Source organism: Aethalodelphis obliquidens, unplaced genomic scaffold, assembly GCF_003676395.1.
Source record: "Aethalodelphis obliquidens isolate GAN/ISIS:26980383/991018 unplaced genomic scaffold, ASM367639v1 scaffold52, whole genome shotgun sequence".
Lineage (NCBI taxonomy): Eukaryota > Metazoa > Chordata > Mammalia > Artiodactyla > Delphinidae > Aethalodelphis > Aethalodelphis obliquidens.
In genome coordinates this window covers 2,340,560-2,411,156 of record NW_020837996.1, presented here as the reverse complement: position 1 = coordinate 2,411,156, position 70,597 = coordinate 2,340,560, and the positions used below count along the sequence as shown (strand labels likewise).

At 48.6% G+C, this 70,597-nt stretch overlaps 1 protein-coding gene and 1 long non-coding RNA gene across 3 annotated transcripts; one reads left to right on the top strand and one right to left on the bottom strand.

Annotated features, from left to right (window-relative positions):
- Nucleotides 1-20,962: 20,962 nt before the first annotated feature.
- Nucleotides 20,963-35,266, bottom strand: STC2 (stanniocalcin 2). 2 transcript variants are annotated; one of them, XM_027084274.1, is made up of 4 exons: nucleotides 34,787-35,266; nucleotides 32,580-32,722; nucleotides 29,576-29,787; nucleotides 20,963-24,522 (listed from the first exon to the last, which is right to left on the bottom strand). In XM_027084274.1, exons 1-4 carry the CDS (start codon nucleotides 34,935-34,937, stop codon nucleotides 24,120-24,122), a joined length of 909 nt encoding a protein of 302 aa, XP_026940075.1. In that variant the 5' UTR covers nucleotides 34,938-35,266; the 3' UTR covers nucleotides 20,963-24,119. The 2 variants fall into 2 exon arrangements, with proteins under 2 accessions (XP_026940075.1, XP_026940074.1); XM_027084273.1 differs by having other exon boundaries at nucleotides 20,963-24,558; nucleotides 34,787-35,175.
- Nucleotides 35,267-35,435: 169 nt separating this feature from the next.
- Nucleotides 35,436-53,408, top strand: LOC113608211 (uncharacterized). The gene is made up of 3 exons (XR_003428258.1): nucleotides 35,436-36,478; nucleotides 39,828-39,933; nucleotides 50,858-53,408. It is a non-coding gene; the product is annotated as an uncharacterized LOC113608211 (long non-coding RNA).
- Nucleotides 53,409-70,597: the final 17,189 nt, after the last annotated feature.

Here is a 70,597-nt window from a genome sequence, read left to right as displayed (position 1 = left end):
AACACACACATTATCTTGTTTAATCCTTTTCAAGCCCAGTGAGTCAGGTATTATTTTCCCCATTTTAAAGCTGAAATAGGGCTCAGAGAGGGTAAGTGACTTGCCTAAAGTCACACAGCTAGTAAGTGGCAGAGGCAGAATTCTAACCCAGGCCTGCCTGTTCCAAAGCCTTCTTTTATCATCACAATAATGATTTTGATAACAATGAATATATATATATATATATACATACATATGTATTAAATGATTTTTTACTCATTTCTTTTTGAGCTATAATTCACATACCACACAGTTCACCCATTTGAAGTATACAGTTCCATGACAATTTATATTTTTTTCCAAAGTGCTTCCCCATCCAGATATTATTTTAATAATAACGCTAATTGACATTTTTTTCAAGAGTTATTTATTTATTTTTAAAATTTTTTGCTAATTGACATTTACTGAGCACTTTAAAATACACAAAATGCCTTTGCTCATGTCCTCTCAACTAGTTTCAATCCTATGATATCCTAGGAGCAAATAAAGCAGTTTAAAAAAAACATCACCCCTATCTTACAGGTAAGGAAACGGAGGCACAGAGAGTTTGTGGCTTGTCTAGCAGACAGCTGACTGACGAACAGAGGAAACGGAACGAGTCTGAGTCTATGGACCCAGGTTGGTTAGTGGCCATCCCACCTCACACCGACAGAGGCAGGCTGGAGTTTCTGCTCCATGTGGAGGCCTGCAGGTGCCTGGGGTGGTCAAGAAGGGTATGTGTGTGATCAATGGCTGCTGGGTAAGAGCACCCCAAGCCGGGGCCCTGGCAGGCAGCTGGGGTGGGATTGTGGCCTGGAGTGAAGGGGAAGGGACTTGCTGACTATTATATCATCTAGGCTGCTTTTGGCTGCAAGTACAGGAAACCCCACTAACAATGGCTTAAGCCATAGAAACATTTAATTATTTCACCGATAAAGAATCTGGAGAGGGCAGTTCCAGGTCTGGCTCAGCAACCTCACAATGGCTGCGTGAGACCGAGGCTTATTCTTTCTTTCCACTCCACCAACTCTAGCATTGGCATTTTGGCCTTAGGTTTGTCCTCTAGGTCACAGTATGGCTGCCGATGCTCCAGGCCTCATGTCTTCACACAGAGCAGGAAGGATAGCAAAGAGGGTCTTTCTCCACAGTGTTCTTTTTTTAGTCAGCAGCCTCAGAAAATCTTGGCAGACTTCTTACATCTCAATGACCGGAGCTTGGTCACATGCCCATTCCTGGACTCTCACTGGCAAGGAGGAACAGGATGGCCACGGTTGGCTCAGACGAAGCATAATTTATCCCCTAGGTCTGGGAGTTTTACCCAGCAAGATGTGTAAACGATGTCCATTTTTATTAGCACTAACAAAAATGGGGCGGGCAGGTTGAGAGGTGATGTACGAGAATGCTTTTGGGGTGGGAAACTACCAGAGTCCCCCTAGATTGTGGTGGGGCTGAGTCTAGCATGACCTGGCGGGGGTCCAAGTTTGGGCGAGGGGGGGCAGGCTGCCATGGCAGGTGTGTGCCGTTGATGTGGGCCCACATGTGAGTGAGGGCCTGGGTAGTTCCTAACTCAGCTGCCAGCAGGATGACACAGGTGGGAGGGGCTGGGTGCAGGGAGCCTTGCCTTGCAGTGGATTCAACAAGGCTAGTTTCTGACGTGGGGCCACTTGGCCCCTTTAATGGGGGAGAGAGCAGGTTCTAGTGTTTCTGACTCTTTACCCTTCTTTGGGCTTTGCTACTTGCCTTTGTGATCACTCCACATCTTCACCACCTGTCTTTTTTTTTTTTTTTTTTGCAGTACGCGGGCCTCTCACTGCTGTGGCCTCTCCCATTGCGGAGCACAGGCTCCAGACGCACAGGCTCAGCGGCCATGGCTCACGGGCCCAGCCGCTCCGTGGCATGTGGGATCTTCCCAGACCGGGGCACGAACCCGTGTCCCCTGCATCGGCAGGCGGACTCTCAACCACGGAGCCACCAGGGAAGCCCCTTCACCACCTGTCTTGATGTCGGGGCAGAGCTGGGGTGACGGCTGCCAAGGTAAGAGAGGTGGAGTTGGAGAAGAGCACGCAGCAGGGATGGATGCATCCAGGGCTGTGGCTCAGGGCTGCCCTTTTTCATTGCACAACCCATGGGGCTGCCACTTGCACGAATCATGGCATTTAGGGGCCCCCTGGAGCTGTGTGGGCACGTTCTGTAAGACCTGACAAAACCATACGTGTGATCTGCAGTGTGCGGACACAGGGCATGTAGGGGCTTGTCCTCGGCTTGGGTTTGGGACAGCTGGGGACACTTGGTGTAGCCCATAGGGCAGGGGGGGTCTTTGCATGGAACATGCCAACTACCCTCTCCTTCCCCCCATCCCGAGTCCCAAGGTGGATTGTATCCTCAGGCCCTCCTCTTTCCCCAGGTGCCTCTTGTCACCTTTTCCCTTGCTTCCGTCTCCTTGCTTTTCTCTTCCACTCCCCGAGCCACCTTCACACCCAAGGAAAGACTCCGCTGCTGGAACCCCTGCCCACTAGGGTGAAAAGCTGGACAATTTTTGGTCCCTGCCTGGCTTTCCTCCATCTGTCTATGCCCCAGCATCCCTGAGCAACCTCCCTCCCACCTCCTGCTACCCTCAGCGTCAGCCGCTGTGCTGGAGGGGTCCAGCTTCATCTTAACATCAGCCGAATCAAAGGCTCAGTGAAGGAGCGGGTGTCACCTAGGGTCAGGTGAGGCTCCTTCCCCCTTGAACTCTCTAGATTTCTCTCTCCATCTCAGGTGAGGAACTTTTCTCTCTACTTCTCCATGACCCACAGATGGGCACCGTGGTTCTTGGGCAAATGCAGAGGGGGGCCGAGGAAACTTGGAAGAGGATCCGTGAAAATCCCTCTCCAGGTCTCGCTAAGGCTCTGGTGCTTGAGATTGCAAACCAGTAATGTCATCTTTCTATAGGAAGAATGACACATTGTTACTGCACGGCTCCTGGAAACCACCAGACTTTTTGTAGTCTGCAAGCCCCCATGGAAAATTGAGTGTGTGATCTGTGTCAGACAGCCACGGGGACACTACTGCTACCACCACCCGTGTCTGAGAGCTCCCTGGGCACCCACTCATTTGATCAGATGCCAACATTGCAAGTCAGTCTGGTTTTCAAGCTGCTGTCTGTTATTAGCTTTTTTCGTTTCCTTGTCTGAACTTTTTACCATCTACTTCTGGACTGCTGAGGGACGGAGGGCAGATGTTTGGGCAATCTTGCAAACAAGGCGCCCAGGAGACAAGAAAGCGGAATAATAGGTAAAGGGGCAATAAAACTGAATTTTAGGTTCTAAGCCACCTCTCTTGAATCTGTGAATTTTGAAATGTTTTGCTGAAGACCTCTTTTTAAAAAATATTTATTTAGTTATTTTATTTATTTGGTTGCGCTGGGTCTTAGTTGCAGCAGGCGGGCTCCTTAGTTGTGGCATGCGAACTCTTAGTTGTGGCATGCATATGGGATCTAGTTCCCTGACCAGGGATCGAACCCAGGCCCCCTGCATTGGGAGCGTGGAGTCTTAACCACTGCACCACCAGGGAAGTCCCTGAAGACCTCTTTTCATCCCCTAAGCCTAACAACAGCAACATCAATAACAGCAGTTACCAGCACTGAGTGATTTTTATGTGCCAGTCACGAAGTTATTTAATTTAACAATAGAAAGTATTATCTCCATTTTACAGATGGTAAAACTGAGGCCCAGGAAGGCAGCCAGGGTGGCTGTAAAATGCAGGTGCACTGTCGCTTCCCAGCAAGCTTCCATTCTGATCAGGAATTCCGACTCAGAGAAGGCCGGTGATGTGCCGAGGTCAGCTGCCAGGGGTGGGCCTGAGGGGAAAGAGCTAGAGGTCTTTTAAGAGTTGCCCCTCGGCTCCCAGGCTGGGTGTTCTTGCCCCAGGGGTTCCCCTGGCTGGTGGGTGGAGCAAGGAGGAGCCCCTGAAGCTTCCCCCAGGCTCACAGCCCTAACGGCTTTCCCTGCCTCATCCTGCCCCTGTCTGGGCCCAGCACTGGGCAGAGGTGACCGGTGGTTATTCCAACTTTCTAGGCTAGGAAATAAGACTTGCCCAGGGTCTCTAAACCCAGGAATGACGGAAACCCAGAGTCATCTGCGCACACCTGCTCTCCTGCAAGTGCTCTGGTGCAGCCCACCTCCCCTGCTCAACTGTTCTGACTGCACTTGGGAAGGCCTGGAGGGGAGTTCTCAGTGAAAAGAATCTTTTTTTTTTTTTTTTAAGAAATGTATATTTATTTAGGCTGTGCCACGTGGCATGTGGGATCTTAGTTCCCCTATCAGGGATCGAACCCATGTCCCCTGCAGTAGAAGCGTGGAGTCTTAACCACTGGACCGCCAGAGAAGTCCCGAAAAGAATCTCTTGAAAAGGCAAAGGCAAAGGGAAGGAAGGATGGGTGAGGTTTGGGGATGGCCTCCCCAAATTGGTAGCCTGCTCCTTCTTCCTCGTGACGGCTCCTAACTGGATTCCCACCTGCATCTGGGCCATGATTGCTGGTGTCATCGTGTGGTTCCTTTCCAGGAACACTGGGTGGAGTTATCCTGATGTTTTTCTGAATTCAAAGAATTTCTCTAATCCCTAGAACTCAGGGATGGCCTTGACTTGGCCCTGGAGCTGCCAGGTTGTGTTTTCCTGGCCTTTGGTGAGTGGTTGGATTCCTTGGGTCACTCCTCTGCCCCTCATCTTTGCTTTCCTTTCCTGTTTCCACCCTGTCACCCCAGTCGTCCTAACCCCATTCATGCCTTGATGCGCCCGAGGTGCATTCTTGGAGGCTCTGCATTTGGCTTTCCCAGGGGCCCTGCAGTTTTGATAGCTCATGATGCTTCTGGTAGAACCTCCCTCTCCAGCCTTGGCATCCTGGCTGGCACCTGGCATGGCCAATCCCTGCCTCCCAGCCCACAGCTGCAAGGTGGAGCACGCCAAAGGGAATGGAGGGATGGGTATAATAAGGCCCGGCAGCCCAGGCCCCTCCTCTCTCTTTAGTCCAGTGCTTCCCAGGACTCTGAGTAGTGCCAAAGGGTGAGCCTCTGGCAGTCTTAAGGTAGAACCAGGAAAAGGAGAACTAAAGTGAGAAACAAATAGAAAAAAGGATAATAGCCACTATTTGCTGAGTGCTCTGTGCTAGGTACTTTACGTAAGTTAGCTTACTTGGTCTCCACAGCAGTCAGCTGCAGTAGGTGTTGTTACTCATTCACAGATGAGGAGACAGAGGTTCACAGTGGGCCACTGACTTCCCCGATGCCCCACAGCCTAGTAATGGCAAAACTGGTAACTTTGTCTCCATCTTTATCCCAATGAGTCCATTTTTTATCTCCAGCCCAGTCTTTTCTCACAGCGTTCCAGACCCTCATGTGAGACTCAGTACATGATTCCAGTCTGACCAATCACTGTATTCCTCCCCTACCCCACCCCACCCCCGCCACAGTGATGATGACACAAATGGAGTCCATGAGGATCCTTGGGAAGGAGAAGCTCTTTTTCCTCTTTGATTGCCAGCAGGAAGGAGATTTTAAGCCTGCAGCCTCCAGGGTACGCCACATGGCATCTTAGAATGAAGCTGGTGTGGACGGAAGCAGGGCTGAGAGGAGGTGGCTGAGTCCTCATGGCACTGTCTGAGCCTGGATCCAACTATGCCTGAAGCTGGAACCCCTGACTTTTTTAGTCCAGTGAGGCAATAAATTCCCCTTGTTGGCTTAAGCCAGCTTAAGTTGGGCGGCTGCCCTGGCAACCAAGATCCTCTAATACAATTGCCAGGACTTGTCCTAATTCCCATTTAAGCAATTTTCTTAGATGTGTCGTTTGGAAGCACCTTCTGTCCAAGGCCTTATAGTCAGTCTTGCCCCCAGCTGGGATCTGCCCTTTGTATTTAGCTGTGTGCTCCCTAGCCTAGTACATAGAGATGTTTTATCCAGATTTTTTTCTTCTAATTTTCTACTGCCTTTTTTAAAAATATAAATAATTTTGAGTTCTAGACTAACAGCCGGGAGCCACCTTCTCTCTTGCCTGTTCTGACCAGTCATATATTTGGTTCTCCTCAACCCCCTCCCGAAATGTACAGCCCCTCCATCTCTCTGGTTCCTGTTGCCTTTATAAATACATATAATGCCCTGAGCAGGTACATACTCAGGTATATACTCTGCTCCCAGGTATGATGTAGGAGGCCAGGCAGGCCCCAGGTTTTGGGACACTTTGGTCTGTCCTGCTTCTAGCTCTCTGCCGGCCTCCTGTCCCCTCTGAGAGATGCCTGGGGAGCTATAAGCCTTCAGCTGGTGGCTCAGTTTTCCAGATTTCTGCTTCATCCAGTGCCCAGTTTAGACCAAAAATTAAAGATGCAAGCTCAGCTCGACTGCAGTTCTCCCTCCTAAGGTAGGTTTGGCCGTCTAGAAAGTTCTCTATAAGAAGGGTTGGCTTGGTTTTGGATGGCTGTTGGACTCAGCAGAACCTGGGTGGAGAGGTTCCTACTGTATCATACACTGGCTCACTTCCCTGAAATGATCCCCTCTTTCCCCATTTTGCCAACAGCAAAACTGAGGCAAAACCCCCTAAACTGACCTGCTTACAATCATAATTGAGCATCTGACCTTTGGACCTGGAATCCCACGCTGAGCATTTCTGCACCACGTAATTCCTCCTGCTGCTTTATTTGGTCTCTTCCCTTCCGAGCCAGGGGGAAACACAGCTGTTGGAGCTTTGGGGGAGGATGTCATGCTTATTAGGACCCCTGCTCCCCAGGCAAACAGTTCAGCGGGTGAACTCCTGACCCTTGGGCTGCTGCAGGAAGTGTGACGTAGTGACTCCGGCTGGATTCTCAAGTCTGTGGGGAGAGGAACACAAGCCCGACTGAATTCTTTCGTCCAGGAGGTTAAAAATATGTAAGGGAATGGCAGAGCTGAAAGTGCTGATGCATTGCGCTCAGCTCCCTGAGGAGTGGGCCCTGCTGGAATGCTGTGTGAGCATCCGTGTGCCTGCTGCTGGGAGGATGCCGGCAGGATTTGGTGGCCCTCAGAGGCTGCAGGTGTGGGCGCTGGGCCTCCAGGCCGCCGTTGGACACCTGCAGTCTCCCTGTAGGGCCAGGAGGTTTCACAGCTGGGAGTCTTGGCCAGAGCAGGTGGTGAGCTGCAAAGATGGGGTGAGGGGGGCAGATCTATCCTTGCTCTGGGAGCCCCAAGCTCTCTTCAGAAACCCGGCTTTCACTTCGGGAATCTCCTGTGGGGAGGCAGGGAGTGCCTTGGAGGGAGGGGAGCCATCAGACAGAATGGTGGGCCCCAGACGTAGGAATGGTTGGTGTGAAGTATGCCCAGCCTCCCTTCACCCTTCTGTCAAGTGTGTGTTAAGCTCTGCTGACTTTTGCTGCCCAGTGAACATTCCCCTTTCTTTTTGGTAACAGGATCTTGATATTTCTTTGAGGAAATCTCAGACCACATGATTAGGGCGGGGCTGGCCTCAGTTCTCTGGTTCCTGGGTTGGGCCTGTAACTCAGTCTGGCCAATCAGAGCACCATACCCTGAGTCAGCCTAGCCAATCAGATCAGCATATCCTGCTGGCTATAGGGGTGAGCCTGTGTCCCAAGCTAGACCAAGGAGGCATGTATTAGTCAGGATAGGCCAGATTAAGCTGCAGTAACAAATAAACCCCTCAGGATCTCTTTACAACAGAAGTTTTTTGTTTTTAATACCCCTCAACTGCTGGAAAAGAGAAGCTTTCTCTTCCTCTTGGGGTTGCTAAACTATAGGATCTATATCTAGGGAGCCACCCTAGAGGGACCCTGCCTTGGGATGACGCTATCACAGAGGAAACCAGAATAGAGAAAGGCGGGTTCCTGATAATCCATCTTTGAGCCCCAGGATCCAGCCATGCCTTCATGCAGTATCCCCTATATTTTTTCTCCTTTACCCCTTCCCTCCTCCTTCCTTCCTACTTGTTCTTTTCTTTCTTGGGTTAAGCTACTTTGAATTAGATGGTTATTGCTTGCAACCAAAATAATTCTAATATATAAGCCCAAACTCTATTTCTCCTAGTAGCTGGTTCAAAACTCGCCTTCTCCAAGCACCTTCCCAGATTGATGCCCCTTCTTTCTGATTCACTTATTTTTCTGTGCTCCCTGGGGATTTATGACTTTTATTTGCACGGCATCATTTCGTGCTTGTTTGTATATTGTCACTTTCTCATGTAGTTCTTTTAAAATCTTAACTAGATTATTTTCAAGTCAAAGACAAAGATATTTACTGAGCTCCTTTGAGTATACTGCATTGTGCTGGGTGCTGGGGTTGAGCGAGAGTAAGTCATTTTAAAATAACAATAGAAGATTTGAATTGGGTCACAGATAAAACTCATGCATTAGGAAGGTCCATTCCAGCTGGGGGTGTCCAGGAAGGGGTCACGGTGAGCAGAGCTTTGTTCTGAATGTTGTCACAGAGTCCTGGGGCTGCTTTGAAGGTCACCTGCTTAGCTCTGATGATTTGGAGGAGAAGGGCCTCCTGAGCAGGGGGATGGGAGGGAGGTGGCTGGGCACATGCAGCTTCCTGAATTGCCTCTGAGGCTTCCCTGTCCTGTTGTCCCCAGACTTTCAAAGCTGCCTCAATTACAGAGTCAAGCATAAGTTCCATGACCGATCAGGGAGTATAAAAATTTCCTCTAAGCTCTCTCTGACTGAGAGCATTATGTCACCTCACTCTGACCTACAGCCCAGCAGGCCCATCTCCTGTCTTATTTCTCGACGACCAAACCTCAAGGCTCTACCTGGATCCTTCATTTGAGAGCAGATTTCTTCTGGGAACAGGGTCCTGCTGTGGCCCAAGTCTTTGCAGGGGCTGAGCCCTGTCCCTGAGCCTTGGGCTGGATCCCTCCTGCTGGCCTCCACACTCTCTGCCCATCCTTCCCTGTTGGCCTGCTGCTTTCCTATTGGGCCATCTGGGCTCTGAGCTTTGGCTGGTCCCCATGAGCCTGTTGTATCCAGACAGACCTGATAGGATGGGTTCTGGAGGCAGTAAGCTCCCTCTGCCCTCTGCCAGATCACCTTTGTTTCCCTGAGAGCCATCTTCTTCTCCCCTGAGACCTGGGGTGCAGGGAGAGGAAATGACTGCTCCAAGGTCACATGGAGGGTCTGCAGTTTAATCCAGAAATAGAGGTTAAACATTTTGGGATTCTCAGATGGGATGCAGCAGAGAAATATTATTAGAGCAGTGCAGAAGGACCTTCCCTTCTGGTTTTGGAGGAATTGGAAGGGGAAGGTTTGGAATTCTATATCCTTAGGCTCATGGCCCAGGCTTGACAAAAGCCCCTTCGGGATGGAAATAACTCTGCGGCTCCCAGCTCTGCTGTCCGTCTCTAGGACCAGCAGCACTTTTTCTTAGTCTGCAAACTGCTGTGCTGGTGTTTGCAGAATGTGTTCCTGCTTGCTAACTGTGTACTCTTTCAGTCCTACAGAAGGTGACTTCCTAGGAAACAGGACCTCTCATCCCACCAGGCCTCCCTGCTGTTTATCTTGTCTTCAGATGAGTCATTACATCTTGTGACTTATTGACAGGCCTGATGTGGCTCTGCAGAGAATCCAAAAGCCACGGGTGGCCACCCAGACCCCTCGGAGGAGTGCCTGTGTCATGGAGGAGAGAAACCAGGACTCGGTCTTAGGGATTCCTGAGGTCAAGTCTTAGCTCCTCCAGATAGGACTTGGAGGAAGTTACTTAACCTCTGGGAGTCTGTTTCATTTTCTGTAAAGGAGGAATAACAATTTCCACCTCTCTGGGGTGTTGTGTGATTTTATCTTTTTAAACACTGGTCTAAACGTGGAAGGCTGGGGAAGATTTCAGACCTTGGGGCTATCTGCAAGGTTGTTGTCGTGGAGTTATTTGGCCCTCTGGTGGGTTCTTGGCCCTGTGTGCACCACCCAATAATTTAATTCCGTATATCACCTCCTTAGTTTTCCTTCCGGCTCCCCTATTGTGGTGGGGGGACTGTGGAAGTGGTTATGCGCTCATTAGGTATTTGCTGTTGCCTGCCCAGGTGTGTGCTCAGGACCAGTGCAGCCCGCAATGCTGATCCAACCAGCAGAACTACTCTTTACTTTGTCTGTTGACTGCTCATGCTACTTCTTTTTGTTTCAATTTTTATTTTTTAATCAAAGTAATAGCTATATATAGTGAAAAATTTTAAACACAAGTCCTAATGACAGATTCTCCCCTCTTCCATGGTTGGCACATGGCTGTCCAGATTAGAGTTTTTTTTTTTTTTTTCCAGCCTCTCTTGCAGCTAGGAATGACCATGGGACTCAGTTCTGACCAGTGAGATTTAAGCAGAAGTATTGTGGGGCTGCTTTGGGGAAATATCCTAAAAAGACAGCTGGTAGGCACCTTTTTTCCATCCTACTGGTTGAAACGTGGATTTGATGGCTGGAGCTGGAGCAACCATACTGAACCATAAGGTGGTCTTGGAACTGTTACTTGTATATGGTTTAGCCGTGAGAAAAAGGAGCCTGAATCTTTGACACATTTGTGGAGCAGCCCAGAGTTTTCTATCTGCAGACTTTTACATTTCTGTTTTAATTAAAGGATTTTGTTTTGGGTTCCTTTGCGTTTCTTTCTGCCAAATCAGATCCAAATGACCTGCCCCACACCTCCCCACCATTGAATCCTACTCCCTAGAGACAACCACTTGCTGCCCTTTAGCTCATATTTACCTTCAGAAGTCTGAAGAACACAACTCACTGTTATTTCTTGTTTATTTGTGCACTTGATTTTAGACATTATCTATTGACTTCCTACTACAAACTATTAGGATTTAGCTCTCTTTGCTCACCCCCCAACCCTCTGCTACACACAGATGCTGCCCTTCTGCTCATCTTGCCAATATAGATTTCTGGTTGAATCCATATATGGTATATTTATCCATTGTTACAACTGTGTAATTATTGTTCACAGCCAAGCTAGGTCCATACTACAGGGAGTGTCCTATGATTACATTTTCTTTTTTAATATAAGTTTTTACTTTTCATGGAATTAATAATGCATCTTTTTTGGTTTGTTTCATCTTCTTTTTCCAGTATGTTATTGGGGAATTAATTACATGTAGTAAAATATGTCATAAGTGCCCACCTTAATGACTTTTACATATGATATGCCTGTGACACCAGGACATATCTGTCACCCTAGAAGATTCCCTTGTGTCCTGTCAGTTAATACCTGTCTGTCTTGGCCCCCCAGAGAAAAACACTATTTTGAATTCTCACCCCATAGATTAGTTTTTCCTGGGTTTGAACCTTCTGTAAGTAGACTCATACCGCATATATTCTTTTCTGTCTGGCTTCTTCCCCTTGTCGTGCTTTGAAGATTCATCCACGTGGTTGTGTGTGTCACATTCCTTTCAACTGCCAACTCGAATTCCTTGGATGGAAGTATCACGCTTGGTTTATCCATCTCCTATTGGATGGACATTTGGGCTGGTTCCAGTTTTGGGCTATTATGTATAAAGTTACTCAATGTTCTTGTACTAATATATATATATATATTTTTTTTAAAGGAAGGATTCTTTTTTTTTAATTAATTAATTTAATTTTGGCTGTGTTGGGTCTTTGTTTCTGTGCGAGGGCTTTCTCTAGTTGCGGCGAGCGGGGGCCACTCTTCATCGCGGTGCACGGGCCTCTCACTATTGCGGCCTCTCTTGTTGCGGAGCATAGGCTCCAGACGCCCAGGCTCAGTAGTTGTAGCTCACGGGCCTAGGTGCTCCGCGGCATGTGGGATCTTCCCAGACCAGGGCTCGAACCCGTGTCCCCTGCATTGGCAGGCAGATTCTCAACCACTGCGCCACCAGGGAAGCCCCTATTTTTAAAATATTAGTACAATGTTCTTGTACTAATATTTTTGTGGCTCTATGTATTCATTTCTGTAGACATAGTCCTAGGAGTGGTGTTCCTGGGCCATAGGATGGGTATATGTTTAACTTTATAAGAAACTGCCACAGAGTTCCCCAAAGTGCTTGGACCATTGCTGCCCCACCAGCAACATGTGAGAGGGCCAGTTGCTTCATTCCCTTGCCAGCGCTTGGGACAGTCTGTCATTCATTTGATCTATTCTGCTGGGTGGATAGTGATGATCACGGGGGTCTTAAATTTGTATTCTTCATAGTGACTGATGATGTCGAGGCCTTTTTCATGTGCTGATTGGCTATTTGGAGATCTTCTTTTGTGAAATGCCCGTTCAAGTCTTTTGCTCATTTTTGGTTTACTTAGTTTCCTGTACCTAATTTAACCATCACTAACTTACCCCCAAGCTCTCTGGCAGAACCAGGAAGTGATCGTCCGCAGTCCCAGTTGGACTGGCTGCTCAGCTGCCACCCTGGACTCGTCTTACTGTCATCCTGGGAAGCCCCTTCCCTCTCCCCTGTGCTAGGTCTCTGCTTCCTGGATCTGATTATGTCTTTGTTCTAATTTTAATCCCTCGTTCTGGTGGCACACAGCCTTCAGGAGCTTCCTGTGGAAGGATATTTCGGAAGGAAAATTTTTGAGACCTGGCGTGCTTGAAAAATATCTGGATTGTACTCCACTTAATTGATGACCTGAATGGGGGTAGAGTTACTTTCCCTCAGGCTGCTGAAGCATTGCTCCTTTGTCTTCTGGCTTTTCCAAAGTCGCTGGTGAGAAGTCTGAGGTCGTACTGATTTTTTTTTTTTTTTTTTTTTTTTTGCGTTTTTCGGGGCGGCCACTGTTGTGGCCTCTCCCGCTGCGGAGCACAGGCTCCGGACGCGCAGGCTCAGCAGTCATGGCTCACGGGCCCAGCCGCTCCGCGGCATGTGGGATCTTCCCAGACTGGGGCACGAACCCATGTCCCCTGCATCGGCAGGCGGACTCCCAGCCACTGCACCGCCAGGGAAGCCCCGTACTGATTCTTGATTCTTTGTCATGTAATTCTTCTCTCCTCTTTGGAAGCATTTGGGCTCTTCCCCCTTTATCCTTAGGAGTTTTGAAATTTCACAAGGATGCATCTGATTGGGGAGTTTTTCATTCACTGTCTTGGGTCCTCTTTAGGCCTTTTCAGTCTGAAAATGCTCATCCTTCAGTTCTGTACTATTTCTCAGATAATTTTCTCCCTACCATTTTCTCCATCCCTGGAACTCTTTCTGATTGGATATTAAATCTCCTAGACTGAGTCTCCTTCTCTTTCATAATTCATCTCTTTCTGAGGGATTTTCTTAAACTGATCTCCCAATTGTTTTATTGATATCTTTCATCTTCCTCTCTTATATTTTAATTTCCCAGAGCTCTTTTTAGATTTTCTAAATGTTCCTCTTTGTATCCACCTAAGAAATGGAATGGCCATGAATGGCTGAGGTACATCCATGAGGGTAGGCAGGAGGCCTGCTGAGGCGAGTCTGGTCAAGTATGTGAGTGAAGCAGGTAGGGTGCAAGACAATAGGGAGTGTTGGGACTGTGGTGGACTGGAATGTGGGCTCAGGACTGATGGATGTTTTGATCCTTTTTTTCTTTTTAATTAATTTATTTCTGGCTGCTTTGGGTCTTTGTTGCTGCACACGAGCTTTCTCCAGTTGCGGTGAGCAGCGGGCTACTCTTCGTGGTGCGTGGGCTTCTGTAGTGGTGGCTTCTCTTATTGCGGAGCACGGGCTCCAGGCACGTGGGCTTCAGTAGTTGTGGCTCACAGGCTCTAGAGCGCAGGCTCAGTAGTTGTGGCGCACGGGCCCAGTTGTTCCGCGGCATGTGGGATCTTCCCGGACCAGGGCTCGAACCCGTGTCCCCTGCGTTGGCAGGTGGATTCTTAACCACTGTGCCACCAGGGAAGTCTGATGCTATTATTTTTGAAGAAAAGCTGGAAGTTTGGATTTTTGTGGCTTGTATGTGCCAGCAACTAATTTAACTTAAAAAAAAATCAATGTTTGAGTCAAACAAAACCCGCAGGTCATACGTGACCTGTGAGACACTATTTTGTGAACTTCTAGTGTAGGCCTTCTAGTTTGCCAATCACTGTTACCTTTGTTCTCTTAACTTGTTTTGCACACAACCGACAAAGCCTCTTGCCAAAGGGCTGGTCATGGGTAGAACCTGTCTCAAGAATTAAGTGCTCTGTTGAAGGTTTTTTTTTTTTTTTTCGCGGTATGTGGGCCCCCCACTGCTGTGGCCTCTCCCATTGTGGAGCACAGGCTCCGGACGTGCAGGCTCAGCGGCCATGGCTCATGGGCCCACCCGCTCCGCGGCATGTGGGATCTTCCCAGACCGGGGCATGAACCCGTGTCTCCTGCATCGGCAGGCAGACTCTCAACAACTGCGCCACCAGGGAAGCCCTGTTGAAGGTTTTTATTTTTTAGTTGTTGTCATTTTTAAAAATTAATTAACTAATTATTGAAGTATAGTTGATTGACAATGTTGTGTTAGTTTCAGGTGTAAAGTGAGATATATATATATATATATATATAAAAAATATATATATATATATATATATATATTCTTTTTTACATTCTTTTCCCTTATAGGTTATTACAAAATATTGAGTGCTATACCCTGTGCTATACAGTAGGTCCTTGTTGTTTATCTACTTTATATATAGTAGTGTGTATGTGTTACTCCCAAATTCCTAATTTATCCCTCCCCACCAGCTTTCCCCTTTGGTAACTGTAAGTTTGTTTCCTGTCTGTGAGTCTGTTTCTGTTTGTAATTAAGTTCATTTGTATCTTTCTTTTTTTTTAAGATTCCACATATAAGTGATATGCTTGCCTTTCTGTGTCTGACTAGCTTCACTTACTGTGAAGCGGGTTTTAAAAAGCATTGGCTATTAGGTAGCTGCGGGAGCGTGCTGCTCAGACCTCCTTGCTGTGAAGTGTGCAGCTAGTTCAGCCGCCACCTCCCACTCCTTCCAGGCCCATCGGCGTGTTGGGGCTGAGCCACCCTCTCCCCAGGCTGCTCCTGGAGATGACTGAGCCCACGAATAGGGGACCAGAGCCAGGCATGCCTGCCTGACACAGAGCAGCACGCTTTGCCCTGGGCTCCCCACTATCCTGGCTGAGACTTTCTCAGAGCTGCCCTGCGGTCCTACTCAGCCCTCCTTCCTTCCCTCTCTCCCTTCTCAGGTGTCAGCCCTGCACTGCGGTCTGAGGCTCTACCTGCCTGCTTCTTCTTTCCACTTGATCCTTCACAGTGTTTCTTCCAACAGATCTCTCGCACTTTTAATTCTGTCTCTGCCTTCCCTAACTGGCCCAGCTTCCGAGGCCCCAGGCCCTGGAAATACAGGTGTGTAGGTGCTTCCGGTGCTGCCTATGGAGGTCTGTGTTGAAAGTCCAAGGTTGAAGGAACCTCAGGACAGCTACAGCTGGCGGAAGGGGCCTCAGAGGGCAGCTGGCCCCATTCTTTCTGTGTAGCTACAGTCACTAGGTGCCCGAAGATCCCCCTGCCAGGTGCTGGCAGCCATCTGAATGGCCCATAGGACAGCATCTCTTCTCAGAGGTGCCGGCATAACCCAGGGTCTGAAGGGCCAGGAATTCTCTGCCGGTTTCCTGTTTTCTGTTAGAATGTAGGGTTATAGTCAGAGAGCTCTCTCACAAAGGGTCGGGGGAGGCTTCCCACCCCAGCCTTGCTTCTGGACAGTGGGGCAGTGGGGTTTGGTCAGCCGACCCCCTCCTGGGTCCTCCTCTGCATCTGTCATTGTGCTCCCCAGCAGGCTGGCTTTCCTGCTGCACATCCTCCCAGGAGGATACACGATGATTTTCCCAATGACGGGAGCCTCTGGGTAAACGTTGAGTGACTCAGAAAGGCCGACGGCATTGACATGCTTGTGCGAGGGGTTCATAGTTCTTGGGCCATGCTGAGCTGAACTCTTCTTCCTAATCTCCCCTCTTCTAGAAATGTGAGTTCAGTGCTAAGGGAGAGGTGGACCTCAGCGTGACCCCAACGTTGGATAAGCTGGGGGGAAGGAGATGCAGAGCTGTCAGACAGCAGCTTCTCTTTCTTCTCATATCTCTTCTCACTCTCCATTGACACTTTTGCAATCAGGGTCATCTGACCTTGGCTGTTGGGAGTGGGGGATTGGAGTTGTGTCAGCTTCTGGGGAGGGAGCCTGCTTCCACACCCCTCCCTTCCCCCCCAACCCCCAACCAGGGTTCAGTGGATAGAATGGAGCAAGGGAGGCGTGGCAGGGCATCATAGACCCTCCTAGGAAAGGATGGGGCAGCTTATCCCTTCTGTGCTCCTGACAGCTTATCCCTTCTGTGCTCAGGCTTGCCCTGCTGGGTGAGTGTGAGCCTCAATGTGAAATGAGTTTTTCCCTAACTCCTCTGTTCAAGAACTGCCCCCATCTTCAGCATCAAAAGTGTGGAGAAGTTTCTACCCTGCCGGGTCCTCCCCAGCATTTGTCCTGCAGAGGCGGGCGCCAGCCCGTGGGGACCACGGACCTGGAGGGCTTCAAGGGCAGTGGGCCTGGCAAGCCTGGAAGACACTCTTTATTTTAAAGGTGCTATTCTTGGTCTGCCAACCCTAGTGAGTCCACCAGCGTTTAGCAGATTGGCCCCACTTCCTCTGAGAAGGCATTTGGACCCTATCCTGGGGCTCCATCTCATTCCTTTGTGCCTTTCATCGTTTCCCTTTTTAAAAATACATTCCTCTTCATTTCAGCTGAGTCATTTTCCTCCCCCTCCTTCTCTTCTTGACAGTCCCGGGAGCCGGAAGGAGCCCGGTCCCAAACCCTTGGCTATTCCAGGCCAGATCTTTTCCAAATGTCCGACTCTCAGGAACCTTGGCACCCAGTGGAGTGGGCTCTGGCCCCAAATCTCTCTCCTCCCTCATCTCGGTCAGTCTCTGCTTTCTTTCTCATTAAGGAGTTTATGAACCGGCTTTTCTGTGGGTCCCTTGCCTTGAGGTTTGCAGAGAGAGATCCTGGCAGGAAGGCCCTCTGCTCCCAGCGTGTTGGTTGCTGCCTGGCCCAACCTACCGCTTGGAGCTGCTCAGGGGCTACTCTCCCACCCTAGAGAGGGTCCCCACCTAGTTAGGCTCTGCCCCCTTATGCCTGGTTCAAATTCCCACTATGTGGGGCTGACCCCTCTATCCTGGCCATAGAATACTTTGTACCTGCCTCAGACAACCGCCAGGACAGTGGAAAGGATGGGGCAGCTCATCCCTTCTGTGCTCTTGACTCTAGGCTCAAACCTTCCGAAATGGCCAGGAGGAATAATCCCCACTGTTGACATGGCATCCATGGTCTTCAGAGCATCTCCTGTGTATTGTCGCTTTCGTATAGCTTCAGTCATTTCTCCTCACTACCCAGTGTGAGGGAAGCTGTTAGTTTCCTTATTTTGTAGCTGAGGAAACAGGCTTACAGAGTTTAGCTGATTTGCCAAGATCTCAGGGTCAGTCCTGATTTATTTTTTCAGTCATTATTTTTTTTTAAAAAAGAGATTTACCGGGTACAAGACAAGTAAGTGTCTGGATCAATATTATGTCTCCTGACTCTAAAATTATTAGACTTCCCAGTGACTTTTAATTCTGACACCCACTCACTGACTCTCTGACATGTCAGTGCCCCTTACAAGGACACAAGGTTATATTTCCTTTAGGAGTTAAAGTGAATTGAAACTTATCTGATTTGACAATTTGGGATCCTTTTAGGACAAGAGGTTTCATTCATTCATTCATTCCCACTGTGTGATGGCCGGGCCTCTGGAGAGACATGAAACTGTGTGCAGAGGTCAGTGTCTGCCCTTGTGACAGTCATTACCAAGGATGAACTTCAAACCCTAGTTTAGATCTGCAGAATGTGCTGTAAAATCCTCCAGTCTGTCTTGGGGAAGCCAGTTACCATGGAAGAAGGGAGACTAACCACCCTGAGACAGCCATGGTTTGGGAGGCCTCGGGGGATGAGGTGTCACATGGAGAGGGAGAGAGAGAGAAGGGGATGAGGTTGGGGGCCAGGAGTACTGAGATGCCATCTTAAAGGGCCCATCCATCCATCTGGGAAGGCAGCTGAGGCCATCTGCAGAAGAGACCAACCGCCCAGCAGAGCCCTTTCTAAGTTTCTGACCCACAAAATTGTGAGCAAAATAAAATCATCGTTTCAATCTACTAAGTTTTGGGGGTTGTTGTTAACATTGCAATAAACAACCGGGACAAAATTCCAGGGCCTGGTCATCCACCCTGCACGAAGCCCTCTTTGGTGCCCCCAGTCCTCTGCTGAGTATTCTGCATGACTCACCAGGGCAAGCAGGCAGGTGGTCTCCATTCTTATTAGGTTGTCACTTCTTTTTACCTGGCCACTCCCCCTTAGCTTCAAGAACTATAAACGATCCTGGAAACTCTCCAATGGAACATGGAGCTAGCCGATTCTCCTCGGCACCTTGTGAACAATTGCCCTGCCTCTGAGAATTCCTGGAGGGGCTTCTCTTGTCTTTCCCATGCTTTAGTTCACCCAGGCAGACCTGATGTTACATGGTGGTAGGTGGGAATACACCTTCGAGTGCCAGGAGGCTTGGGTTCTCTGGGACATCAGAGTTCATCCTGGAGGGGCTCGTTCCACGCATAAGCTTAGGTTGGCTTTGTGGCTTTTATTCCCCCCATTCTCTTCAGTGAGTGACTTTTGAGTGTGTGTTCTTTCTGGGGAGTGATAAAAATTGAACTGCTTATGCTAGCAGCCATGCATGACTCCCAGCTCAAAGTTAGTATTGCTCTTTCCTCCTTTTTCGCCCCCCCCCGCCCCCCTGCAAATACTTTTACATAAAACGTGTTCTCTGGACAAGGCTTGTCCCCTCCTCAGTAGGGTGCTTTCTTTTTTTTTTGACTTTAGAATAAATTCAAATTTCCATCTCCAGATTGCGGGACCCACAATTGCTCCTTTTGGAAACTTTGCTTAAATACTAGCATGTTTGGAAGATCTTCTAACCCTCCCACAGCCTCGTCATTCCTGAACTGGTGGACTGGAGCAGTCCTGAAGGTTGCGGGGAGGCAGCTGCATTTCTGAACTCGGGGGAATTAAACCCACATTTTCACATCAGGGTTGATGGATGGTAAGGCAGCGCAGGGTGAGCCCTGCCACCCCCTGGAGCTAGCTAGCCTTGCGATGGGCTCTAGGCAAATTAAGATGCCTTTGAGACTCAGTTTCTTTCTATGTAAAATAAGGCTCAGAAATAATACCTGTAAAGCACCAGGCAGCGCCTGGGGCACATAACAGATCCACAAGAAACTGCAACGATCACGATGAGGGTGATGACAGTGGTGAAGATTTCAGGGAAGCCTGACGTCTCAGGCAGTGCCGGCGATCGGGTGGGTTTAGTGGAGACAACTCAATATACGTGGTGACACAAGCCAGCCACTCCCCAATTGATTTCCTCAGGGACACTTGAGAAGCACCTTAAAAAAAAAATTACCCACATGCACAGAAAAGCGATGAGATGCCGTGATTTTCCTGTTCTTCCTTTAACCTGAACCAAAATCTGAGTCTTTGCAGAGAGGAAAGGTGAGAGCATCAATTTTCCTTTCCGTTCTAAAGCAGAACTCCTCAGAGGCCTGGTGCTATAAAGCTAAGAGTATAATTTATTCTTCCTCTAAGCCCTGTGTAAAATAGGAAGAATACTGACTTGTTTAAATTTAAAAAGAAATCAAATGTGGAGAATCTAGGCCTGAAGTGGCGGAAAGCATGTGGGCTTAGAGTCACACATCTGGGTTTGAGTTCAGACCCCGCCCCCCTCACTAGCCACATGGTTTGGGAGAAGTTGCTTTACTTTTCTATACCTTGGTTTCTTCACCTGTAGAATGGGGATAAGACCTGCTACTTGTGGGACATACTGGGGATGAGATTACGTATGCAACGTGCCTAGTGTGGTCCTGGGCACATAGTAGGTATGCCAATGGAGTAAATCAGGGACTCCAGCTCTATTGTGTTGAGGAAGAGCTGGGGAGCAGGCTTCCCTGCCTGTGCAGAGCCACTGAGCTTTTATTCCGGTGGCGTCCACTGCAGGCTCAGTCTGAAAGAAGGGGTGGCCAACTCCAAGGTCTGTGCCCTCCAGAGGGAGATGTGAGGACCAACCTGATGGCCCTGGGCTGGTCACAGGAAGCTCATCCTCCTCTTTGTCTGGGTGATCCAGGCAGGGATTTTTTTTTTTTTTTTGCGGTACGCGGGCCTCTCACTGTTGTGGCCTCTTCTGTTGCGGAGCACAGGCTCCGGACGCGCAGGCTCAGCGGCCATGGCTCACGGGCCTAGCCGCTCCGCGGCATGTGGGATCTTCCCGGACTGGGGCACGAACCCGTGTCCCCTGCATCGGCAGGCGGACTCTCAACCACTGCGCCACCAGGGAAGCCCCAGGCAGGGTTTTGAACAGAGTCCCTGTGATGGAGGAGAAGCCCAGGGCGGTCTTCTTCCCTGGGTTCCCCTCCCTGTAAACTGAACATCCAGAATTTAAAAAAAATCTTTATTGAAGTATAGTTGATTTACAATGTGGTGTTAATCTCTGCTGTACAGCAAGGTGACTCAATTATACATATAATATATATTCTCTTTTCATCTTCTTTTCCATTATGGTTTATCACAGGATACTGCGTATAGATCCTTGTGCTACACAGTAGGACCTTGTTGTTGTCTTTTTTTTTTGTCTTTTTTTTTTTGGCAACACACAGCTTTCAGGATCTTGCCCTGAACCTGGGCCACCACAGTGAAAGCCCGGAATCCTAACCCCTAGGCCACCAGGGAAGTCCCAGGACTTTGTTTTTCATCTATCCTATATATAATAGTTTGCATCTGCTTATCTCAAACTCCCAATCCTTCCCTCCCCCAACCCCGTCCCCCTTGGCAACCACAAGTCTGTTCTCTATGTCTGTGAGTCTGTTTCTCTTTTGTAGATATCTGAACATCCAGCATTTAAAATGGACTCAAACCCCACTTGCTCACAGCCATCTCCCTTGGCCCATCCAAAGCCCTCTCAGACAATAACGCTACTCAAGGGGAAGTCAATTATTTAAAACCTTTATTAACGCTTGGAGAAAGATAATGCAATGTGACAATGTACAGGTCCTGCTGCCTAAATCCATAACAGAAACAGATATTATGACTTAGCAAGCTCACGTGGTACCAATGTTGAGATCGGATGAGGGTTGTTCTTCCTTAGGAAATGGGCCCTGGAAGCATTGTTTTCCCATGTTGTTCTAACGAAGACTTTTCCTTGGTTCGAGTTGAAATTTCTCTCCGTGTGTGTGTTTGTGTGTGTGTGTGTGTGTGTGTGTGTGTGTCAAAGTATGACTATAGCTCTGGGCTGGCGTTTTCTATTTTAGTTTTGAGTGTTAGCATTTCACTCTACTCAGGCCTCTCACTTCAGAATAACAGGACTATTTATTGATACAAAGGAGAGGTGTTTGGATCATCTTGTTAAGATGCAAGGCTCAAAATAAACATCATATCTTTATTTGGAATCCACATCCTTCCTCAAAGGAAGGCTCAAGAGCAAATTTGTATGAAGTACGAAGCCCCAAGTTCAGGGCCTATTTTTAAGGACGACTTTGCTTACATTTTAGATTGTACAAATGCCTCTGTCCATGCTTACAGGAATTTGGATTTTCCTCAGTTTTGAGATAAAGAATCTCAGCAATAAATACGATTGTAGGCTTCAAAACATTAGGAACCAGAATGCAAGGATTTCTACCTGACTTTTGAGAAGAAACAAAACAGTGGCATGAAAAATATACAACAGAGATCAGGGAGGCGGTTCAAATCAACACAGTAGGCAATTTTATGCCTTGGGGGAAAACACTGAGATAATAAATACAAATGACACATATTTACAATAGAAGCAACACATGGGACATCAGGAGCGAACACGTAAAACAGTTACACTGAGGAAAACGTAAAAGCGATGCCTTTCCCCCATCCAGCCCAGGAGCCGGCGAACAGATGAACAGCTGACCCAGCGACGCGAGAGAATTTGTTATTGCTTCAGCTCTTGAGTGATGTAAGGAAAACAGGCCACGTGCTGCGTGGCTTGAGACACGTTCTCAAGGCATAAGCAGTGAGGGCATCCACCGCTTACGTTCGTGGCTTGAACATAAACCGAACACGGTTTATGTTCGGTTGCCATGGCGGAGCCTGACACACTGGTCCTCCTCCCTCCGAGGGCAGAGCCGGATTAAGTGCACCGTCTCCTCCTCTTTCTGCAGCTCTAGCTCTCTCTAGGTGCTTCTCCCAGCCTTTTGTCCCCCTCCCCCCACACCCAAATGGTTTCTTTCCCACGTGGATCATGAAAGATTGGGGAAATGACGCTCCGGCACCGTGTCCTGGCAGCAGTGAGATTGGATTTGGGTTATATAAACACTAGCTGTGCTTTGGGTGAGGGCATTCTGTGGAACAAATCATTTTCGAGTAGATAAATTTAGCTTCTTTATCTCTGGCCTCAGGTTGCTTTCAGGGAAAGCTATGAGCTGATGTAAATGGAGGATGCATACTTTTTTGCCCAGTCACTAGAACAGCAGTCAGGAAACTCAGGCCCAAGTGCCAAGTCCAGTTGGGTCCCTGTTAAATAAAATTTTAATGGCATGGAGACAAGCCTATTTGGTATGTGTTGTCTACGTATGTCTGCTTTCAGGCAACAAAGGCTTAGTTGAGTAGCTGCAACAGAAACCATGCAACCCGCCAAACCGAAAACAGTGTATTCCCTGTCTGGACCTTTATAGAGAAGGTCTGCCGACCCCTGCTCTAGAAGGACCTGGCCCAGCACATCCATCCACTCCTTGCAATACTGGGCTCCTGTCTGAGTACTGGCTGCAAGAAAGGATAAGCTTTAATTTGTGGCCTGTTGGGAAAGAGAAGTAAAGTCCTATCTCTGAAACCTCTTCAGTAACCACAAGACATCCACTGCTGACGATTTCTGTTCTAATCTTCTCCCTGTATCTTTCCTTCTGTCTCTCCTCTCTGCCTTTCTTTTGTTTACTCTGACTCCTTTTCTTATTGCTAAATTTTCAATCTGGATCTGGGAAATCTCGTCCCTCAGCGATTTTCAGCAGTCTCCTCCATTTGTGCAAAAGGTCGGCATTCCTTGGTGAAAATTACTGAGTAGTCCTTCTGTGTTCCCCTTTTCCATCCTCCAGCGCGGAGAGGCCAGCTTTCCAACTTGGCCTCATGGAATCCAGGGTGCGGTGCTTTATCTGTCTTGCTGAGGGTCAGAGATACCGAAATGCAAAAGGCAATCTGTCAAATGCACTCCTCCCGTGTGCATTTTCCTCCAGGTGTGGCTTTGCCCTAAGTGGCAACGAGCCCACGTCAGGCCGTCAGATGTACGGCTACACTGCTCTTTGATTCCTTTTAAAATAGCACTAAAAACAATTCAGCCCCCAAAGATGGGTTGTTTTTTGTTTTCCCTTGAGCTGGTTTTAATGACCCAGTGGCTTTGTTTGAAAGCTATTTATTTAGACGACAGATAGGGAGATGTAACTGGATAAATAAAAAAAAAGTGAAATCGAGACTTGAAGCAGTGGTTAAAATACAAACACACAGGGGCCACTCCCTCGGACAGGGTGCCCCAGACAGAACAATGGCTCAGAAATTACACTTAGAACCCTCACCCGCCCCTTCCCAAGTTGCTCCAAACCTCAAGGTCCCATGCAAGAAACGATTTGGTTTGGCCAAGCACCCACACGGCCCCTGCTTCCTCTCCACCCTTCTCCCGATTCCCAGGGAGATTTTCACACCCACTCCTAAACCGGAATCCAGCTGCCCTCCACCAAGACAGCACCAGAAGCTGCGGTCTGGGCCGCGATCCAGCCCCGGGGGTCACCCCCGCCCCTCCCCATCGCCTCCCACAGCAGAGGGAACCGCAGGCTGCCGCCCAGGGGCTCCGCGGATGGAAAGAAGGCAAAGTTGCAATGAGGACGCCGGGTAGCTCCCTCCCTTCGGGATGTGCCGGTGCGGGACCCAGCGGGCACAACCGAGCCCTCGCTGCCGCCCAGGGAGTCTCCGCTTCACCTGTCCATGCCGCTTACATACACCTCCATCAAGTCCGCAATCCCCATCACATCCTGCGTGTGACATCCCCCCTCTTTAATGGCAAATGTTTTGGAATGTCCAGAGAGAAGAAAATGGACGGCGTGGAGGAAAGATTTCCCGGCCGGGCCTTTCGTTTCACCTCCGGATATCAGAATACTCAGACTGTTCATCCTCCCACTCGCTGCTTCCAGAAGTTCCCTGGGCCCCGTGGCCGGCCGCTCTGCCCCGGGTGTGGGTGTTTGCGTGGCTCTTGCTACCTCGCTCGCCCTTGGCACCTCGGCGGGTCTCCTGACTGCTGGGCTCCGAGAGGTGGTGACCTGCTTCGCCGTGGTGGCCCCTGGAGACCTTGGCCCTGTGGCCCTGGAGCTGGCGCTCGGGAGGCGCCGTGGGAGGCCTCTGGATGGCCGACGTGCAGAAACTCAAGATGGAGCACAGACTTCCCCAGTTCTGCTCACACTGAGCCTGGACGCTGTGCGTGATGGCCTCCTTCACCTCCTCCCCACAGGTCAGCAGCAGGTTCACCAGGTCCACGTAGGGTCTGGAGATTGAGAGAGAGACCCAGGATGCGGTACGCCTGCAGAGGGCAGGACCGATATACCGGGGGGAGGGACGTGACCAACGCTTGGCTTGGGTTTGGTTTGGTGGACGATCTTTCTGGAACTACCTGAAGCCTATTCTTTGGAGTACTGGTCTCAACCAACATGGACTGGGTGGCCATTATGTACTGGGCCCCATGCCAGGCATTGGAGAGAACTGGAGGCTGGGGAGAGAGCCTACCACAAGATGAAGGGCCAGTGAGGGACTTCCCTGGTGGTCCTGTGGTTAGGAAGCCGCGCTTCCACTGCAGGGGGCCGGGTTCGATCCCTGGCTGGGGAACTAAGATCCCGCATGCCATGCACAAATAAAAGGGCCAGGGACAATTCACAGGTGCATATGCTAGAAGTCTAGGAAGAATCTCTGGGGAGGGGGGGCAAGAATGCCAGCTGTGTGAATAAGACGGCAGGGGAGCTCCGGGTCTGTTTAGGGTGTGCTAACTAGGAGGGTTTTAGCAGGAGTGGAGCTGGGTCTTGGAGCCAGTGGAATACTTAGGCAAATGGTGAAGGGCCTTAAATACCAAACTGAGGAGTGTTTATGGCAGGGAAGCGAGGTTGGCTGGCTTTGCGCTGGGTATCCTTCTCCTAGGTGAGCTTTGTACGTGAGGATCCCAAAACACCATCTAACCCATAGTCCGTGTTTGCCCCTGGTTTGGGCTCATGGTGATAAAGGGTGTTTTGGGAAGTTTCTGGGTGCACTCTCTTCTGTATCTGGAGGAGTCCGGAACAGGCAGAGAAGGGTGGGGGGATGTGAATTCCCACAGAGCTCTTCCGCTCCTTGGTAGCAGAGGCCGAGGTGGGGGAGTGGCTGTCTAAGCACCTCTATGCTTCCAGTCTGGGCTTCCCCACAACGGGAGATGAGGGAGGGGAGAGCTGGCTGACAGGGGTCTACGTGCTTGGGACGAGAGCCAGCTGTCTGTGAAATAAGCATGCTGGGATCCCAAGGGGAGGGCCAGTTGCTCAGGCCATCCCAGCTGCCCCGGGGTGTTCTTTAGGAAAGTGCTGGATGACCACGTCATGCAAACCTTCCTCCTGAGGGTGGGAGGTGTGTGCAGACAACTGGAGCAGTGTGCCTGCTTCTTATATTTTGGGGCCCAGCTGGCAAAAGGTACCCCCCGACAATGGGCGGTCCTGGCCCACTCACTGGCCTTTTTAAGATCCCCAAGGCGGGAGAGGGGTATGGAGTGTTCCACGTGGCTAACCAGCTTTCTTAAGCAGTCCTCACTGGCAGAATTTCTGGCTATCTCTGATCAGGAACATGGAAGCTCTGGGCCATCCCTTTGGGCAGGAAATCACTCTGGAACATGAGATCATTTGTAAGAAGAAGAAAAGAAGAATTTTTTTCCTCTGTGAGCCTGGACCACCTGGGGGGCTGCATTATAGCCCATTTAATCTTTTCTCTGCAAGTTGACAGTTGTCGCCAAGCAGGAAGAGCAGATTGTGTTTTGAGACTTGTGAAGTAGTTTACTGCCATTTTTATGAATTAGTCCTCAAGTTGTAATTGAGTGAACTGTCCTCATTTCATCGATGTAAAAAAGGAGACGAGGCGGGTGTGTGTGTGTGTGTGTGAAAGTGGCTTTGGAAGCTTCTGGGCTGGGAAGGCCTGGGGCTGGGCTGAGAGTGGAGAGGAGGACTGTTTTGGCTGATAGAGATCAAGCTGCCTTTTAAGTCCTCCTTGATGCCTTCAGAGTCAGAGAGTCTGGGCACGGCCGATGGGCAGGGTGCTGGAACTCGCTAAGGCAGGCCCCTAACCGTGACGAGGACAGCAATGACCCAAGGCTGCTTGAGTTAAGAGATGAGGGCAAGGGGCAACACAAGGGACATGCTCCCTGCAGGTCTGTTTCCTTCCATCTTTTGAAAACTAGCAACTGACTGCCTCAGGGAGGTCAGGGTCACCGAGTATATCTGCTAGAGCAGCATCGGGATTTTAGCATCTGATCCTACCTGCCACCCCGTGGGGCTAGATGGGCAAATCGAGGAGGCTGAGCATCTGTCCTTTTGGGACGCTCTCCTTCGCGTTTCTTTCCCCAGAGTAAGGGGAGGGCCCTCTTGGGAATGCACAGACTGCCTCTTGGCCTCCTTCGCCAGGGCGTCCTGCCCACCAGATGAGCTCTCCGAATCCCGAGGCGGTCCCGGAAGGCTAGCCCACGCTCTCTTCTGCCCTCAGCGCTGTCGGCTGGGGAGAAAGCTGTGAACTGTGGGGAGGGCTGTGTGTTCATCCAAGCTTGTTTCGAGCTGGCATGGTGCCTTCTCCGGCTGCTAGCTCAGCCCGTGTCTAATGACAAAGCCCAGCTCTCTCCACTGGGAGTCAGCAAGGCTAAAAGATTTTTTAAAATACTTGGAGCGGGACGTGGCTGGAGGCTGCCAGCACTCAGTGACAGGGTGTGTGGTGGCCAAGCCGTTGATATGGAGGAAGTGGGATGGGAAGGGGTGAGGGGAGCGGAGGGTTTGAAGGAAGTCCTTTTAACTGAACGTGTTTTGGGGTGAATGAGGATCAGGTTGAGGGATGCGGGTGACGTGCATTCTGGAGTGACTATGATTTCCTCCTCTCTAGAGGGAAGAGCAAATTCAGTTTTCATTTTCTTATCTGTGGCCAGTGTCACACATTCTTAAATGGTCTTCTTGATATTTGGGGACTGATGGGATCTTTTGTGCCCAAATCAGTTCAGATAGTTAAAAAACAAAAACCTCAGTTCAGCTTGAAGTACTAGGGGACGCAGTGTGTAGTCGTGGCTTCAGAAGGGAAGGTAGTGGGGATTTGTGGGGAGCTAGGGGTGCCGGCTTAGCAGGAGGCAAGATGACTTGTAGGCAGCCACACTGAGAATTTGAGAAAATGGCCCAGGGTTGCTTTCGGGATGGACCACCAGCATTTCCAGAGCAGGCCTGGGTGGGGGCTATGTGTTGGCTCTAAATGATGTAAGGAGTCCTTTGGAAGTCAGGGTCCCGTTGCCCCATGGACCGTGTTTCCGTAGAGGAGATGTCAGAAAGCCACAGTACTTTCCCTCTCCTTAAATTCAAGGTGGGGAGGGTGGCAAAAAACCTCAAAACCTTCAGTTTCCCCACAGAAGACGTTTCTCCAGAAAGATAAAGCCTTCTTGGCTCCAAGAAGGTACCATAGAATTAAAAACTAGTGCCCCGTCCTCCACGCTTGAGGCCAACAAACTATCTCTAAAGGATGACAGTGGGCCGAGGACAAAGGAACTTCATGAGTTTCTCAGTCATGGGGTGTCTGCCTCTTGCAGGGGCACCTTGAAGGAAGGAAATTTCACAGTGCTTTGCCAGTGTAATGGGGCTGTTTCTAAGAAAAGGGAAAAATCCCGCCACATTTGGGGACCACTGAGCCTTTAGCTGGTCTGGGGGGGAGAACGCAGCCTAGGTTACAAGGAGGTTTGAGGTCTATTCCCGACAACTGGCTTCAGAATCACCAATTCCCAAGTTGAAGAGTAGGAATTGAACCTCAGAGTAAGACCTTTAACCACTTAGCTTCACTTTCGTCCTCTGTTATATGGGGACAGTATTCTCTGGCTTGTGGCACTGTTGGGAAAGATAAGTGAGATAATCCAGGCAAAGTCTCTGGCCAAAGGGCCTGGCCCACTGAGAAAAGGACAGTTTTTGTTATTGCTATTGTTGTTGATGTTATTGTTGCTTTGTTTTTCTCTAGGGATTTGGAAGAATAGAAAATATTTTATCAAGCATTAGTGTAACTCAAGGAAAAGCCACATCGGTTTGCTCTTGGCAAGAGCTGCTGGCAGAGATTCACGGTGAATCTTATAATTCTAACACCGCACCAAGGGGTGCTGCAACATACCTAGAGCCTCATAATCAAGTGGAAAGTGACAGGTGACGGTTGCTGTCCTCTGTGATCTAAGTGGTGTATGTGGGGGTGGGGAGTGGCCTGTTTAGCGACATAGCTGGGGAAGGCCATGGCACAAACTAAGGAGCAAGAGTTCATAAAATTGTACTGATTTGGCTCAACGAGTCACTGTGTAAAGACTAACAGTGCTATGACTTGTACTGGGCTGCTTAGCTAGTAGCTTCCTTTCTAAGTCCCCAAAGAAGGCGCCATTGTAACCTTCAGGGGCTACTGTGTTAGAAGCAACTATGTACCCACATGCTTTACTACTCTGCAAAATTTAGGATCCTATAGGGATGTTTTTTAAGGAAGGAGACGTCCTGGGTTTATGATCGAATTGCAAGTCTTCCGATAAGTACGTTCCTATTTCCTCACTTTGGCACAAAGGCGTTTAGCTGATTAAAGTTTTTGTCATTTGTTTTGCATTTTCTCTGGGAGGGCGTTAATGTTAGAGGAGGTGATTCGGACCTTCTAAAGGAAAGGAGAGCTTATGGAGGCAGGAAAAAAAGCGATTGGTTTGTAAGGGTGTAAGTCCTGGAGCCCGACCGCCTGGCTCCTTATCCTGGCTTTGCCTTTCATTGTCTGTGAGACCTTTACCGCAGTGAACCTCAGTTTTCTCATCTGTAAAATGGAGATGAGAATGGTACCCAGCTCACGGCGCTGTCATGTGGATCAAGTGAAAAATGCATATGAAGCCCTTAGCACAATACCTGGCACTTAGTACATGCTCAGTATATATTATCAGCTCTTGGCCATCCGCCGGGGCACCTGCACGGCTACCTGGAACACTCAGCACCGTTGGGATCTCGGCTGAGGGGAAGACGAAAGGTATTTCCGAATTCTACACATCTCACGCTCGGTGAAAAGATTTCCTGTGGCTACTGCTTAGGATTTGGAAACCGATGGTGGAAATTTCTTTTGCTTTTCCTGAAGGCCAGCTGGAAGGGGACTCCCAGGGAGTCAGTGCGCAGCTTTCTGAGGTAAACCACAGCCTTCCCAGTTTGACAGGAGAGTTCAGCCTGTACAAGCCAGCCCCTCAAACTGAGGAAGACTCTCCTCCAGCCCCAGCAGGCCTCCCCTCCCTCTATCCTAGTTGCACCATTCCGTTCCCCCCCAGCCCCCTGCCCCCAGAGGGCAGCACTCACTCGTGCAGCAGTAAATCCTTGAAGTGGATCATCTCCACCATCACCCGGGTGTTCTCCTGGGCGGCAGAGCACAGGTCGTGCTTGAGGTAGCATTCCCGCTGTAACTGGAACACCATCTCCTTGATGGCCGGGCACTTCCGGCTTATGCAGCCGAATCTGTGCCGCAGAGCGTGGGCCTTACACTTCAAGGCATCTTTGATGAAGGACTTGCCCTGAGAGCAGAGGGGACAGCGGAGGGAGAGGGGGGCGGAAGAGACCAGTCCTTGTTACACACTTCGACTTTTTTACCCTTTCTGGGCTTACAAAGGATTTTTCTGACAACTGAACTCCAAGGCCCTGCCGCACACAGACAGCCTGGCAGGTGACAGGCTGAGGCTACATCAGGAGGTCCGTCCAGAGGGACGTGATACCCCCGCATTCGGGAGACAGACGCATCGGCCTCCTTCCTCCTGGCGCGCTCTGCTAGCCTTCCTGGTCCTGGGCCACCCATGACCCTCCATCCTCAAGGCGGCCCACTCTTGGCTGTTTGGTGGCAACGCTTCTGGAACACAGAGGGGAATTTGGCCAGGCATAAATCCAGAACTCCTTGGTGGCGCTCAGCAGGAGTTTTTCTCAAGTAGAAGGTGCCTGCTTGTCCAAATCTCACATCTCTCCCCTCGTTCCTTCTAGGGATGTCAAGATCCGGTGCTAGCTGGGCCTCCCTTCTCTGTCTCAGTGCCTCCTGCCACCCCCAGCCCATACTCTCTCTTGTCTCCTCCTAGCCTTTAAGGAGGAGCATTCTTTTTCCTTTTTGAAAGCAATTCGACTCCTTGAAACTGTTAGGGTTATTGCCTCTAAAAGGCCCGCCTGGCACACTGCCTGGCAGCATCTGGGGCCTGAACTGCCCGACTGACGGCCCCTCCCCCATGCTCCCAGCCTCCGAGTGGCGAAGGCAGCCAGGCATACATCTGGCCTACAGTCCTCTTTCTTGGCAACCCCATTAGATCGCTCTTATCCTAGAAAGGAGACAGCTGTTCGGGGTGTGGCGGCGAGCCCGGGCCGGCAGCTCCCTTATCAACCTCTCGGGGCAGAGAGGCACTGTGGGATACCTACCCAGGGATCCCTGCACCCCGCTTACTATAGAAACAAGCTGTTGTTGGAGAGGTCACCCCCTGTTTTTTAGACAGGCCCGGACGTACCGGAGTTGAGAAAGTAAATGGGTTTAGGTTGGAAGTGGGAAGCCAGCCAGCATGTTTATTTCAGTTCTCTCCTTTAGAAGCAGTTGAAATGTCTACAGATAGTGTCTGATCACTGAAAACCCACCTCCCCGTAGCCCCCTTTCCTCTGACTCTCCAGTGGGAGCCAAATAGGATGGAGGGTAGGGTGTGCCAGTTTATTAAGTAGTTATGGCCTGAGTTCTGACTTGAAAGGGATGCTCCTAACTTGAGAACATACTGCTGTTGGTTGAGAGAAAAAAGGAAGATTAATTTATGCGAGGGCTGCAGTAATACGTTCTTGGTATTCTTCCCTGACATCCTGTGGGATTGCCCTGAAACACACATCTTTCCTCCGGATTTCCTAGTACGTTTCCTAATTCCAGTTAATCCAGAAGGGATGCTTTATTCGGGAGTCTCAAGGAGTTCAAACGTTCTACTCCTCTTTCCTTCCCCGGTTTCTGTTTCCCCTGCTGCCACCCCACATCCTCTGTAGGGGAAGCTGCCAGCCCCGTCACATTGCTTTCTGGTTCCCAGGCGTTGCTTTGTCAGGCTCTCTACAGGATGTCAGTACACGGTGACTGGCGATGTCCATAAATCACACCTAAACTGTTGGCCTCATCCGAACACTGTCATGGCTCGCCAGTGAAATGGGAGAGGACGTCTGTAACAACTACAGGGCACTTCATAGTGCACATGTGGGCTGGGGAGGACATGAAGGAGATGAGCCTAACGCTACACTCCATCGGAAACGTGTTTGGATCGTGGGTACTGGAGCCATGAAGTTGCTTGTTGGGTTCATTTCCCGCCCACACAGCAACTGGGCTTTACCCTGGGGACCCTGGGATAACTGAAGTGGGTCAGGCGCCCTGACTATATTTATTATATAGAGCAGGACTCATTCAGGGTTCCGACTTTTCGGGTTGGGAAAGGAGGATCTGCTACTTAGGAGGGAGAAAAGTCTGCTCTTCTGAAGGCCCTGATTTATCCATGCTACCTGCCCACATGCCCTCAGAATTTATTTATTTGTTTATTTATTTTTGGCTGCGTTGGGTCTTTCTTGCTGCGCGTGGGCTTTCTCTAGTTGCGGTGAGCGGGGGCTTCTCTTGTTGCGGAGCACAGGCTCTAGGCGTGCGGGCTTCAGTAGCTGTGGCTCGTGGGCTCTAGAGCGCAGGCTCAGTAGTTGTGGCGCACGGGCTTAGCTGCTCCGCGGCATGGGGGATCTTCCCTGACCAGGGATTGAACCCATGTCCTCTGCATTGGCAGATGGATTCTTAACCACTGCGCCTCCAGGGAAGTCCGCCACATGCCCTCTAGGAGACGATGAATTTCTACAAATTTTGTGTCTCTTTTATTCTTGAAAATAGCTTTCGGCATGGTCAGTTGGAGTCCCTGCCCTTCCCCCCTCACCCTACGCTCCTAAATGTGATGGGCCTCGCAGACTGGGTTCTGGGTAGCCAGACATCCTTAGGTGTCCCTTAGAAGGTGTTTATTATTTATTATGACTTCTGTCTTCTCTGCTAAGGATCCTCAGATAAGTGTTCAACTTGGTCTCCATTCCACTCTGTGTGTGGAGACACAGTTGAAGAGTGGAGAAGGATTTAGCCTACATGACAGGTCCAGAAAGCTGAACTCCAGGAGTGGAGTGGGGAGTCATGGGCAGTCTGCTGCTCACCTAGAAGGTCTCTGGCAAGTGCTAAAACCCACCATGACCATCAGCTAAGAAAATCTGTTAACAAGTCTTTCCAACGAACGTTTCGATCACGCTACGCTAACACAAAACATTCTTGGCGCTCAATATGTTTTTTTACCTGGGCGTCGAATTTTCCAGCGTTGTGCAGAAAAGTCATGCAGATTCCATGTAAGCCCCGTATCTCGCAAGAGTTGTTCTCGAAACATTCAAACACGCCACACCCCACGTCGCCAGCGTTGACCAAGCAGTGCTGGATTTCCGCTAAAATGAGAATTACATACAATCATATTCAAAATTCTCAGCCACGCTGGGGAGTGCAGAGAGGCGGGTTGAAATACAAGTAATGACTAAAAGAAGATTTAAGAGAAAAAGTGAGGAGTGACTATTTCGGGATCTAAAAAACCAGGGAAAGAAAATTTCATCACTTCATCTACTTATGAAAACGTATTTGTAAATATTTGTAAAAAAATTAGCCAAACCTACATTGCGAAAGTCGCCATCAGAGGGTAGGTCTGAACACTCCATTTTTCATCCTTCTCATCTTATTAAAGTATTGGTGGGAATACTTAGTCCGAAAGCATAAGATATTTCAGCTTTCTAAACCCACAGACAAAAATAAAATTTCAACCCATCCGCTTGCTCTTTCCTTTCTGTACTTCATCAATGAAATACCCTTCTCTACTTGGATGGAGCTGCTGCTATTAAATGAAGGCCATTTCCTTCCTGACCCCCAAATGAAAGCGTCCAAAAAGCAGTTTCAATTCAGCTTTATGATTCAACATCTAAAAATCAAAACAAAATTCCTATTAAGGCAGTGCCTCCAAACCGTCCGCATTAAAAATACCAGGCTGGGGAAGCTGCGGTTTGCAAGCAGGCTCGGGGATAGAGTCAGATGGGGGCTCGTCTGCAGAAATGCAACCTTCGCAGTTAGAGGCTCCTTTTAAACAGAGATCCGGGGTGAGGTGACGCTTCATCCCCTAGAATTCCCGCGACCCGGGAGTTTGCTGCCCCCCTTCGCAGAATGTGGCTCTAATTCGTCTCTGTGAAAGGACAGGCTGAGAGGGAGTTAACTGTCAGGCTGCCGCGCGCAAAGCCTGTCTTCCTTCCCTCCCCCTACCCAATTCCTTGACTTAAACCAACCACAAAATTACATCAGAAAAGTATATTTTGGAAGAAGGGCGGGGTCGGAGGAGATAATCCACATTCAGATTAAATCTGCGGAGAGAATGAGGGGCGTGTATTTATTGAGGGTCACCAACTAGCGAAAATCACGTTCGATTCTCAGGGAAAGCTCTGGGACTTTCCCTGAGGAGAGGGTGGGCGAGGGTCCTAGGATGAGCGGGGCGCGGGCCGCGGGTGCTGGCACCTGCCTATGGAGGTGGGAGACTCCCGGATGACCCCACGCGCGGCCCCGGCGCGCCGGCCAGGAGCGCGCAGGGCCGCGATTCACGCGCTCCGGGCGTCGCTAATGGGCACTCGTGCATTCCTGCTCGTGCGGTGAGCGCACGCACGCCGCCCCCGGTTTCGCAGGCCCCCTAAATAAAAGGAGGGCCGTGAAGAGCGAAGGAGCTGTAGGCAGATTTTCTTCCTCTCCAGGAGGCTGGGAAAAGGGCCAGCCCCGAGCCCTGCACGCCTGGCTGTGCTCGGCAGCTTGTGGGTGAGCGGAGAGCCGGTCAAGCAGCTGCGGCGCACGGTTCGGGCCGTGTCACCATTTCTTCCCTTGCTGACCTGCCCTGGAGCGGGGGACGGCGGCAGCACCGCAGAGGTACGCTTTTGCGCCACCCGCCCCTACCCCTTCCGAAAGGAATGCCCCCTAAGGGGAAAGTTCAAAATGCAATTTGTCTCGCCTACAAAGTTCTCGGATGTCGGGCATCTTTTGAGGAAGGGGAGAAGCGGTCCTGCCGCGGCCCGCCGGCTGGGAAGAGAAGTTCTCCGGCTTCAGGGCGCAGCCCCGCTCCGGGGACCCTCCGTGCCTCCCGCAAGCCGGTCAGGATGGAGCAGGGAGCTTTGAACCGGACCGGGGACTCCGGAGCCGGCACTGGCCGCGTCAGACGCTGCTTCACTTACCCTCGACCCAGGGAGGACAGCAACAAGTCCTGCCCCAGCCATTTCATCACCCTGCCAGCACGTGCGGATTCCGGGCGCGCGGAGCCCGGCGCGGACCTCGCTTTGCCTCGCGCTTTCCTTTGCACGTCCTACGCCACCCCAAGAGTTTGCGCGGCCCAGGGTGGGCGCCCAGTTCCGGGCGAAGCGCCCGGGGCGCTCTGCGTGGGTGCCGGGTGTCTTCTCCCAGCAGCTCCCCGCCGCTGGGGCGCACGCACTTACCTGTGTTCTGCAAGGACAGGCGGCCTTTCTGCTGGGATCCCCTGTCTTGGGGGCCTTCGGGCGGATTGGTGGCGTCGGTCCCTCGCGCCGGGTCGAAGGTAGCCAACACCAAAGCCAGGGTCACGAACTGGCGCAGCCGCTCGGCACACATGGTTCTTGGTGTAAACCTCCCGCCCGGAGACCTGGATTCTTTGTGCTCCCCTCCTCCTCTTCCTCCTCCTTCGCCGCTTCCCCTCCTCCTCCCACTCTTCCTCCTCGCTCGCCTTTTCCCTCCTTGCGGCCGCGGCTCGGATAGAGGTTACCCAGCGCCCTCCCGTAGCTCTCTGGAGAGCATGTGACCAGGCCGTTAGCGGCGCCGCGAGTGCCCGGCAGTGGCAGGGATGGTGCCTCAAATATCCCTGGAAGCTCTGGTGTCACTTGAATGAAGGAGTCGAGCAGGTGTTGTCCCGGCGGCTGGACCAATCCGAGACCCCCGCCCGTTTGACAACACGGTCGGGAGGCGTGGCCTGTGCCCAACTACTACGGGAGGAAACCGAGCGCCGCTGGGAGCGCCTGACAAAGTTGCAGACCTGGCGGCGGCCACGCGTTTGCGTGCGTGTGTGAGTGTGTGAGAGCGCGGCCGGAGATGCATGCGCGTGTGCGGGTGCTCGAGGGCAATGGCCGAACGGACTTAAAAAAATAAAAGCGAATTCCAGCTCCGGTTGCAGCTAAAGAAGGGCGAGAGGGGACAGTTTGCGCTGGGACAGCGTCCGCCCGGTCTCCTGACTCGCATCACACCCGCATCGGGCTGGGAAAGTTTCCTCTTTCTGCCTGTTGGAATTCACTTGAGATTCCCAGCCCCGAGGATTGGAGAAGTTTCCTGGATACAGTGATGCTGGGGCCAAACTGGACACATATGGGAATTCCTGGCGTTGTGACGCTTTGCATTAAAAAAAAAATCCCTCAAACTATTTAAGATAGGATCAGAGCACTAGATATAGGACTTAGCCTGAGCGACTGCCCCATCTTCCTCTTTTCGCCCCTCTTTGGTGGGCCTTCGTGCCAGATTCTCGCCCCTCCCTCAGTCCAGACGGATTCCGGGCTGGGCTGCAGGGATCCAGGTGACTGACTGGACCTGCATCATTTCCAGGCGCGGGGCTGGGAGGCCCAGGCAGCCCTGAGTCAGCCCGCCGAGGAGCATCGCGTGCCTCAGAGGCTGGAGCTTGAAAGGCAACTTTACGCGTCTCCAAACATACTCTTCCATTTTCTCAAAGCGCTACTCGCCACCCCATTCTGGTTCCCTTTACTCTTCATTCATCGGATGGAAAAGGTCAAAAAATTCTCCCCAAACCCTAAAAACAAAACCCAAGGAAATTCTCTCCGTCTCTTTTCCTTGTTCGAGCTCCCTCCCCAAGCACGGCCGGGGCTGGATTGCCCCCGACCGCTTTCTCCCCCGGCCTGCGGAAGCAGGGAGAAAGTTGGGCGCCGCTCGGAGCGCCTCTTCCCCCGCTGTGTGTGTACGTGTGCACGCTCACGTCTCCCCGGCGCCTGGGCTGGGGACAGGAACTGCTCCGGGCACCGTCAGTCCGACGGCGCTGCTCTGGGGGCTTGCAGGGCTGGGGGAGGGCGGGGACGCGAGCGCCGCGCCACTCACCCCGGGTTGACGCGCCCTCGCCCCTCCCCCGCCGTCTCCATCCTCCTCCTGGAGAACAGGTGAGCCCGGGTACCAGCTCCCACCCCCCGCGCCGGCCCCGGCCTCGGCCCCGCTCTGCTCCCTGCCCTCTGCGGTAATTCGCCGGGGAGGTTTCGTCACCCACTGCCCGTGGCGACGCGGCCCTGGGTCTCCGCGGCGGGGCGCACTGCGAGCCTCGTTGGGGCAGCCTTGTGACACGGTTGGGGGAGGGGGTGCGGAGACGCTGGGGCCGGGTCATCCTCCGGCCGCCGTTCGGCTTCCAAAGCTCCCTTCCCAGGGTTCCGGATGCACGAGGGCATTAGGAAGGGGGGTGGGGGCAGGGTGGCCGCCTCTGGCCGCGGCTGTCCAGCGCATCCAGTGGCCTTGAGGTGGGAGGAATGAAAGGAGGGGGTGGGGAAGGCGCCTTCGGGTGGGCTCTCCCCGGGGTTGCAGCGCCTGGGACCTGCTGTCCACCATCCCCACCCGATTTCAGAGCCCAGGGAAATGGTCACTTTGAGGGTCCGAGTCTGCAGCAGTGGCAAGAAACTGGCCACTCATGCCCATGATTCCAATAACAATTACTTCTTGCAGCCTCAGAGCTTTGGGGGAAGGAGGTGGGGTACAAGTACATTCAAATAGGTGGTTAGCATTTCCCACCCTGCTTTTGTTTGCGTAGTTAACTTCCTTTATTAGTTTATGAAACACCGTCTCCTGTAGATCCTGAAAAGACAAAACGTAACAAAAAAAAACCCCGGCAGCAGTCTGGCCTCACGAACTCCATAAGCCTCTGAATTACCTGGGTAGGTTTTCTTTCCTTGGAGAGCCTTTTCTGTAGGTGAGAGCATGAGCTATATTGGCATTTAAAAGGGCATCTGGTCTCTTGGTTCTTTGAGCCACAGAAATAGGAGAGGTCCACAGGGTGGGAGCAAGCCGACCTTTGTTGGATGAAGACTCTCGGAGTCTCCTCGGCCGCCTGGATCAGGGGCCAGGCAGATGGAGGTCTCTGGGCTCCTGCCTCCCAGAGCTGGGGCATGGCCTTTTGCCACCATGAAGCCCTGGGGCTGCCCTCAGAGGACCTGCATAATGGAAACATTCATCTTGGGGCTTTTTGCTCCAGTCTCACAGGGGACATTCTGGTCTCCTACCTTGTCTCCTACCTGAGCCACCTGTCCCTTCAGAACTAAAAGGAAAGTAGTGAACTGTATTTGAGGTGTTGCAAGTTACAGGTACCAGTTCTTAAAAGTTTTATCGTCAGGCCACTTGGCCAGGGCCAGACATCCAGAGAAGAATGCCCACCCCAGTCCGTCCCATCAGGGCTGAGAAAATTCTGCAGAATCGGGAGGCAGTTTCCTGGGATTACCAGTCTAGGCCACAGGCCTGGGGTGGAAGTGGGGAGGGGAGCTCAGGCTGGTGACTGTGTCGTGATCTCCCCTCGTTCCTTCTTCTAGCTCTGTAACTCAGGACTGGTTTGGCAGACTGCGGCTGGTGACAGTAGGGAGTGGGGAAGGGGCAGTAATAATGGTAGTAATTATTATTATTATTATAATAAAGGAAACATGAATTGAGAATAGATACTGGGCCACGCATTGTGCTTGCAGCTTTGGTGTCTCTCTAGGTGGGCATTGAGACTTGGGAGATGCAAGGACAGTCCAGCTGGTATTGCCCTGAGGCTCAGCAGGGAGTCTTGGCTGGCCGGACCCTCCTTCTCAGTTTAAGACCCAACTGGCAGTGGAAAGGATGAGGCAGGCTCACCTCGTGACATCCTGGGGCTTCTGTGGTTAATGCGTGGAACCCAAGTTTTCCTCTCTAACTCCACCAGTTCAATCCAAACAATAAGTAGGTTAATTCGAGTTAGACTTTGAAAGGGGAGAGGATACTGACAAGTAGAAAAGGAACAGAGGGTATCACAGGAGGGAGGACCAGCAGGGGTAAATGAAGGGAGGAGATATGGTGCGTTTTGTATCGGGAATAGGGGTTGCCCAGTTTGGTATTCAAGTGGAAGATAAAGCTGCCATCTGGGGCCTTGTTGTGGGGCCTTTGTGACAAATCTGTGCTCACCAGAGATCTTGTTTTCACATCCTGATGGCATTTAAGGATGAACCTCCAGGACCCTCTTAGACTAGATTCCCTTTTGGAGTTAGGAAAAGGTCAGGGGTCCAGTGCTGACACTGTGAAGGGGGATACGGATGAGAGGAGTGGGAAGTAATGAGTTGGAATCTTGATGTGGGTTGCTATGCCTAGAAAGGTATTCTTGGAGGATGGGAAGGTATGAGCAGGTGGGGCCTTGGAGGATGGGAAGTTGTTGGATGATGAGGCAATATCGCATAGGTTGATACTTGGTGTCTGGTCCAGGCTGTCTGAGTTCCAAAGCCAGAGTGGAAAACGTGGCTTCCTCGTGGAGAGCTCTTCCTCCTGCAAGCCACGCCCCCTTGGGGCCGACTGTCTGGGCTGACGGCGCCACCTTATGGTTAGAGAGGGAACTGTCTGACCAAATAGTGGACTCTCTCTCCCTGGCTCAAGGGCCTAGGGCACTAATACTGGGTCTTCCACCTGCTCCTCAATTTCCTTAGCAAATCAGTTAATACCGATTTAGGCAATCTCCCCCTTGCAACGACGTACTTTAATCGCCCCATCAAGAAAATCTCTCTCAAACTTTTTGCTTTTCCTCCCCCATCCTTTGCTGTGAGCCCCAAATCTACCCTCATCATGGCTCCTTTGTGTCATGCCTCTATGAGGGAAAATGAAAAAAAGGTATCCAAGTGAAACTGGACAGACAAAATAACAATAGAATGCTGCTATAAGGCTCCGAAATTCTTATAAGTAGAGGTCCCTCCCTAAAATGTCTCTGTCTTTCCCTTTATCTCCTTTCATTAAACCAGTGGTTTCATTAAATAGAATTCAGGAGAAAGGAGACTATATCTTCCATATTTGAGTTTGTTTATTGGTACTACAACAAAATTGCTCTCTACTAATTTTCACCGTAAAAGTCCAGGGCCCCAACAACATTATGAGTTAAGAGGGCTTTTGTGGGGCTGGTCTGGAAACCTCACCATCATTTATAATATTGTTTATTTAAGGAGAAAATATTCTGAGTTCCCGAAACAACCGACTTCCAAAGGTTTGGAATACACCACTTTTGTGAATTGGACATTTCCTCTGTGTTGTAGATTAACTGTCAAACCATAGTCATGGACTGACTGGAAACACAAGAGATGAAAAAGAATTTAAAAAAACCCCAAGAGAATAGGACCACTGTCTCCTCACAATAAATCCATTTACTGGAAAGAATGTAAAGCAGTAAAGTTCGGTGTCTGATTGTGGTCTGAGTTTTGTTAATGCCTTGCTCTGAAGCCTGCGGAGTATTCCAGAAGTCGTCTCCGTTTTCCTCAGGTCATGATTTTTGCTTCCGCACTGTGTGTGGAGACAGACTCTAGGAGAAAACGTCCCAGGCCAGGAGCAGCGTGATCTCCGTGGGGAGTGCTGGTGGAGCCCAGAGGTGAGCATCTATGGTCTTGGAATACTACGGAGCTTTCTCTCTGACTGGGTTTGGTCCTAGAACTATGGGTAAGGGAAGGGTCTTTTTGTGGGGCAGTTTACCAGGGAGTCAGATTTTGAAAATTTTCATGAAATGACCACATCTATTAATGTGATTTAACCATCAGTATACCATCCGGGTCCATGGGACTCAATTTTAGTGTTTGAGTTTTTTTTTTCTGAGCAGTTCTAACTATTTGTAAAGTTTTATATATCATGACTTTGGCTCTTTTGAAAGGAAATTTTTCAAAGATCAAAGAGAACATTTACTTTTTAACAAGAATGGAATAAAACTCATTCTATCTTGAATGTACCATATGGGACCATTGGAGCCATTTATGAATCTAAGACTTCACGGGATCTTAGTGATCTGATTTTTCTTATATCTTGAAATGTTTTCCATTTTATCATCCTAGGAATTATTTCATCATTACCCATCAATTATTGCCAATTATGCTAAAAATACTAAAATAATAAGAAAATGGAAGAATGATGGAATCACCATCCAGAAGGTTGATGCAACAGTGAAATAAATCATCACGATTGCATCACCCTTCAGTTTTCTTATTACATTGCTTAGAGTATTACATCATCTTTCAAGAAGGTATAAAAGAGGATAGAGGACACCATCTTCTTTTAAAAATAAATTTATTTATTTTATTTTATTTTATTTTTGGCTGTGTTGGGTCTTCGTTGCTGCGCACGGGCTTTCTCTAGTTGCGGCGAGCAGGGGCTACTCTTCGTTGTGGTGCACGGGCTTCTTATTGCGGTGGCTTCTCTTGTTGTGGAGCACAGGCTCTAGGCGCACGGGCTTCAGTAGTTGTGGCATGTGGGCTCAGTAGTTGTGGCACATGGGCTTAGTTGCTCCGCGGCATGTGCGATCTTCCCAGACCAGGGCTCGAACCCGTGTTCCCTGCATTGGCAGGTGGATTCTTAACCACTGCACCACCAGGGAAGCCCCGAGGACATCATCTTTGTAGTTTTATTATCACTTTCATTGCATGCCATGGAGAATACAGAATTTTTCATTGCCTGCACAAAATGGTGAAGAGAAGAAAATTGACAAAGGAAAATGTTTTACAGTAGTTAGACAAATCAGAAGGGACAGCAGTGACGTTGACTCTGATGTTAACTGTAAAATTCACTCTGTAAGCAGAGTCTCAGACTCCGAGTTTTACCATACAACAATCTGGATCAATTTTCTCACACTCCAGAATCGATCAATAAACAATATATTTTTGAGGACAAAAAATACGGTATTCTCATCCAGTTAGTCATTCAACAAGAATGATTTCATCACCCAGTATTTTGCAACAAGAACCTGGACTGTCCTGTTTTGCTCAAAGAAGGGGAGGCCAATCTTCTTGTACCTCTTGTGGTGTTTGTTTAGCAAAATTTCCTTGATACAGTTTGAAAGGGACAAATGATGAAGTCGGGTGTGTTTACAAAGGTGATCCAAAGAATATTCTTACTAGTGTTTATACATGTAAGAAAGAAAATGCTTTGCAATTATGGAGAAAAGAAGATGCCCGTCTTCTCTTTAGGAGAATTACAACCCCTCAAAGGTTTGAAAAGTACTAGTTTTATGATGCAAGTGCAAGAAGAACCAGAAATAACAATAAATTAGAACGTATTAGAGATTTACTTGAAATCTGAAATTAGTATTTGTGAGTTGGATCTGCCCCTGGTTCAGCTGATGAATAGTTAGTTGCATGTAGAGAATGTTGCTCATTTTGAGTTTATATACCTTCAAAGTCAGGAAAATAGGGAATGACAATTTGCTATATTTATTTATTTATTTTTGAAATATTTATTTATTTTGGCTGCGTCTGGTCTTAGTTGTGGCATGCAGGATCGTCTTTGCTGTGTGCGGAATCTTTGTTGTAGCGTGCGGGATCTACGACCCCGACCAGGGATCGAACCTGGGCCCCGTGCATTGGGAGCGTGGAGTCTTAACCAGTAGACCACCACCAGGGAAGTCCCTGCTATGTTTAAATTATTATTTTGTAATAAAAATTTAAAAGCTGTCCCTTTATTATTATTTCTGTAAATTACTCAGAAAAAGAAAAAGGCTTCATTGGACCAAATGATGATGACAGTTTTTTCCTGCTGTACTGGGGGCTGAGGTTATAGACGAGAATATTAAAACAAAAATCAAGTAAACTCCTTCAGGCAAGCAGGAGCCAGTGTAGAAGGAGCCAGTGAAGAAGCCGTTCCCCCACACCATCTTCCTTAAAACTCCCTGTTAAGGATTGATGCCTGTTTTACAGTGGGGGGCTTTGAATGACAGACATTGTCATCTAACCTCTCTGTTTATTCTCCCCTTTAGTGGAACTCAGTACTTCTCAAAATTCAGTGGGGATAAGAATTATGTATAATAAAAACATGGATACTGTGTTTTATGTGTGGTAGGCAGGATTTTTAAGATTAATTTTGACCATTCAAGATTTTTACTTTGTTTGAAGACTTTAGAACCTACTTGTCTTAGTCTGCTGGGGCTGCCATCACAGAGTAGCATCGACTGGGTGGCTTAAATGACAAACATTTTTTCTTTCTGTTTTTCTTGGCTACACTGCGCGGCTTGCGAGGTCTTAGTTCCCTGACCAGGGATCGAACCCTTGTCCTCGGCAGTGAAAGTGCAGAGTCCTAACCATTGGACAACCGGGGAATTCCCACAAATATTTCTTTTTCATAGTTCTGGAGGCTGGAAGCCTGAGATCAGGGTGCCAACGTGATTGGGTTCTTAGTGGAGGCCTGCTTCCCTGAATTATGCATAAAGAGAGGGAGAGAGGGGGAGAGAGATATATTGAGAGAGAGAAAGAGACAGAGAGAGAGAGAGATCCATCTCATATCTCCTCCTCTTTTTATAAAGATATGAATCCCATCATGAGGGTCTGACCCTCATAACCTATCTAACCCTACTTACTTCCCAAAGACCCCACCTCCAAATACCATCACACTGGGGGTTAGGCTTTCAACATATGAATTTGGGGAGGACACAAACGTTCAGTCTATAGCACTAACCCACTGACATTCAGTCATTCAGTCAACTCTTGTGTGTGTCTGTGTGTTAGACCCCGTGTTGCATACTGGACAGCAAGGAAGAGATAAACCCAGACACTGCCCTTACAGCAGTACAAATTTAGAGAGGAGGAAATAATAATTTTTACAGCACTGTGTGGTTGGCATTATGATGGAGATGAGGGCAGGGTACTATGGGAACTAAGAGAATGGTTGCCCTCAATCACTGACCCCTCAATGGTTGACACCTCATAAAAGGTGTCAAAGATGAAAAATGTTTAGTTTTTACATTCGCTTAAAGAACAGGAACTGAAGAATGGTTAGGAGGCATTTAGAAGGTGGAAACAGGGAGAAAAAGCATCCCAGGCAGCTGGACCAACATGCACAGAGGCCCAGAGGAGTGAGTGAGAGCAGGCAGGATGGAGACCTGGGTGGCCTGGTGTGGCAGGGAAGGATGGTGTTTTGGAGGAGAGGACTCTTGGCCGAACGTTGACTGGGATTTGATCCCGAGGGCCTGGTGTGTCTGTCTTCATCTGCAAGTAACAGAAAACCCAATGCAGAAGTCTTAAACAATAAAGATGAGTGTGTTACTCCCCATTCCAGAAAGTCCAGAGGTTGTGGGGCTAGTGAGGGTGCAGAGATGATTTGGAGGAGGAGACCTCCAGGGGGGAAACACCTTGAGAAGTCACGTGGCAAATTGGAGATGCGAAGGTAGAGGCAATTTTTACAAGCTTGTGGGGGACAAACTGGCAAGATAACCAGCTTTTGCACTTGAGGGGTAGATGGGGAAAATGATGGAAGTTTAAGCCTTTCTCTCTCCTTTTTTTTTTTTGGCCGCACCGCGTGGCATATGAGATCTTACATGTTCTCCAACCAGGGATACGGAACCAGGGATCGGATCCACGCCCCCTGCATTGCAAGGACAGACTCTTAACCACTGGACCGCCAGGGAAGTCCCTAAGCCTCTCTTTTACCTCTCTTTTACCAGTTCCCCCTTCACCTGCCCCGTGCTCTTCCACTTCTCTTCCATCTCCCACCCCCATCTCAGTCAGTGCTATCACTGCTTTTCTCGTTGCTCTAGCAAAAAAAAAAAAAATCCCAGGAGTCCTCTTTGTTATGAAAATGAGCCATTTTCTCCTTCCCTTCACACCTCTGTATGTAACTCATCACCAATTTGTGTTGTTTCTGACTCCAAAATACCTGTCGATTCTGTTCGCTTCTCTCCATTTCCACCATCCAAGCCTCAGTCATCTCTGTCTTGTCCTACCGTGGAGCTGACTATCTGCTCTCTTGCTTCCACTTTCGCTCACCAACACTCTCTCCAATCCTAATTCTCTGCACTGTGGCCAGACTGATAAAAAAAAAAACGACCAAACCAAGCAACCAACAAAAATAAACCCTCAACCCAATCCTATCACTCCATCGCTTGACTCCAGAGGCCTCCTTAGAATCCAATCCACACTCCGGACCACGGACCGGAAGGCCCTGTAAGATCTGGCCCTGGTGATTTTGCAGACCTCAGGGGAACCACCCCCTCACTCATTCCCTTCCAGCATCTTTTTTCTATACTACAAATAAGCCAACCTCTTTCCTGCCTTAGGGCCTTCATGCAGGCTGTCCCTGCAAATCAGGGGCCTTGATCAGTTATTATCTTGTTTATTAATTTATTTTCATTGTTTGTTGTCTTACTGTTTTTCCATCCAAAATGCATTATAAGGGCCCTGACGGAGAGGACATTGTTCGGCAAGTACAATGTCAAATCCCTGGCACCCACTGCAGTCCCTGACTCACAGCAGATTAAGTGTGTGTGTGGTTATTGAATGATGAAATGCCTTCTGGTTCCACTAGCAGAACTGGGACTTCCAGAGAGGAAACCCCGTTTGGGGGAAAGGTCGTGGATGTAAAGAGTTAGTGGGCCACCCAGGTGCGATATCCAATGCACAATTCAACAGCAACCTCCCCTTTCTTGTGGCATTTCATAGTTTGGCCAAGCCCCTGATTCCATACTGCTTTTTGCTGAAATTATTTCTAGGTTGAAAGTGCTTTCATATACACGGCTTTTTTAAACCTCTCTACAGCCTTGGGAGGGAGTAGAATTATTATTCCCATTTTACAGATGAAAACCTCAAGCTCAGAGATTCTTGTCCAAGGCACATACAGCTGGAAGGGTCAAGTCCAGATTTGAACTTGGGTATTCAGATTGCCAGATCTTTGTATTTTATTATTGTTCTGAAGTCAGAACCCACTTCGCCATCCCCACCAGTGAATAATAAGTATTATACATCATGTTGCAAAACACTTTCATTTTGATGATGAACAAAGTGAACTTAGCCTGATGGCCAGAGGAATCCAGTGCCCGTGTGTGTGTGTGTGTGTGTGTGTGTGTGTATATATATATATATATATATATATATACACACACACACAAATATATATATATGTATATATTTTTTTCTCCTTAAGACCTTAAAACCTTGAGAGGCAGAAGAAGTAGGAAGAAGTAAAAGAGAGAAAAGTAAAAGAAAGTCCTCAGAAGAAAGAAATGCACAGGAACTAAGGTAAGATTACAATCTAAAAGGAAGCCAAAGAATGTTTTTTAGACTCTTCTTGTTTTTTTTTTTAAGTTTTTTATGTTTTAAATTTATTTATTTATTTTTGGCTGCGTTGGGTCTTTGTTGCTGTGCGTGGGCTTTCTCTAGTTGCAGTGAATGGGGGCTACTCTTCGTTGCGGTGCGCGGGCTTCTCATTGTGGCGGCTTCTCTTGTTGTGGGCTCTAGGTGCACAGGCTTCAGTAGTTGTGGCACATGGCTTAGCTGCTCCATGGCATGTGGGATCTTCCCGGACCAGGGCTCGAACCCGTATCCCCTGCATTGGCAGGCGGATTCTTAACCACTGCGCCCCAGGGAAGCCCACTCTTCTTGTTTTTTGGCTAGGTAACAAACAAAAAGAAGTGGGTAACAAGATAAATTAGGCATACGAAACTAAAGCAAGAGGGCTGATAATTGATGAGAAAAGAGCCCTCGGGGGATAAGGCAGAAGGAGAGAGAGGGAGAGGCGGACCAGAAGGGGATGCTCTGCAAGAAGCCTGGGTCCATCATCATCAACCTCGTGAAGGTCACTGCAGGCTGGCCGGTGCTGGGTGTTTAGGAGGGACAGAAAAGAGGAAGGTGTTGGGCCCTTGACGTCAGTTACTGATGGTGGAGATGAAGAAGGGTAAGGAGAGCTAATCTATGGAGTGTGGAGGGGAGGGACAGCTCTTGGGTAGGTAGGGATCTAGGCAGTGTGGCCTTCAAATCTCAGCCTTGATGCCAGTTAGCTGTGTGACCTCAGCCAAGTTACTTAGCCTCTCTGTTGAGGCTTGAATTTATGTCGAGCAGCCTCAGGCTTCTCAACATAAGTTCAAGGATAATAACGTGCGCTTCACAGGGTCGTTGTAGGATTACGTGAGATAGCGCGTCACATGCCTGGCTTTTGGTACCTGGCACTCACTGAACAGCCATTGTTTGCCCCAGTGATCAAAGCAGGCAGTGGTGGCTGTGGCCACTCTCTGACCCACATCCCAGTGTGAGTAAGAACCGTGACCTTCTGTTGCTTTGGACGCTATCAGGTCCTCAGAGGACAGGAAACAGAGTTGGCGAGCTGCCCCCTCCTTCTGCCTTGGTTGATGGTGAGACTGGGGTGGGTTTCATCTGGGGTCAGCTGTGTGGGTAGCAACTGGGTCCATTTTTATTTGCAGGTTATCGTGTGCCGTTACTTAGCACATTTGCTTTTTCAAAATGCCTTAATGGAATGCTATAGTAAAAAGAGAAAAATCTTTCATTCGTATGTGTGTGTCATCAAAATGATATTTTTAAAGATTTATTTTTGTGTGTTCACGATGTTCTTGAATAATCTTTCCATAAGTACGGTCAAAGATAAAACACGTGGTCCACAAAATCTGGTCGTGCATAGTTTAGAGTATGACTGTCTTTTGACCAGCCCTGGGCTACATTTCCCGAGTTCTGCACTGTGTTTCCTTAGGAGGGCTTGCGTGAGCTGGTTTGCTGACTGGGAAACTTTTGAACGCAGACCAGGCTAATGGTGGTACCCTCTGCCAGTGTCACCCTTTCCCTTTTTCCACCCACAGTCTGGCTCTCTGTCTGGACTCGTGGAGGCCAGACTCTTTGTGTCTCAGTCATTTATTCAACAAATATCCGATGGACACCTTTGCTGTGCTGGGTGCTGGGCTGGGCTTTGTGGGATATGGTGGTGAATAAGATGGGCAAGGTAGCTCGTCTCATGCTGCACATAAAGTAATGAGAAAATAGAGTGTCTAAGGGCCTGTGTCAATGAGCGTGGTCTGAGAAGGCTTCTCTGAATAAGGATTATTTCTATAAAAATCTGAATGACATGAAAAAGCCCACCGTATGAAGACAGAGGGAGGCTACTCCCAGCCAGAAGCAGAGTAAGAACCAAGGCCCTGAGGTTGGAACTAAGGTTGACTTGTTCGAAGAACTGAAAGGTGGTTAGTGTGGCCGAGGTCTAGTGAGTGATGGGGAAAGTGGCAGTAGATGAGAAATTTAAGGCCAACGGCCAGGGCAAAGGCCTGCTGTAAACAAAATACCATAGACTGGGCGGCTTAAACAACAGATATTTATTCTCTTCCAGATCTGGAGGCTGGGAAGTCTGAGATCAGGGTGCCAGCCTGGCTGGGTTCTGCTGAGGGCCCTCTTCCTGGCTTGTAGATGGCCATCTCCTTGCTGTGTTTTCACATGGTGGGGAGAGAGAAAGAAAGAGGGTAGGCTCTGTGGTCTTTTCTTTTAAGGGCGTTAATCCCATCATGGGATGCTTCACCCTCATGACCTCATCTATGCTAATTATCTCCCAAAGGTCTCACCTCCAAATAACCTTTCCACCAGGGGTTAGGGTTTCCACATATGAATTTTGGGAGATACAAACATTCTGTCCATATCATGAATTTCACTGTTAAGCATTATGGAACCCTTGAATCCTGTGCAGTTATCTTAGAGAGGGAGGGAGAGGAGGGCATTGTGGCAGCAAAAACACTTGGGCAAAGGCTGAGGGAGAGCGTGGCTTGTTAGGGCTTATCTCTTTTTGCCTTACATCTCTGCTTCTCTCTGCGGATCCACTTTCTCTGCATTTCTGCGCCACGTGGCCAAAGATGGCCTCACCTAACTGTAGAGTTTTGCATCTCTGCCATCCAGAGATCAGCCCAGAGTGAGCTGGAATCTCTCTGTTGTAATTCCAAATTCCAAAAAGTTCCTAATTCCAGGGGGAGAATCTGATTGGCTCAGATCTCTGCTCTGATGCTTCGTGGTCAAGGGGGTAGGGCCGTGGGATGTGATCTCATGGACGGGTACCCACCCTGGGACTCTGTGGATATGGCTGGGGGAGCAGTTCCCTAAGATGGAGCCTCACTGGAATCAGGGCACCAAGAGGTACCCAAAGGTGTCAACTCTCAAGAGTTGGAGGGAAACGCAGCAGTTGTGAGTCTGCCTCTCTCCCCACTCAGCTACACCCAGCTCTCTGGGTTCCTAGGTCAGCTTCAGACTGGGAAGGGAGATGGTCCTCCCCAGGCACCACAGAGAAGACAGCATCAGGAGTTTGAGAGCCAAGGGAACCACACAGGAAAGCAGAGAGTAGGCGGAGCCTGGCTAGAGGGTGCCGAGGTCCACCGTGCCACCACAGAGGAGCCTTGCTGTGTGGACTCCGCAGGTGGCTGTCAGGATTATAGAGCCGCCCAGGACGTGACTTGCTGGTGTCCGCCCTTTCCTCACACCTTTAGAAGTGAGGTCCTCTGGGGAAGACTTTCACTGCCACAAGGTCACCAGGGTCTGGAGTGACTCTTGGGATCCAGGTGATGAGGTTGGAGCAGAGGGAACATTCCAGGCTCCTCAGAACGGATTGAGATCTCCATGACCCATCCTGAGCCTCACCTTGGAGTCACCCCAGTGAATCCTGGGCTCCCTTTTCTTGTTCCCCCCGCACTGCTCAAGTCTGCCTCCCTCTCTTACACACTTCTGTTCCGTTCTCTAGCAGTTTCCTCGAGTGTAGACCTGTTCTTCCCAACGAGTTAACTGAAAGCTACCCGAAGTCAGGGGTGGCTGTGGGAGGTTCCCTTTTCTGTGTGACTCGTACGGTCCTGGACACGGCAAAGGCTCTTGGAAAATATTTGTCCACTGAATTGAAAATGGTTTGTGAGGGGACTTCCCTGGTGGTTCAGTGGTTAAGAATCCGCCTTCCAATGCAGGGGATGCGGGTTCCATCCCTGGTTGGGGAACTAAGATCCCACATGCCGTGGGGCAACTAAGCCCACACACCACAACTACTGAGCCCGTGCACCACAACTACTGAGCCCACACGCCACAGCTACTGAGTCCACACGCCACAACTACTGAGTCCGTGAGCCATAACTACTGAGCCTGTGCACCACAACTACTGAGCCTGTGCACCACAACTACTAAGCCCGCACGCCACAACTACTGAGTCCACACGCCACAACTACTGAGCCCGCGCACCACAACTACTGAGCCCACGTGCTGCAATGAAGACTCGACACAGCCAAAAATAAATAATGAATAAATAAATATTAAAAGAAAAAAAAAAGAAAGAAAATGGTTTGTGAGTCTGACCTATTCTCAATTAACCGAGGACCAAAGTGGGTCTATGGGATGGGTCCATATCTATGCAGTAAATGTCAGAATCACCAATCATCAGTCATTTACTTATCGCCTTTGCGGCTTTTGCCATATTTGCATTCTACCCATGCAATTACTACTTACTTTCTGCTTTTCTTTAAAGCGGCGCACAGTTTTCACTTAGAAAATTTATTTTAACAGGAAACTTTCTTCCATGACCGTGCATGAAAACGAGTATTTACCTTCCTGTAAACAGAAGGTGATTGTAAAAATAGATACACGTCTCTTAAATAGAAAGCACGTGTCCGTTGCCCTGTGAATCACCTTGAGAGGTCCAGTAACACACACATCACACTGGCCCCGGACACACTTCTGCATCTTGGGCAACTTGCCATTCTGTGATGTGTGGGCATGGCAGCCAGGGGCTGCCACTTGCTGTGGGCGTCACTGAAGAGGCAGCTTGGGTTACCAGCAAGAAGGCCCAAGGAAGGCTCTGATGCCTTTCTCTTATCTTTGGGGACTCCCTGCTGCTTCCCTCCTGCCCTGTTCCAGGCTCCTCCTGCCGGAATAGAGCTCACTCTTCTCCTTTCCCTGTCAGCTGCTAGTCCTGAGAAAAGCTATGGTGGAGGAGGTGAAGGAGGTGGATGAGGAGGAAGAGGGGGGAAGGGGGAGGAAGAGAGGGAGGGGGAGGAAGAGGGGGAGGAAGAGGAAGAGGGGGAGGAGGGAGAAGAGGGGGAGGGGGGGGAGGGGGGGGAGGGGGGGGAGGCGGGAGGGGGGGAAGAGGGAGAAGAGGGGGAGGGGGAGGGGAGGGGAGGCCTAGTGGCATGGGAAGGGGAACTGGGCTGTAGAACAAAGGCTGGACAGTTGGCTTGGAGGCAGAGAGAGCAGGATGAGGGCCTGGAAGATGGAGGGGAGGGGGCTGAGAGGTGCAGAGGGTTGACCATAATCTTTTGCCCCAGGAAAGTGGTTTTGGCTGAGAACAAGAAGACAGCACCGTGCATACTTGTTTCTTGAGCCTTGAGCTGCTGGCTGGGTAGACAAGCACAAAAGCAACATTTTGGTTCTTATCTTGCAATGGGTAACCCTTCTGCAGGATGAAGGGTTTTACAGTACAAGGCAAGGTACAAATGTAAAAACAATAGGGTTGTTCTTAGGGTAAAGATTCTCTCCCTCGTTCTCTCTGTCCTGGATGTTTAGACTTGGCCTAATGACCAGTTTGGATTTCAGCAGGTTAAGAGGTCAGATGACGCAGCAGATCATCAATAAACCTCCAGATTCCAAGTCTGCCGTGTTCTGGCTCACTGTAGACACAGAGGCTCCTATTGCTGGCAGGGACCCTGGTGTGAAGCGTCTCTTCAGGGCCCCTTGGCCGAGCTACTTCCAGCGCACCCGGCAACTCCAGAATCTGACCATGAGGCTGGTGAGGGACTCTCCCGGCAGGTGACCTCCTAGCTTTTCCAGGCTGCCGATGCCTGAAGCTGCAGCCCCTGCCTACGGGACCCCAGACCTCCGGCTCCTGTGCAAACATCCTCGTAGTTTAGGACAAGTCTTTGCGAGGATGTTGGGAACCAGTGTGCCTGGCTGAGGACTGGAGGGGCCCTTGCGAGCTCCTGGCGAGTGTTCTTCTTGTGCCTCTAGATCAGGTTACTCAGAGGGTGACACAGGCTGGTGTGCTTCTGCGTGGGTAAACCAGCCACCATAGGTATATGCTTGTGTTTGAGTTCTGAATTTATCTTTTTGCTTTATTTCAGACAAGTCGTTTAACCTCTCACATCTAAGTTGACTGTCTAGTTTGAATGCCAGTTCTGCCACTTGCTAGCCGTGTGGCCTTGGGCAAGCTCTTAACCTCTCTGTTCCTCTATTTCTCTGTAAAATGGTGATAATTATTGTACCACATCTCTTAGGGTTGTGATGATTAAGAGGCTTGACGTACATTAGTATATAGAGGTCCTAGAGTTGTGTCCGCTGGGCCTTAAGCACCATGCAGAAGTGTGAGCTACTGGCATCCTCTGGGGCTCCCGCCTCCACCACCCTCTTTTTTAAAGTAGTCTTTTATTTTTTCAAGGTACAGGTGTACCTCTTTTTCCACCACCCCTTTTGTGCTCGGCAGGTGTCTGAAGCAGTGTTGGTTGATGCCCACGTCCTGATACTGCTGCTACACTAACCTTTCATCCTTGAGCCTGGGTATCCTGTATCCCGCTGTGTGTGTATCATCCAGTTTGCGTCTGTTCCCCCACCCTCCTTAATTCTGTCAAGTAACAAGGCTCTGTTCCCCCCAGTCTTCCTGCCCTGCCCCCCATGATCACCTGCCTCACCTTTCTCCCAGTTTACTGCTGCCTTCATCCCTCTTCCTGCTCCTCCGCTTTCAGTAGCCCCGCCCCACCTCCATCCTACTAGGTGTCCAGGTGTTAAGTAGGCTTCCACTGAAGTCTAGTACAGATCCACCCATCGTCTCCTGGGGGTCCTCTGCTTGCCCCCTCAGGGCTCCAGAAGGGCTGACTCCAGGGAAAAATTCTCCTCTCTGCCTCACACCCCTCCTCAACCACATGGCCCGTGCCCTTGGCCATAAACTCTTCTCTCAGGTTCCCTTGCACGTGGGAGAAGCCCTGAGGGCAGCCCGTGTTGCTTCCCGGGGTCCCTCCTAGCTGCTTGGTCACTGTGTTGCTTCTGCCATTTTGAAGGCCTTTCCTTCCACCCTGGTCCTCACTGAGGCTCTCCACTCCCTCTGTGGCCTGGCTGGCATCTGTGGACGGCCTGACGTTCTGGTTCCGTCCCCTTGGTTTCTGGGCTCTTTGGAGCCACCCTTCAAGGCTCAACTCTCCCACCTGTTCTCCTTTAGGTCTCTCCCTTGGAGACGTCATCAGTTACCACGCATCAGCACCGCTGGTTTCTCTCTATAGTGACCTTGACTCCTGCTCTGCGTGTGGCTGTGTGTCCCCGCTGGTCTCAGCGCGCGTAGCCTCGAGACATCAAGACCCAAGCTCCCCAGCCTGCCCTCCAAGCTGGCTGTTCCTCTTGATTCCCTCTGCTAACCACGGGGACAGGGAAGTCCTTTCCGGCTCAGTCTCCCAGCATTGTGTCCGCCCCTCCCATCCCTCTGGGCAGCCTGCCTCTTGCAGCTGTTCTTCCGTCCCCTCAGCTCCTCTCCTCTCACCAGCCTGGGATCTGGTCCTTCCCTTGGGTGGACTCGTGCAGATTTCTCAGTGGTCTGTTCTTCCTGGTCTATCCTCAGGCTCCCTCCAGATTGCAGTGCTGCCCGTATCCTGGGAAACCCTTAACGACTCCAGGGGCCGGGACACGGGCCCCAAACCTCTCAGCACAGATTTCAGAGTCCCTGAGCTGAATCCCAAGCAGCAGTTCCCTTTCTGCTCCCTCTCTGGAGGCATCCTAGGAGGTTAGTTTTGTGTGTCAGCTTGTCTCGGTCATAGTCCCAGCTGGTTAATCAAACGCAAAGCTAAGTGTTGCCGCGAAGGTATTTTGTGAGTGTGGTTAGCATCTACAGTCCTTTTACCTTAAGTAAAGAAGATTGCCCTAGATGATGTGGATGGGCCCCATCCAGTCAACTGAGGTGTCCCCGAGAAGGAATTCTGCCTGCACACCGCGGTATCAGCTCCTCCTGCGTTTTCAGGCTACGGTCTGTCCTAACAATTCAGACTTGTCAGCCCCCATGATCACGTGAGCCGGTTCCTTACAAGAAATCATTCTGTGTGTGTGTGTGTGTGTGTGTGTGTATGTGTGTAAATATACATATACACATGTATATACATATACATGACTATAGATATGTATGTATGTGTTCCTGTAGGTTAGGGTTTGTTTCTCTGCAAACCCTAACTGGTATACCCGCTCTGGCTTGGCCCAGACCTCACTTTCTGGAACTCTTCTCTGAGTAGCCAGCCTCTAGAGGCTGTGCCTTTCAACCTATTCCGAGTGCCTTGACTGTCTGGATCCCTCCTTGACTTTGCTCACATAGTGCCTGGTGGGGTTACATAGCTTTAAGTTTGTACACTCACTACTAGATTCTTTTTTTTTTTCCTTTTTCTTTTTTTGGCCACATCGTGTGACTTGTGGGATCTCAGTTCCCCGACCAGGGATTGAACCCAGGCCACGGCAATGAAAGCCCAGAATCCCAACCACTGGGCCACCAGGGAACACCCCACAATTCCATTCTTGAGGAGAGGTATTCCTCTTGTGCTTCTTGTTGTTTTTAATTGAAGTATAGTTGATTTACAATGTTGTGTTAGTTTTAGGTGTACAGCAAAGTGAATTAGTTTTACATACATATGTATCTATTTTTTTTCAGATTCCTTTCCTTTATAGGTTATTAAAAATATTGAGTATAGTTCCCTGTGCTATTACAGTGGGTCCTTGTTAGTTATCTATTTTATATATATAGTAGTGTGTATATGTTAATTCCAAGCCCCTAGTTTATCCCTCCCTGTTCCCTTTCCCCTTTGGTAACCATGTTTGTTTTCTCTCTGTGGGTCTATTTCTGTTTTGTATATAAGTTCATTTGCATCATTTTTTTTTTTTTTAGATTCCACATATAAGCGATATCATATGATATTTATCTTTCTCTGTCTGGCTTACTTCACTTAGTATGATCATCTCTAGGTCCATTTTGTGCTTCTTTGGTTCTTCCTCAGCTCCCAGAAGAACTGGACACATAGTAGGTGGTCACCAAGTATTTGCTGGATGAGTGAATGTGGGGGGATTTGGTGGTAAGTTGGGGATGGTGGTGACTCTAAGCTGATTACACTTTCCTGGATTTTCGGTGGGGAGGATCAAGGGTATCTAACCCAAGGTCATTCTTCAAAGAGTTGGTTTATTCTTTATGTGTTTGAGGCCTGCGGCTCTAAAATATACCCAGACTGCATTTCTTTCCCTTGTTCATTCTCTCCCTGCCCAGCAATGGTTTCCAGATCATAAGATAGAAATTCAGACATAGCAGAGGAGATTAAGACTTGAAACTCCTGTGCTTCCAGACAGTCATTTGGTTGGTGGACACACCTTGATTTTTGTAGTGCTTAGAACTGCATCTTGCTCATGCTTGAATATCATTCTTGGATTTGCCTCCTAAGTGGCCATTCCTTGGGTATCTCCAGGGAGTTCCAAGTGGAAAACCACAGAAGTGCCCATATACATTCGGGTAGCTGAGTAGACTGCAGGACCAGGGCATCCTCAGGACCTGGAGCCCAGTCTCTACCATGCAGGCTGACTCCTTCTGGGTCCCTGGTGATGTGTCATTCATTCAAGGAGTGCCTGCCTTGAGCTAGGGAGCTTTTCAGTTTTAACAAAAGCCAAGGCCTTCCTGGAATTTTCTTTTAAAGACCTAGTACATAACCCTGCTTTACCTCTGCTGGGACGTTTTGAAACCCTCATGCTTTCTCTTTTAACCAAAAACACCACTCCTGTTGGTAGGCGAGGCAGGGTTAATGAGCCCAAGGACAGCATGGCAAATGACTTTTGAAATGGCCCAAATTCCTTTAATTTTGTCGTTTTATGGAAAGGTCAAATAATTGGACAAAAAAGCCTTCGATGAGTTATATTTAGGGTTTACAAAAAAGCACACTTTGTTGATAAAATATGAACTGTTTGAAAGATTTATAAGAGTCTAAAATCCTGCATAGCCCTTGAGAATTTGAAGCAGCAGGAAACCACTGTGATATTTTTAAAACAAGTATTTATAAAAGTAATTGGGTACTCTTGATGTGGAATAAGGAGGAAAAAAAAAACTGGTAAGGAAGCTATATTGGACTTGACATAAAAGCGAGGTATGTAATTTGGGAGCAGAATGAAGGGCGAGGGACGCGCACACACAGTACCTGCGGGCCTCTCTCGCTCTGAAGAGCTGGTGGCAGGGACAGAGCGGTGCTGGGAGGGAGGAGGACTCTTTGGGGCCTGCGGGCAGTGCCCAGGTATTGGAGCTAATTTCTGAAACCCCAGTTTAAAACTCCGAGGCCCTCTAAAACTGATTACATGCAAACGGGACAGAAAACACATGTTTCTGAAAACATTTTGGTTAAAATTAAAAATGTGGCAGAGACTGTGCCAATAATTTACTTGAGAATATCCCAACCAGATGCTGCTAGCCCGTAATTCTGAGTAATTTGCCAAAATTATGTATTTACTTTAATCCTAGAGATGAAGTTAAAATATGCATGGTTTTTGTTATTTGTGATGCAAAAAAAAAAAAAAAAAAATCCCGTGTGATTTCTGCTAATACCGGATGGAGGACAAAGAAATGGGCAGGACGTCTATTAGCTACTACTCGAACCCGTAGTGGAGCAAAAACGCTGTCAGATCCTCAAAGAGTGCAAGACCCTAGGAAGTTAGGCAAACATTTTTGGGTAGGACGTTAATTCATGAAATGACAACCTTGCATTAAGAAAGTGTTTCTACTGGCAATCGAGTTCTAATTCCTGAGTGGCTCAGACTCGTGGACATATCATATTATGTGATGCCAAACATTTGGATGAAAGTGGAAAAAAAACTTCTGTCAGCTGTCTGGATTTCTATTCTCTATAAAGCCAAATAACCAGATAGTGGGGCTAGCTGGTCGGCAGACATTTTTTTGGGTTCTTATCTAGATATTTAGCATCTGACTGGACAGAGGCAATTTAGCGTAGTGGGTAAGCATGCAGGCTCCGAAGCCAGATTACCTAGGTTCAAATCCTGGCTTTGCCACGTATGAGCTGTGGGGTAGTTACTTAAGTTCTCTGTGTTTAGTGTTCTCATCTGTAAAATGGGTGTAATAACAGTATCTACCTTGTAGAGTTGTTTGGAAAGTTAAATGAGTTTATACTTGGTATAGTACTTAGTATAATACCTGAACGCAGAAAAGCCCTCAATAAATATTATTCATCTTCATTCTTTATAGTATTTGAGACCTAGGGGAGGGAGTCCTTGCATTTATGCCTTTTGTACCTTTGACAAACGAAAAGTGTTACTTGGAGGGGGAGAGATGTTTTTTAAAATTGTAAAATATACATTTACCATTTTCACCCTTTTTTAAGTGTCCAGTTCAGTGACATTAGTATATTCACATTATTGTACAATCATCATCGTTATCCATCTACAGAAGAGAATTTTTTATTATAAAAATACCATCTGGAATCCATGGCCACCTGTCCACACCTCAGCTTGGCCCTTGTCCTCTGTCTCCTGAACTATTACAGTGACCTGGTAGCAGGCTTCCTGCTCTCTCTAATTCATATGTAGCTCTAGACTAGTCCTTCTAAGATGCAAATCTGATCTATGTTAGTCCTTTAGGGTCTTTCCACAGCTTCCCACCCCCTATACCATTCCTACAGTATAAAGCCTGGCCTCGCTAGCATGGTATTAATTAATTAATTAATTTTGGCCATGCTGCGCGACATGCGGGATCTTAGCTGCCCCGCCAGGGATCGAACCCGTGCCCCCTGCAGTGGAAGCACAGAGTCTTAACCACTGGACCACAAGGGAAGTCCCGAGGCACTTAAAACTTCATGCCTGAGGGCCCGGTACTTGGTACACAGGCTCCAGAAGTGTTTGGAGGTTTCTGAACACGTACTGTCTATTCAGATAGGGAGAGGGATAGAGGGATCCAGGAATCACGCCCATTTTATGGATGAAAGGTGGTATGGGTTTTGGCCTGGGATGGAGCCCCACTTATGACTGGGTGCTGTTTGGCGTCTGTCTTATTGCACACAATTTGAGGGGCACCAGGAACCAGGCGGCATTCTCTGCTCCAGTCTCCTGTTTGGGGTTGGTCCATGCATGTAATATGGTACCACCAATGAGCTGGGTCTAAGGATCCAGTTCTGCCTCTGCTCCTCATTTGTGGGGGGACCCGATCATTCTTCCTTCGTCTCTAAAGTGAAGTTGGGCCTCGTTGGTCTCCGCGGGAGTGGATGAGGCCTGGGAGGGTGCCGGGTGCTGGCTTCTCTCCAAAGGGTGGGGAGGCACAGTCAGAGGGAGAAGGAGGGTCCTCCTTATTTTTCACTTTGCCTAATGAGCTGCCTGGGTACCTGCTCGCATGCAGAAAATGTGCAGCCCAAGGTCTGGTCCAGAGCAGACCCCAGTTAGGTGTCTGTGGATTGAAGGAATGATTTCGGTTGTCAGTGACACTTTTGACGGTCCTTCATTTGTGAACCGTACTCTCTTCCCTTCGGGTCTAATAATTGGCACCCACCCCCCATCGTCTCCCCTCTGCGTCAGCTAGCATGCCTTACATTAGCTATCCACTGGCCTGTTCTTATTCCAAAGTTCACCTTGGGGAATTGACACGTCCTGGATGCTTCAAAAAATAACCTAAGTGCTCACTAGGCTCCATTCCTGCAATTTGCTGTTTCTTACCCTTGCCCCATTGCTTTGGAAATGATCCCGGAGCTCTTTTACAGATGGGACAAGGATCTCCCTGGAGGAGTGCAACTTCTATACAGCTCCCCCTACACCCCCAAATCTGTGGAGAGCCTGCTCTTTAGGGCACCTCTCCTTTTGACCTGTTTTCTGAGTGATTCTCATTCTCACATGAAGGTGGAGTCTCGTGCCAGCTGCCCCCAGGGAAGGCTCTGCTTATCGTCTTGATTCGAGGAAAGGTTGCAAAGCTGCTATTTTTTAGTATCTGCAGTGTGATCTGAGGGTACTGACGATGATAGGATTAGGCAAGGAAGATCCCTGCCTGCTAAGAAGTTTCCATCAAGTCTCCCTTTTCTGCTATTTTCCTAGTTTCAAGAAAGGCTCAAAAAGCACCCCCCCTCCACACTTTGGGGGCAAGAATGGTACCATCTGTAGGACACACTTGAGAGCTTGTGGTCATTGTCACAGCTAGCAGAGCCCAGCCCAAGAATGCATGGGTTAAATTGTCCACCCCATCAGAAGGAGGGGTTGGGGAAGTGACCTCCCCCTTGGTGCTCAAGGGACGGGCCACGCGGGGCTGCCGGTACTGTGCCTGACGGTGCTGGTCATTGACAGCCGGTGCATTTGCAGGGAGTATATGGACTCAGCAAGCTTTTTTCTTCTTTCAAATCTGAGGAATGTGTGAAAGGTGAGAGTGTCAGGCCAGAAAGGAGTGGCCGCTAACTGTGTCTCTGGCTCTCCCACCCGGCCTGCCCAGGCCACTCCCCGGCCACAGCCCCATTGGCTGTCAGTTTGTCAACAACTCGGACTGAGGTGCTCTGTCTGTGGGGCTGTGTTGGCGCAGGGGAGACTTAGGAGCAAGGGGTGGAGGGTCGGCTCCCAGGAGACTGTTTATTTCTGATGAGGAATTTTGCTGGCAGTTCCCAGGTTGCCGCTGGGAAAACAAAAATGCGTTAGTGGTGGTCTGGTGCTTGCACGTGCACCCATGCACACACCCTTGCCCGTGCGGACACACACGTGCGCCCGCACCTCTGTGTGCACACAATCACGGGCCTTTGTGCCCCTACACACACCATCCATACACGAACACGAGCACACACTCACGCACACATGGACACACCCTCACCTCGCAGCTCCTTTATTAAGTAGAACGTAAGCGTCAAACAACACCCTATTTCTAGAAGCAATAAACCTAGCAGAAATTAATACGATCAATGCCAACCCCAAATCTCATACTTTTCTCTCTACTCTTGTAACTGAATACTTCATCATTTTCTTTCTCTCTTTCTCATTCCTCTTTAAGAAGAGAGGCCGCTGCTTCTCACTCTTCCTTTGGCTTTGAAAGCTGCCCTTGAGCCTTATTTTCGGCTCTGACCAGAATGAAAGCTCTCACTCTGCCTTTTCTGGGTGTGGTGGCATTTTGTGGCATCTGGAATCAGCCTGCCTGGGTTTGTAGGGCAACTCTGACACTTATTGGCTGTGTGAACTGGGGCAAGTCACCTAACTCTTTGTGCCTCAGTTTCCTTGTCTGTAAAATGGGGATAATAACGGCACCACCTTTTGGGGGGGTTTTGAGAATTAAATAAACACTGAGCCCAGTGACTGGCACAAAGATGTATCTGATAAATACTAATAATGGTTAGTTTCCTCCTGCCCCTGACTATTCTTTGGAGAGGCTCTTGGCTGTCTTGGCCTCTTGTAACTCCAACACTCAAGTATTTGTGCTTTGGGGAACAAACCATCTTTCTTTTCCACGTGAGCTGGAAAAGAAGGAGCCAGCATGATTAGACACATTCTTCATGATTCCTTTCTCCAAGCCGTAGGCTTCTGTCTACCTGATTGTCTCTGTTTTTACCCTTTTGAGCTATAGTGGGGATTATTCCTAATTTGCATCACATGGTTCCTTAGCAACCCTCACTAATATAGGATTAGGTACAAAAATACTTTTGGTTAGAATTTCAAACATCTTAATTTATTGTAGACCATTGCTTTAAAAAACTATTTTCTTTGATTTTTTCCTACCTTATTTCAAAAGTAATGCAAATTCATTGTAAAACATTTAGAATACCCAGATAATCTGAACAAAAATCACCCTCCTGTCAGCATCTTGCTGTACGTCCTTCCAGTTTTAAACATGTATATACATATATATTTCTACGAAATGGGAATTGTTGTGCCATTCTTTTTGTAAATAGCCCCTACCTCCATTTCATAATGTCCATCTATCCATAATGGGTTTTTTTTCCTAAATAAATCTGTTTATTTATTTATTTTTGGCCGTGTTGGGTCTTCATTGGGGCACGCGGGCTCTCTCTAGACGAGGTGAGCGGGGACTACTCTTCGTTGCGGTGCGCGGGCTTCTCACTGTGGTGGCTTCTCTTTGTTGCAGAGCACGGGCTCTAGAGCACAGGCTCAGTAGTTGTGGCTCACGGGCTTAGTTGCTCCACAGCATGTGGGATCTTCCCGGACCAGGGCTCGAACCCGTGTCCTCTGCATCGGCAGGCGATTCTTAACCACTGCGCCACCAGGGAAGTCCTATCCATAATGTTTTTAAATGATTGTTTTAACTTTTTAAATTTATTTTTTATTGACATATAGTTGATTTACAATGTTGTGTTAATTTTTGCTCTACAGCAGTGATTCAGTTATACATATATAAACATTCTTTTTTTTAAATATCCTTTTCCATCATGGTTTATCACAGGATATTGACTATAGTTCCCTGTACTATACAGTAGGACCTTGTTATCCATTCTATATATGATAGTTTGCATCTGCTAACCCCACACTCCCACTCCATCCCTCCCCCACTTTAAAATTATTTTTAAAAGAAGATAATATTTTAAATCAAATGAGATGTGGCTTCTCCAGGAAAAATGCAGTATCTGTGTACACTCTAAGTGGAGAGGAGGGGGCTGTGTGGTGGCAGTGAGCTGGACTGACTGCACCTCGTGGTGGCCCAGCCACGGACTCCTGTGGGAAGGGCAGGGAGGATGCAGTTAGAATGTGGGTAGGAAGAGCATCTCCCCATCCTGACTTTTCTTTTGCAACCAGAGATGGCTTTCAGCCCAGGTGCGAGCGGATAGATCGACAGCCTGCTGCCATTGGCATTTACCGACACCAGGGTAGTTACGGGGAAATATGAACCCTTTTGGACCTGGCCATGGGGCGGAGTGATGCAGGGCTCGCTTCCCAGGGAAGCAGGCAGTGGTTCACATAGACGCTGGAGCCAAACTGTCTGTGTTCAAGTCCCACTACTGCCGCATGTTAGCTTTGTGATGTTGGGCAAATCTTTCTCTGTGCCTCAGTTTCCTTATCTATGAAATGAAGATTATGAGTGTATCTACCTCATAATGTAGTTGTATGGATTAAGTTAATATGCACAGACAAAACACTTAGAACAGTGTCTGGTCTATAATAAGTACAGCATGAACTTTGCTTGCAGATATTACAGTTTTAGGGCAGTGGCTCTAAAATACCACTGGTGGCTCTGTCCCACCCAGATCAATGGAATCAGAACCTTTGTCATCGTCGTGGACCCCAGGCAGAAGGGCTTGTTGTTTTTTCTCCCCTGGATGATCCTAACGTGCAGCTGAGGCTGAGAACATACAGTGGAGAGGGAGCCGGCTGCCCAGCCCGGTCTTTGATTGACAGCAACACTTCAGTGTTGGGGGGGGGGGCAGGTGGCAGTAGTTGGGAGCTGCCTATTGCTAAGGTAGTTTGATAAGGAGGCCACTAGACTGGGGTGGCCTTAGCGACCTTGGTAGCCTGCATAAGCAAACCCAAGCTTAAGCCAGAGTCAGTGCAACTGAATCTAAGAAAACAAAATCCAAGAACAACAAGTTATCAACAGCCAACTAGATTTACTTGAATCTGAGAAAATGAAACACAAGAACAACTATCCTATCAATCAAATAACTAGATTTTCCCAATTAAGGTAACTGTTTAAGCTACAGCCAATTAAATGACTGCTTTGCTTTGCTTCTGTCTCTCCACCCTAGCTCCTGCCTTCCTTGCTTATATAAAGTCTTCAAAGTTTCATGTGCCTCAGTTCACCTTTTTTCACTCTGCAGAAATGAGGATTGGCCCTGGCAGCTCAAGGCTACACGGTGCAGTAGTCCCCAAGCCTAGCCCCTGAAGAACTTGGAGAAGAGATTCTTGGGTTTGATTCTTGAACTTGGAGATTCCTGGAGATTCTTATTCAGAGGGTCTGCAGCAGGGCTGAGGGATCTAGATTTTGAAAAGCTCCCAGGATAATGGCTGGACTAGCCGTTGCCAGTTACAAATCCTCCACTTCTCTGAGCCTCAGTTTCCTCAGCTGTAAAATGGGGATCACAGTACACCTTGCAAGGTGCCTTTATTCAGACCTGCTGGGGCCCCACGGCTGACGGGGTTGATATGGGGACAGTAGTGGCAAGCAGCTGAGTAGGCCTCACACCTGTGTCCTCAGGCTGGCCGTGCCCCCAGGCCAAGCTGGAAGGGACCGGGATTCACACTCAGGTGTGGCCCGTGCTTGACCGCCACACCCTTGGGGCCTCTTTCTGAGCCCCCAGGTCTCCTGTTCTCCTGTGTGGGGAACGGATCTCTATGGTATTAGATGTGTATGGCTGCTGTAACGAACTCCCACACCTTAGTGGGGTAAAACAGCACCAGTTTATCATCTTACTCGTGTAGGTTCTACATCCAATATGGGTTTCACTGGGCTACAGTCAAGGTGTCAGCGTGGCTGTCTTCCCTATGGAGGCTCTAAAGGAGAATGAATTTCCTTGCCTTTTCCAGCTCAGAGAGGCTGCCTTTCTCCATCTTTGAAGCCAGAAAGGGCAGGTTGAGTCCTTCCTGAGACAGCGTGTTACTCTGATCTCGTCTTCTGCCTCCCTCTACCACTTCTAAGGATGCTGGGGATTCCATTGGGCCCTCTGGAATAATCCAGGGTAATCTCCTTACATTAAGGTCTGCTGATTAGCAAGCTTCATTCCCCTTTGCCATGGAAAGTAACATGTTCACAGGTTCTGGGGATTAGGATGTGGACATGATTGGGGGCCATTTTGCTGCCCACCATTTCTATTGTCTTGAACAATTTTTTATCTTTTTAATTAAAAAATTTGTTATTGGAGTATAGTTGATTTACAATGTTGTGTTAGTTTCAGGTGTATGGCAAAGTGAGTCAATTATACGTATCCTATATCCACTCTATTTTAGATTCTTTTCTCAGATAGGTCATTACGGAGTATTGAGTAGAGTTCCCTGTGCCATACAGTAGGTTCCTAATAGTTATCTGTTTCATATATAATAGTGTGTATATGTCAATCCCAATCTCCCAATTTATCCCTCCCCTGCCCTTTTCCCCCTGGCAACCATATGTTTGTTTTCTACATCTGTGACTATTTCTGTTTTGTAAATAGGTTCATTTGTACCATTTTTTTAGATTCCACATATAAGTGATATCATGTATTATTTGTCTTTCTCTGACTTATTTCACTAAGCTTAATATACTCTAGGTCCATCTGTGTTGCTGCAAATGGCATTATTTCGTTCTTTTTTTATGGCTGAGCAATATTCCATTGTATATATGTACCACATCTTCTTTATCCATTCCTCTGTTGTTTTTTTTTTTTGCGGTTACATGGGCCTCTCACCGTTGTGACCTCTCCCACTGCGGAACACAGGCTCCAGACGTGCAGGCCCAGCGGCCATGGCTCATGGGCCCAGCCGCTCTGCGGCAGGTAGGATCTTCCCGGACCGGGTCATGAACCCGTGTCCCCTGCATCGGCAGGCGGACTCTCAACCACTGTGCCACCAGGGAAGCCCTATCCATTCCTCTGTTGATGGACATTTAGGTTGTTTCCATGTCTTGGCTATTGTAAACAGCGCTGCAATGAACACTGGGGTGCATGTATCTTTCTGAATTATGTTGTTTTCCAGATATGTGCCCAGGAGTGGGATTGCTGAATCATATAGCAACTCTATTTTTAGTTTTTTAAGGAACCTCCATACCATTCTTCATAGTGGTTGCTACCAATTTACAATCCCACCAACAGTGTAGGAGGGTTCCCTTTTCTCCACACCCTCTCCAGCATTTATTATTTGTAGATTTTTTTGATGATGGCCATTCTGACCACTGTGACGTGATACCCCATTGTAGTTTTGATTTGCATTTTTCTAATAATTAGTGATGTGGAGCATCTTTTCATGTTTGAACAATTTTTTAGATCATTTTCTGTTATTGATTTCAGGTGGACTGCTTTCAGATGTAAACTCTCTATCCAGATGTAAACTCCCCAAAGACTAAAATTGTAACTCGTTCTTACATGAATTGCCTACGACCTGATCGTCAAACCCGGACTCCTGGTATCCCTGGGGGTATGGGAGAACTTTCCAAGGGGATGTGAGCAAAGGTAGTTCCAAAGGAATCCACTTAAGTGTCCTTTGCTCAAGCACATCTTCCTGAGAACGTACCCACTGTGGAGGCCAGTTCTCCTTTTCTCCTACTCCTTCCAGATGCTTTTCTCTCACTTTCTCAAAGAAAGACTCAGCCCTCCCCCACCCTAAAGTGCCAAACAGTGACATTCAAAATACTGATGTCTGTGAAAACCTCATATTGATTAAGACTGTATACACCGACATTTGTAGTATATCTACAATGCCTTGATCCTATGTGTAGAAATAATAATTGCAATGATGGCTCAATCCAAAGGAAAAATTGTTAACATTCAGAGCCTAATGGTTGCAGAAATAAAAAAGTAAATTAGAATTTCAATTTATATATTTTTTTCCTGCATAAAATTATGATAGGATGATTAATAAAAGACTTCCTAGCATAAAAATTACAATACGATAAAATTCTGTGAGGAAAAGTAAATATGATTTCAGGGAGGAGAAAGGAAAAATGTAAGCTTTTCTGACTCGTAAAGAAGCGTTTGTTCATGTAGTTTTTCAAATAGCTGATGGTGCGTATCAAATTGCCACGGCATTTGGATTCCACTGGAGACATAAGAGTGATGTAACCGTTTTATATTTTATAAAATGTCAGTATTTACAATACAGTGGGAATCGCATGTTTTGCACTATTTAAGTTTATGATGAAAATGTGCAAGGGCCTACACAGGGTAGCGAAATTCTTTTAGGAGTAATATGAGCTTAAAAGTTTAAAGGCCATTGGCCCTATGACACATTATACATGGTGGGTGCTTAAAAATGTTTGTATTTGAAGAGGGATTTAAGTGAAGTTTGTAAAACATTAGAAAGAATACAGTTACAGTGGTCATACAAGCTTAAAATGAGAACGTTTTCACGAATAAGATTCTCTGGTGGATGGCTTGGATGTGCACCTTTTGACAGCTGGTGAGCATATTTGGGGTCTCTGTGTGTTTCATTTTTCCAATAACAACTACTTCTTCCGTTCTCTGCCACTGGTTGCGCTACCTTTCAGTTCAATTCTGACACTAACTACCCAGAGTTAGCACAGATCTCATGCTTAAGGGCTCGGTCCCACAAGACTGCCCCCACTTCAGGTGCCAGGTGTAAATGGGGGCCCCAGGCTACCTGCACTCTGTCTGGCCAACTACAGATCGGGGGTTCCCATGACCCCCATCCACACTCAGGTTCCATAATTTGCTAGAATGACCCCAAATTCAGGAAAGTGCTGTACTTACAATGATAGTTTTATCACGAAGGATAAAACTCAAGAACAGCAGAACAGCCAAATAGAAGAAATGCATAGGACGAAGCTGGAGGGAGACAGAGCTTCTGGGCTGTCTCCGGGGTGCCAACCTCCCGTTACATCCGTGTGTTCACCAACCTGAAAGCTCCCCCAGCCTCATGTTTCCAATTTTTATCCCAGTTTCACTACAGAGGCACGGTTGATTAAATCATTGGCCATTGTCGACTGGGCTCAATCTCTAGCCCCTCTCCTCTCTCTAGAGGTCAGGTCTGTGCAGGGTTGGGTGGGGCTGAAATTTCCAACCCTCTACTCCTGTGGTCGGTTTCTCTGGCATCCAGCTGCCATCCTGAAGCCATCTAGAGGGTCTGCCAAAGGTCACCTCATTAGCATAATTTCAGGTAAGGTCAAAGGAAGTCATGAGGAATAACAAAAGACATTCCCATCACTCAGAAAATTCCAAGGGTTTTAGGAGCTCTGTGCCAGCCAGGACAGAGACCAAATACTGTATATATAATTCTTTTATAAAACACTGGCATCCTAAGAAATCAGGAATCTTCTTTCTCCGTCTGGGAAGTTGGGGGATGGCTTAAGGGAGTAGGGGCATATGTGACCTTATGGCCTTTGTCAAGTCTCAGCACTTGGGAAGGCTCTTGTTAGAGATTTTAGTTGCTCATTTAACCAACCATGCAACCGACCACACCACCAGCTTCACAGTGTGCTGGGTCCAAGGCTCTGGGGGCCTAGGAGCCAGGAGATGGAGTTTGGAGAGGGGGCAGGAAGTACAGAGTTGAATTAAGCACAGTTCCTGCCCTGAAGGAGCCTGCAGTCCATGGAGAAGTACACAGCCTCTTGGCCTTTCCAAGCTTTTCCTGGAGATCATCTCTCTCTGCTATCCTCTGCTATCCTGTTAGGATTGTGTCTCACCGATAGAACATGCTTCTGGTGGAAGGGGATTTTGCTGTCCACACTGCCTGCCATTGGGAGCAGGGTGCCCAGTGTGGCAGCTGCCTCTCTCTCTCCCCCTGCACATATCCCCCCTGGATGACCCCTGTACCCTCCCTCACCTATGCTCTAGGCCGCCTTGGTCTGTTGATTCCTCCTTAGCAGGGACAAGTCCATTTTTAGGAGTGATGAGTGGATGGAAAAATGTCACCAGTCACTCATGACAGATGCCTCCAAAGCTTAATTAAGACCAGACAGTTTCAGCTCAGGAACTTTATAGATGATGTGGGAAGAATGCTTGATCACAGAGCAAGGATTCAGGGTCTCAGGCAAGCTCCTGCTATGCATCTGTGTGTCCTTTGTGCAAAGAGGTCAGCTCTACAGTGTAGGGGCTGCAAAACGTGTAACATGTCGTTTCTGCCCTCGTGGAGGTTACAGTTAAAATTTTTAAAATTGGTATGTGAAGAGAAAAAAGACATTAAATTATATTTATATTCCTACTGCCAATGCCTCCTCAGAGAGAGAGGGAGAGAGAGAGAGAGATTGGATTTTGGAGTCTGTCCCTGGTGCTCGGATTCTGCCTCTCTCTGCTAAGGGAGGCTGTGGGTCTGTCTGCTGGGTTTAAAATTCTGTGAATAAGGGTTGAATAAGCCTAGAGCCTTAGGTTGGGATTTGGGGAGAGACTTTGATGGGGAATTAGTCAAGACTGGGCATGAGGAGGGAGGTTGCTGAGGAAGCTGTGAGTTAGAAGAGATCAGAGATGTGAAGGAGAGAAATGGGGAAAGAGGGTTGGATTAAGTGTTGGTATGGATTATGAATTAGATCCCCTTTGATGTTCTAGAAGAGATGCCAGCAAAGATTAGAATGCTGATTATTTCTGATCTCTAAACTGCGCTTCCTGAAATGGGATATCAGACACTGGACCACATGACGCCCTGGTTTGTATTTGGGTTATATGCATTTTAAAATTAAATGAGTTAATGCATCTAGTGGTGTAAATGATAAAATACTATGCATTTGTTATTGCCAAGACTCCAGTAAAAACAATAGCTCCCAATTTAAACTGAGGCCAGCTATGCTATTTGAAAATATCTTCAAGATGAAATGTAAATCTAATCATGCTATTCTTATGCTTAAAGATCTTCAATGGCTCTCCCTTGCACTGGAAGTAAAATCCCATCTCCTTACTGTGGCTTCAGGCTAGGCCTCTGCCCACCCCTCCCAGGACATCTCAGGCCATTTTACTTACTCTGCTCTCTGCTCTGGCCCTACTGGTCTTTCAGTTTCTGGAGGGCTGTAAACTCAGCAGCTTTGGGGGCCTTTGCATAGATTGTGCCTTCAGTCAGCAATGCCTTTCTTCTTATGCCCACGCACGGTATGGGAATATCATACCATATCATACTCTCCTCCACTTTGCATGATTTGTTTCTCCTCATCCTTCAAGTCTTCTCTTAAATCTCACCTCCTTAGAGGTTACCCCCCCCCACCCTCTGATCTAAAATAAGTTACCCCATTATTATTTCTTATAGTGTAGTAGATTGAAAGGTGACTCCCAAGTTCCAGGTTCCACAGGCCCCCTGGAACTTGTGAATGTGACCTTATTTTGAGAAAGGGTCTTTGCAAATGTAATTAAGGATCTCAAAATGAGATCATCCTGGACTACCTGCGTGGGACCTGAATCCAGCAGCAAGTGTTCTTTAAGAGACACACGGAGGAGAAACTCATGGGGAGAAGAGGAGACAGCCACATGAAGAGGGAGGCAGAGATTGGAGTGATGCAACCACAAGCCAAGGAGCATGTGGGACCACCACGAGATGAAGGAAGCAAGGATGATCCTCCCCTAGAGCCTTTGGAGGGAGTGTGGCCCTGCCCACTCCTTGGTTTTGGACTTCTAGCCTCTGGCACTGTGGGAGAACACATTTCTGTTGTTTTCAGCCACCCAGTGTGTGGTACTTTTTACAGCAGCCACAGGGAGTTCATACACACAGCATCCTGTTCCTTTCCGTCGTATTGCTTACGACGAGTTCCTTTCACGTTGTGAACCTGGTGATCTAGTTATTATCTCCTTCCAACTCCTCAACATCACTTGTCACTGTCACATTCGGATCTTTTCCCTTTCCTGCTCCATCTTCAGTGCCTGGCACAGTATCTGACACACGGCAGATGCCCAATAGATATTTCTTGAATGAATGAAAATAAATAGCACGTCTCCTTTTTTAGAATCGCTAAAGAAAGGACTACCTTCTGGAGAGCCTTGGACTCCTTGCGGTTGGAAAGCATGCTTCTCAAGTGCTTGACATCACCTGAACATGTCAGGTGACAAAGAGCTGCTCCTCTTTCTAAGGGTTATAACCATTCCCTCTGAAGTTGAGCCCATGCTTTTAAATCTCCTTGCTAATCCTTTCTTTATGGAAAGGGGAGACACTTAGCTTTCCAATGACTTTGTCCGAATGACTCCAGACAACCATGGGGTTGGGGGCAGCCTCACGTGGAGCCTGGAGGTAGATGCAGAAGGCCCAGGCACATCAGGTTTCAGTAGGATTCAGTGCCAAAGAAAACACATTCTTTAAAGAGAAGGGTAATTGCTAAAGGCTTTGTCTAATGTTAAGGCGGAGGGGATGGACCATTTGAACTGGTTTAGTATTCATGATAATATATGGTTCAGGACTCAATAAAAGGGTATAATTCTATTCAGGGATTCCACTGAGCTCATAAACCACGGGAGTGTGGCTTGCCAGCAGAATGTAGAGATTGGGTTACCACGGAGCTTGTCAACAGGGACCACTCAGGGCTGGTGATCACTCCCGAGAAAAGATTATCATGGGGCTTCTCTGGACTGCGTGCCTAGAAAAATCGGTGCCCAGATAATTCCGTTAAATTGTGTATGTGTCTGTGGTCCCGAAGTATACCAAGGATCACAGTGGTACAAACGGTTTCACTGCATGGTATTTGTTAATGAAATTTATGTACAAAAAAATTTGTCCCCAGAGATGCCATAAACAAACAAGTGAGTGTTTCCTGGAACTCTGGGTGAAACAACCTTTACCTTTAATCAAGAGTCATGACAGTAAATGTGAGAGTGCCATGGTGTGGGGCAATGGGGAATAGTGGGGACTATGGTCAATTAGAAAGTGAATATCTTGCTTACACCCAGGGTTTGGCAAACAAAACATGTCTGCAGGCCACTGTGAGATTTTGGTTTACGTACTTATCTTTCCACTAGACCAGGGGTTCACAAACTATAGGACCTTGGGTCAAATCTGGCCCACCATTTTTATAAATAAAGTTTTATTGGAGCACAGTCCATTTGTTTACACACTATCTATGGTTGCCTTTGAGCTACAATGGAAAAGCTGAGTAGTTGTGCAAGAGAACAAATGACCTTCAGAGACTAAAATATTTATCATCTGGCCTTTTACAGAAAAAGTTTGCCAACTCTTGCACTGGACTGTGAGCTTCTAGAGGGCAACTTGGCACATATTCTTAACTCAGTAAACTTGTTTACTTTGAGGAGGAGATTTTATATTAGCCATGGCAGGTGTGTTGTTTACCCAACAACAATTTTCCTCTTCTTCCTTGCTAATGGGGTAGCGATGGGCTTTAGGAGTAGGGTATGGGCTTCTCCCCAGTCCCAGAGGGCGAATTTTGGTTAGTTCAAGCCAACTATGGTAACCCTACTCCTCCTACTAGTTCTGTGCTTTAGGCATAGGTTTGGGATGGGATTATGGCCACTGAGAGGCAGGAAGTGTAGACTTCCCCAATGATGGAAGTCTACTGGTGGTTTCTGAGAAGGGAAATCTAAGGGATGGTTTCACATCCTTCAAAAGGGACCCAAGGAGTGCTGGGTACTTCTGCCGTCTGGACATTGTTGAGGGAGGATTTAGCACTTGCAGCAACTGTAGCATCTTGGGACAAGCCCAAGGGCAAAAGCCAAAGTTGAGGATTGCAGAGTGAAAAAACATAGAGCCTGGGTTCTCAATGACATAATGAAAACCAATTTAATCAATCCAGGATCTATCTTATTT

Bases quoted from the DNA above. Each gene is read 5' to 3' on its own strand.
- STC2 (XM_027084273.1), bottom strand. From the start codon at position 34,937: ATGTGTGCCGAGCGGCTGCGCCAGTTCGTGACCCTGGCTTTGGTGTTG. The intron at 32,723-34,786 runs GTAAGTGCGTGC...TTCTCATTTTAG, and splicing joins CCTGTCCTTGCAGAACACAG to CGGAAATCCAGCACTGCTTG. The intron at 24,559-29,575 runs GTGAGTGCTGCC...TGCCCTCTGCAG, and splicing joins AAGGATTTACTGCTGCACGA to GCGTACCGCATCCTGGGTCT.